This window comes from Setaria italica, chromosome I (assembly GCF_000263155.2).
Source record: "Setaria italica strain Yugu1 chromosome I, Setaria_italica_v2.0, whole genome shotgun sequence".
Classification (NCBI taxonomy): Eukaryota; Viridiplantae; Streptophyta; class Magnoliopsida; order Poales; family Poaceae; genus Setaria; species Setaria italica.
Window position 1 is genome coordinate 12,128,720 of NC_028450.1, and position 72,089 is coordinate 12,200,808.

Below are 72,089 nucleotides of genomic sequence, written 5' to 3' on the forward strand. Positions count from 1 at the left end.
ATGTTGTAGGATCCCTTGCCATTAATAATAAAGAAGGTGGTAGGAAGGGTCTTACTGCCGATGGTGAGTTCGACGCAGAGAGCGCCGCGAGCGGTTGACACGTTGCCCTCGAAGTCCTTGAGCATCATGTCTGTCTTGGTCAAGTCGTCATCGCTTTTTCCAAGCTTCCGGAGCACGGCGTATGGCATGATGTTGACTGCAGCTCCTCCATCCACCATCAGTCTAGTGAGGGGGCGGCCGTCAACATGCCCTTTAAGGAACAGCGCCTTCATGTGTTGTCGTTCGTCATCTTCGGGCTTCTCGAACGTGGCCATCATTGGCTCCAAAGCCAACTGTGCTGTCTATTCTTCTATTGCCGATACATCCTGTTGATCGGCGGGAGTCATGAATTCCATCGGCAGTATGAAAACCATGCCGATCTCGGCTGCTGATTCGTCACCCGCCGATTCGTCGTCCCCTTTATCGTTTCTTTTGGGGCGCCACACCCGAGGCCTTCCTTCCTTCTTGTCTGTCGTGCTCTGTTGTTCCTCTTCTTGCTGTTCCCATTGGCGGAGACGTTGGATTCTTCGTTTTTGAGACTTGGTCAATCCATCGGGACACCACCTGGGGTTTATTGGTCTGCCCCCTGACTTGGCGCGTTCCCACTCCGGTTCGCGTCCTAACGGGTTTTCGTCTGTCACCCGAGCATCGGCCATCTCTTCGAGCCGGCTGTGAACGTTGGCTTTGTTTTCTGACCGGTCATGCCGATCAGTCCTGCCCCCCTGCCTATCATGGCGTCTATCTTCCGACCGATCATATCGGTCACTTCTGCCCCCCAGCCGATCACGCACGGGAGGGCGCTGGTCATCTTGGTTGCGCCAATTCCTGCTGATCGGTTCTGGCCTTCCATCTCTGGAGCGGGACCTGTTGAACGACCGATTGCTACGATATGGACCGTTGCAATCTGGGCAATTATCGGCCGAAGGTAGCCTGAGGTTGTTTTCCCAACAGTGGATGAAAAATGGGCACCTCCAGTGATCCTCGTGTCTTCGCATTGCTTCTTCCCGGGACCTTGAGCGTTCATGCTGACGTTGGTATTTTTGGAGCAGGAACTGGGAAGTAATGCGTGGCTCTTCTGATTCGCCATCGTCATCCTCCATCCACCGCTTCCCTTTGACGCCTTCAGGCGTAGCTTGATTTCTGGGGTCGACGGCGCCACTCTTTTTAGCCGATTCGGACGTCAGCACTTTTGTTTGGAGTGAATTCTTCCCCGTGTCAACCATGTTGGTGGGGAAGGGGTGCTGGTCGATCTTCATTGGCTTGGCCGGTTTTGTCGGCACTTCAAATTTAAGTCTGCCCTGCTCAATGGCCGACTGTATCTGCTGCCTGAAGATTTTGCACTCATTAGTATCATGGGATGTGGCGTTGTACCACTTGCAGTACTTCATCTTTTTTAGTTGTTCGGCAGAAGGTATTGTATGATATGGCGAGAGTTTGATCTGTCCTTCCTGGAGGAGAAGATCGAAGATTTTATCGGCCTTAGTCGTGTCAAAACCGAACACCTCCGGCTCCTTTTTGCCGAAAGGGCATGATATCGGCTTCTTTCCTTTGATCCACTCTGCAAGTCCGACTTCAACATCTTCCTCATCCTCTAACTCTTCCAGGAACGCCACTTTCTTCTGGAAATTCCTCCGTGGATCGAAGGAACGTACCTCCTGTCCAGACAATCGGTGGACAATCTGGCTCAAACTCTCGAACTCCTGTGAGGCGTATCTTTCTTTGATGTGGGGCAGAAGGCCTTGAAAAGCTATATCGGCCAACTGCGCGTCGTTTAGAGCCAAGGAGTAGCACTTGTTCCTGATTTCCCGAAACCTCTGTATATACGAGGATATCGGCTCGTCACTTCTTTGCCTGAGGCTGGTCAAATCAGACAGCTTCATCTCATGCACCCCGGCGTAGAAGTATTTGTGGAACTGTCTTTCTAAATCGGCCCACGTGATAATCGAGTTTGGCGGCAATGTCGTGAACCACTGAAAGGCCGAACCAGACAAAGATGATGAGAACAACCGTACTCGTAGAGCGTCCTGCGTAGCTGCCTCTCCACATTGGATGATAAATCTGTTCACATGTTCTACGGTCGAAGTGTCATCCATCCCCGAAAACTTGGTGAAGTCAGGAACTTTATACCGATGGGGAAACGGCAATAGGTCATATGTAGACGGGTACGGTAATCTGTAAGTGTAAGTTTGTACCTTCGACTTTAAGCCGAATTGTTCTTGCATCACCTCCGCAATACGTGCCGACCAATCTGGTTGTTGCTGGTGAACCGTTGGCTAAGGCACGTGCTGGTAAATCGGAGGTGGAATAAACGGAGGCTGATTGAAAACAGGAGGTATCTGAGTGAAAGCCGGCTGTGTAGTAAAGGTTGGCTGTTTGAATGAGCCACTTGTTTCATCATATAGCATGAGCTCTGCTGTCTTGTTGACCTCCGGAGCGACAGGCTGGTATGGCAGTACGGTTGGTCGAATGGCTGCCTGGAAAGATGCCTGGAATGGAGGGTTTCCTTGACTGGCCGATTGATTCTGACCGGCCGTGGTTGAGGGTGCCCCCCAGGGTGATGGGCTAACTGGAGGGAATGGTGCAGAGGACAGTTGGATGGAACCATATCCCATAGGAGTTGATGATGAGGAAGCACCTGAACTCCCGACAGAAAATTGGATCGGCTGTGAAACCGAATTTGAATAATTCTAGTTTGGTGGAATCGGCTGAAAATATGTCGGTCCCCTGTATCCTTGAGGTATCCCACCAGCGAAGGAATTGACAACGGCGTTGTGCACCATATTTGAAAGTACTGGGGATTGATCAACGAAGGCATGATAAATGGACTGTTGGATCATATCGGACATTTTGTCCGAATCCTCAAAAATTGTGATCTGGCGGGGAGCAGGGAATGGATTCTTCTTGATAGTTTCCCCGCTTCTGGAGCGACTGAAAGATTTTAGGCAAGCTTTTCGGAACTGCGCCGTATACTTATCCAATTCTTCCTTCTGGTCGTCCTTCAGATCTGCTTCCATCACCTCGATGACGTTATCTTCGGAGACTTCAGCAGCTTTCGACATGATCGCGGTTGTATTGGTCCCACTGGGCGTGCCAAAAGTGTGTTGGCGCTAGAAATCGGTCAACCGAATCCCAGCGTCCGACACACGACCCGGGAGAATCTGCTTAGCTCCTGTTCGGGTGATTGCCCTGGTGCGGTTTGCGCGGCGTGCCAGCCAATCTGACCTGTTGATTGGCAAGGAAGAATACGTGTCAGGTTCAGAAATCACGATCGGCTAAGTTTCCGATCATCGAGAGAGCTTATCAGCGAATCGGCCGATTTGACTTAATAAAGGGATCGGCTATAAAGCAGCCGATCACTGTAGCCTTGTAGACAGAAAACTACTGGAGTAATCGATACAAAGCTATGATAACAACACTAGGAACAGATCTAATCGGCAATAGATGAAGTTGACAGCAAAACGCAAAGAAAGCCGACACTACCGATTCCTAGCTGGATAACTGGTGATAAAACTAGAAAAACAGGCAAAACCCTATGATTCTAGTAAATATCGATAACTAGTGAATAAATCTAAACGAAACAACAGCGATACGCCCGAAGTTAAAGCTTAGATGTTACTCGATAAGCGGAACTTACAGAATCGGCCGGAGATCAAACTGATGCAGCCCTGCCAACCCGCACGAACTCGTGAAAAAGAGGAAAGTATTGGCGAAGTCGCCTGCTCGAAAGTAAGTACGAGGAAAAAGTAGTTTGTTGTATTGATTGGTTGATGATTACAGATTTACAAAGGTAGCTATTTATAGTCCCGTACAGATGACTTCTTAACCGACTAGAATTCTATCCCTAATTCAAACAGAAAACGAATATTCACAAGCACGATTCGTGCTAAGTTGGTTACTCCACGCTTCGTGGGCTGATCTCCTCCTCATCCTTTTATTCCTTTCCAAGCACATACAGGCCCAATTAACCCATCCTCCTAATCGGCCGATTCCTCATCGGCACAAGGCTACCGATTAGGACTCCGGCACGTTCGACCCGAAGCGAGACAGAAGTTACCGGCCGATCTCACACTGTAGCACCATTCGACCGATTCCCAACTGTGCTTCTCCAATTCCCTCTCTTCTTGGCGCCGATTTTACTAGTGACGAAATCTGGCGTCAACAGGGAGTTTAAAGAATAAATGGATCTTGCTCCTTTCGATAGTCAAATTTGTAAAATCTGAATGGAGGAAATGTAGTAACACGCATAGGTGCACGTGTGGAATTTCAATAATGGATTGGATACTTTGATTAGGGTAGAACTATGGTGGCAGTGGTGCCATGAGTCTCTTGATGATAATATCATCGTTGATATCAAGTTCCCATGTTGGAAAGTAAATCCCATCGAATGCAAATTTCGAAAATTCCATGTTGGAAACATTAGTCATGTCCTACATGAGTAGATCATGTATTTTAGTGAATTTACTCGAGGAGTAAATTATATAGCACAAAATATATAGCTGTGCAATATTTTTAATCAAGTTCATACTTGATTATAGGTGGACTATTCTATAATTTACAATTGACAAAAGTCACTGCACATGTTCTGGACTCCACTCTTGTGAGAATAGATGATCTGATGATCATTTCCAGAACAGTCTCTATATATATATATGATAGAAGATAGTCACCAAAATATGTTGCATTTTTGCTGCTATTTATTTAAGCAAAATTTTATGCTTAAATTTTGAATTCAAGATGTATCTTGAATTATTCTATGCAAAATCTTACATTTAAAATGCGACTTGAATTACAAGTAGTGTGAACCTCATCTTTGATAGGCGATGAAATCGCTACTATTATCGAGTGTGACTCGATCATTATGTACTAGTGAGTTAACACATCAAAAGGTAATCACCATAATGGTGTGAACTTTGAAGTAGTGGACGAGAAACTCATTGCTATAGGCATAGTTTGCATGATTGCAATAAATACCTTAGACTGCACTTATATGTGTTACACTAGTAATATTAGGAGGTTATTTTGGAAGTAATGACCATGTTGGTGTTATGATTATGACAAACTAGTGAAGTCAAGATGATTCTTGCAACAAAATTAAGGTATATATCAATGAGCATTGCAATTGTTGTAAATATATTATTTTTATTCCTGTGGGAATGGATGACTTGATAGTCATATTGAATACAAATTTTCTATTGTATGAATCTTTGGATATACACATTGTTGGTAATCATCATAAGATGTAGATCTTTTAGTGATGAGCAAGTAATTTGCTGCCTAAAAATGCGATCTCGGAGCAAATAAATTCATAGATAAGAACTTATCGCAGCCAGTGCCTAGGTCGCATCACCTTGTGTTATACCAAAATTATATTTATACACCTTAATTTTAATTTTTCATCACCTTCTACATGATGTAGAATATTGATTAAGTATTAATTATGCAAACAAACTAAATTGCATATGTAAAGATTGTTCAACACCAACGAAAGATCTGCGGATCATGATGATGCTCAATTACTACAATAAGTTTGGCATCCTTATTCATTGGTGCTAATACCTCATGGTATATTTACTAATGTGAATGACAACATATAATTACAGAACAATCCACAGAAACATGCAAAATAGAATATTCTAAATATGTAATTATGTAAGCCTGGAGGCTTTGTTGAAAAATTTGGAGGCAATTTTAGGCTGACATTGCACATTAGAGAGCAGCTAGCCTCAGTTGACCCGACCTGTAGGCGTCCTTGATTCTTCTCCCGGCTGCAGCAAAGGAGATTCGTGCATGGAGGCACGGTTAGTGATGGCTTGTTCCGGAGCCGTTGGCCTTAGTTGCAAGCAGCGGAGACCATCACTGCTGCCACCTGGATGGCAATGTGAGGGGGCCGGTCGTGTGCCGCTCCCCCTAATGCCGCGAGTGGTGGTTCATGGCTTCACACATAGGCGACCGTCATGGAGGCGGATGTGCCAGTACAAGGATACGTGATAGCCTGTGGCCTCCAACCTCATTGGGGTGTGGATGCTGGAGGCCCGGTGGTGATCCACGGCCAAGGAGCTGGCCGTCTGTGCCGCCGCCAGCTGCTGCGACAGTCGCAGCCCACCCATATCCACCAATTCAATGTGCGCGGCAGCGCTACTAGCAAGCGGTCGCATGGGTACAATTGAAACGCCCCTATTGGAGATGCGCGCAAAGACACTTGTAAGCTTGTTAGCGGTGCCGTGCACCTGCCGTTTGCCAGTGAAACATTGGGTGAGTCTGTGTGGCAAAGTCGCTATCCACGTGCGCTCGGAGGAGACACAGGAATTGCTACCGATGGCCAGCGACCCTCGACGTGTTGGTGGCATTGAAGGATCAGGCCGCTGGCCTAGAGTTGGTGGTGGAGGATTTGCATCTTCCATTTTATTGAGCAAGGTATGAACATGTTCGTTCAATTTTTTTTACATTGCTTGTAGATGAAGTGGAACCTCTTTGCCACTTCTGTGTTTCTTCCTGTGTGCAACCGTGCTGTTGCAGTGGCCAGTGGATCGCTGTCGGTGATGTTGCACGTGGTGGTGCAGCATTGTCCGTGCGGATGCGCGGATGGTCGGCACTGCATGCACAGCTATGCCACTGCCTCCTTGAGTGGAGGACTGCCGGCTGGCCCATACACGGAGGTGCATTGCATATTTCCGGTGATGGTGCCACTAGAGATGGCAGCAATCATCCACAGTATAGCTGCTGGATGAAATCGCAATCGTGTTTCAATGCAGGACTAGGCCGCTGGCTCTGTCCTTGTGGTGCAGCAAGGAGTCGGTTTCCATGACTTGGAGTTTGGTGACTGCGGCCACTGAAACGACGACCACGACGGGCATGTCGTCCTTGTTGTTGAGGCCTTTGGCCTTTGTTCCACCTGAGATGTGGCGGTAACCAGGCCATGACAAAAGCCATTGTCATGGTAAAGAATCTCAATTAAAGAAGAACTCTTTGATGCTTACTGTTGTTCGATAAACTCCATCAATGGAGTTCTTGATTGGAAGGCAAGAAAATGCCTCTGTTGATGCAGATTTTCGCGTCTTCTATTTTGCAGAGCGCCAGCAACAGAAATGACATCGTGTCCATAGCTGGCATCGACATCAACTTGCTAGAATGCCTGGTGTGGTGCAATGCAACCACCGTAAAAGATATTGCAACCGCCATAAAGATGGTCGGTGTGCTCTGCAGGTGATGAAGAAGGCGAAGAACTGTATCCTCATCATAGTGGTCGAACTCAGAGCGGGTAGAGGCTAAACATGACTGGGACGTGTTGATAGTTGAAAAAGAGACGGAGAGAATGAATCTAAGGATTCTCTTTATTGATTGAAGGATTGGTGTGGTTACATATTTATACATGGGTGGCCCCTTCGAGGGTTTGCTCTTTCAAGGGTTGGCTCATGAAAGGATCACAATTATCTACCTAATTGATCACTGATATAAAATGTTTCACAACATATTTGTGCGCTAATGTGAGGGTGAGAAGGAGGCGGGCAAATCCTGCACCAAAACGTTGTTCCGCCCTCGTATTGGCGTGGCGGACGTGGGCAAAAGCCAAACAGCCCTACGATGGCTAGACTAGTCGTCTGTGTTTGAGCGGCCTTGTAGTCCATTTAAATGGTGGTTTAGCCCATGTGCGACCAAGTCTTTAGAATTTAGATGAGCAATGCAACCAACCACAATAATCGTTGGACTTGTTACATATCAGGTTGATTGTTAATTGTAGTGTTTACCATTAGAACATGTTATTTTTGTTGTCTGAGTTCCACTGGTCGTGATGAAAGTGTGGTTCCCACATCGCTGTTTATGTAAAGTTGATGTCAATAAGAAAGCTTTGTACTCAATATACTTGACTGTAGCTATCAAGTTTTTCAATTTTAAGTTAACGAACCAATTTAACTTAATTATAATTAGTTCATGCACTATAATTAAATAATTTTTATTGTTCTCATTAATTAGTTAATTGGTCATTCCTTTCCTTACACAACACATGGCTAATATTTACTCCAACATGGTTATAATTAAATACTAAAGAAAGAAAACATTTCACTTTACTCATTCTTCGAGCAATATATTAGATGCATTGCTTCGTTGTTCTATTCTTGCTACTCCCTCCATTTCGAATTGTAGGTCATTTTGGCTTTTCTAGATTAATAGATGCTATTAAGCATCTAGATATACACTATATCTAGGTGCATATATAGCAAAAACTATGCACCTAGAAAGATAAAACAACCTACAATTTGGGACGGTGGGAGTACCCATCAATTAGTTAATTGCTCAATAAGTAAGAGAACCAATACATAACAGTTAACACTGTGTAGCCAGGGATGGAAACAGATATGACGGATTGAAGCATTGTATCCACATTTTAAAACAAATTCATATATTGATTCGAATATCCTCAAATACAAATACAAATCAAATAGTTCGAATTAGAATCCGAATTCTTATTTCATATGCCTCCAATGATAAATATAATTTTTATTTCTAAAACTAAAGAATTTATTTATTATATATCAAACTAATATTAGGAACCAATGTTGAGTTACTATTATTTTCATACTATTATGAATATTTGTTTTAAAAAACAACATTCAATCAAATGACAAGATAATATTTTAATCAAATATTGATTTTAATGAATAAGAAGGCACTATTAATATTTCAATATTTATACATTTTCAAGATTATATTTATATATTTATTAGAACCATATTTATGAATACAAAATTAGTGTTTTACCTAATATCATGCTAATATTTGAACCAAACATCAGGTTACATGAGTAAAGTAATATGTAACTTATATTTCAATCTATTTTTTAAACTAATTCTCATAAAAACACACGTAAGTAGAGGTGTGGCTATTTGATACCTTGTTTTAGTCGGATATGGTTATTATCTATATCTAGTTTCCATCCCTATTGTAACCATGAAACTATGGAAATGAACCAATAACAAACATCCTATATTCTAGGATGAATAAGATTGGGCCTTGTGACCATGAGGCAGTTATTGCCCATGATCCACTAGATAAGCCTGTTGGGATGAAGTGGGTTAGGATTGTTGGGGAAATGGCCCAGCCCATTAGCAAAATGGTGGTCCATGTAAGAGTCCAAGGACCTAGTGTAAATATTGTACTCATCAGGAGCTTGGGGGCTAATTGTCGCCCCTTCCTCCTCTATATAAATGACCCAATAGATCATGAGACTCACTTTGGGCACTCCACACTTCCCCTAAGTTGTGACTCCACCTTCTTAAGGCTCCTTCTTCACCTGTCTGGCGGATTCAAATCCCCAATAAGAATAAAAGCTCACTTCTTTTAAGCAATAATGGTATTATTGTTCGTATTGTTATGCTTGACAAATGACACACTAGTGACCATTTGGTGAGAAATTCAGCACCAGAAGGTCATCACTAGATAGAGGACTTTGGGTGGATGAGTGGACTAGGGTTGAAAACAGCCAGGATTAATCCCGTACCGTCCCTACTGTCCCGTACTATATTCCCCTTTTGACACGCCAGTTTTTGTATTTACGGGAAAGTCAGATAATATGAGAGGGGGTATCCCGCCTGTATTTGCGAGATCCCATTTTGATACCATGAGTTTGCATTTTGGTGGAGGTTAGAGAATTATATAGATATTTGGTTGATATTTGTTAAACTGATGTGGGGATGTTAAATGCCCCAGTTTAGGTAGTTAAAGGGTTGATTTGCACCAAATGAAATATGAGGGATGAATATCACACTTTTGCAATACTTGAGGGATGAAAAATACACTTTTTCCTAATTTTTATACCAACATATCCCGCTTCTACTTCTGTCCCGCTTTCGGTGATAAAATATTGTAACCAAAAAAGAGAGGATGTTTCCCAACCATTCCCATTCATTTTTATCCTTATAGTGGACATAGCACCAGTGAGGATATGGGTATAGAGACAGACCTAGAATTTGAAGAGTGTATTCAAAAATGCAAAAGGTAAAAAAAAACTAAATGTTTCAACCTTACTTTTTTAAATGTATAATTGATTATTATACCCTTAAATACTACCCAGGTCCGTTCTTATGTGGGCTGGTGAGTGACGAGAGTGTTACAGCTAGTACCGCGGTAATGATGCATTAGCACAAAATTAGGAATGCATTCAGATCGGATACGCATGGAATCAAATTCGGATAGGACTATTGAAAGAATCGTGTGATGCCTAGAGGGGGGTGAATAGGCTTGATCTTTAAAACCTGTAAAATTTTTCGCAACGGTGTTAAATAGGTTAGAACTTCAGATGCTGTGATAGAACTTCCGACAAAGTAAAAACTACTCTATGGAATTAAAAACAAACAGGTTTCGACAGATTCTATTTGAATCAAAAGTTTAGCAATGATATATAGAAACTACTGCAGGTGATCTTTATGAGAGAAACTTCACCAAAAAGTAGATCGACACAAATCAATCTCTAGGTCAACAAGAACTTGAAGAACACAATAAGCACACGAGACAAATGATTTATTTAGCAAAGTTCACTCCCACAGGAGCTACGTCTCCGTTGAAGAGCTCACAAAGAGCTGGATCCTCACTAACCCTTTACCTCTCTCAATCAACCACAAAGGAGGATTGAGTCACTTACTATGAATCCTCCAAGAGGATGGGCAATACAAACTTCTTGGGCGTACCAAAACGAGAGGGTGCTCAAACGGACGATGTCGAACCATCTAGAAGCAAGCTTCAAGAGTAACAAACGCGAATCGAAGACCAAAGATGCTTCAAGTGCTTTTGAGATGAACTTGGTTGACCTCTCACTCAAAGATTGAGTCACGCACCTCAAATCCTTCTCTCACCCAAGCCCTAGCTCAAAACTCTCAAAGATTTAGCTCAAGGAGGGAGTGGGGAGGAGTATTGAATGCTTGAGGAGGAGTTTGTCTCGTGGTTGGTCAGCCACAAATGAAGGAGGGCTGAGGGGGTATAAATACGCGAACCCCAAAAACTAGCCGTTGCAGTTTTGTTAAGTGCATGTCGGAACTTCCGACACAGTTCAAATAAAACGGCTGGGAACCCTTTGCCGGAAGTTACTGAAAACTTCTGGCACCTATTATTGGAACTTTCAACATAGGGTCAGAACTTTTGATACTGTTCAATTAAATCCGCTAGGGACCCTGGTCGGAACTTCCGACACTCACATAAACTGTGAGAAACTAAATGTGCAAGTGTGTGAGTGGTATCTCTCATAGGTGGTTAGCATCTCAAATAAGCACTTTGACATCTTCAAGCTATCCATCCACGTCTCCCTTTATAGTACGGTGTTCCTATACTCAAATTCAAAAATAGAAAGTATAAAAAGATCTTCTTTTATGCTTCAACACCGTTCTTCAAACAAATTGGGGTCCTTTCTTGCACTTTTTCATTTCTTAAGATTTAAACCTGTCAATTTCTTGATAAATTTATTAGTTCCTTAGTTGTACATGTCATCAACACTAAAACTCACTAAAACCCACTTAGGGGGCCAAATGCACTTTCAACTATTTACCATATTTTAATTCGAATACAAATACAAATATTATTGAATACGAATACAAAACGTTTTTGAATTTGGATTCGCATTCGGATACTAACTCGACTTATAAAATAGCGTTATAATAAGTATCAATTTTGCTTTATTGATGGTTTTATAATTGATAAAAAATCATGTTACAAGTAGGGAGTAAATTATGAGCACAATACATAATAGATATCTTATTAAAATGGCATATTAATTAACAAATAATTAAATGTATCAAAATAAATATAAAAATAAGTATTTCCATAAATTTATATCATTTAATAATAAAAATAAGTTCATCGATACATTTAAATATGATTAGTCATATTAAAACTAATTAAACTTTATCATTATATATCACTAGTAATATTAGGTTAACATAATTAGTCATTTGTCATATAAATAATTTTTAAATAGTTTGAATGGTGTAAATAAGTATTTTATTAGAAATATTAAAATTAACATCATTTGCAATTAGTATTGAGCAATATAAATAAGTTTTAGATGGTTTCATTGGGTACTTTATCCCTTGCGGATACGGATAATGTCGGGTATTTCATATTTTTGTCAAATACAACTCTAGAACCGGATAGAGAAAAATACTAAAAATCGAATCCGGGTACATCCATTTGACATCCACATTAAAAACGAATACGAATGCAGATATTCATATTGACGTTTTTAGCGAATTCGGAAAATTCGGATTTCCAGATATCCATATGCATCCCTACACAAAATACAACATTATGGAAAATGAAGTAAAGAGTAGAATAAAGTAGACGATCTACTGTCCATGATTGGAAGATATTAGCATCAACAATAGCATAAAAAATAAACTTTCTTTCTTTTGAGACGGGGACAAGGAACTTGGTGCGAGATTGTCATGGCCCATTTCTTTTGGGGGCGACAAATTATCCATTCCGAGAAGAAAAGAAGCCCAATCAATATGAGCCGTTGATTTCCCAATGGACGGCCTCCGCCCTCCGGTCCGTGGGTAACGAATCCTTCCACCCTACCTGAAGCCGCCCAGCCAACAAGAGGAAAGAAAGAGAGCAAACGACCCCATCGCCTCCTCTCGCTCCTCAGCCTTGCGTGTGCGCAGCCGCAACTTTTCCTCCTCTCCATCCTCTCCGCGAGGGCGAAACCCCCAAACCCCCACATCCGCCCCACCCGCCGCCGGCCGATCCATCCATCGGCGATGACGCTGGGCAGCTCCGGCGCCGGATCGAGCGTCGTCGGTGAGGAATCTGCTCCCCTTCTGTTGCTCTTTTTCCTGCCGGGGATCTCAGCCCCGAGATCTCCCGATCCGATCCGTTTTTGCTCCATTTTTGGCGTGGCTTGCCCGCCCCCGATCTGGCCCCGCGCGATCCGATTCCGGTAGGGGGTGGAGATGAACGGATGGGCGGTGGCCTTATATGGGTTGGGTCGGACTAATAGTTTGATTGGATGGTTCGGCGTGGATAACCTAGATGTGTGTGTTTAGGCGGGGCTGGAGAAGCGGCGGGTGATGCATGCATCCGGGATTATCGGCCCTTTGAATGCTTTGCGCTGGCTTGGAATTAGTGTTATTCTTGCAAGGAATATCCCGATTGATTAGATTCAGTGATTCTTTCTACGAAGTAAAATGTTTTTAGCATTTCGAGTCTGTACAGGTGGATCAAGTGCGAATGTTGTTTGGTGGCCTCAGGTGTTTTTGCATCGATTGGTCTGGTTTCCTGATTCTTTTGTCAATTTGTGGGAGCCCTTGCCTGATAACCCATTGAATTAGAGTCTATATTGTGATAAGGGATTAGGGGCGGAGATTGGGGGTTAGTGCTACTGTGGTAGCACTGCAATTGGACTTCTTAAGTTTTTATGAAAATAGATAAGCAGCTGTCTTCTCTTGATCATGAAAATGGCAACACTGCTTTGACTTTGTGCGTGATGCTTGGCAGTGGATGCATTTGGCATTCTTGTGCTGCCATGTCATTGTCATATCTAGTATGGGATGATTTTCTTTTACTACTGGTGTCTGTTCTATTCAATATGGATCTTGGTTTTCTTAAAGTGCATGGAAAATGTGAGTAATAAGGGGTGAAATGGAGATAATTAGGGTAACCTATATATCTTTTGTTTAGCCTGGTTTCCATCTAGGTCTGTGAATTACATACCAGAAGATGGTTTAGCCTGGCCTCTGTATTTTCTTTGAGGAAAAAGTTGTTTCTATAATACAACCCAAAGTTGAGCATTGAGATAAAGAATTTCTGTTTTTCTTTTTGGGGTCAGTCGTGCAAATGTTGTGGGAGTATTGATTCCCCTTCTCATTTGCATTTATATTTCTGTTCCATTTTCTTGTCTGCATACAGATTATGTGTCAATTATCTCATTCTACCTTGCCCCATGTCTTTTCTAAAGTTGAAGGGTTTTCTCTAGTGTTGTTTGTTGCTTTTTGTCAAAAGGTCTTTGTTACTGCAAACAATGACAAACCTAGAACGGAATTAGTTGGCACTGTAATTTTTAAATTAGAAGAAATAAGCACCCAAATTCGAATCCAACAGTACTTGTTTGGTGGTGGTGTTCGCCCATTTCTCCCACCAACTGAGCTAGGCTCAGGCTCAGTTCCTATCTTTTTTTAAGTGTATAAGATTGATCTAGTAGATTAATAGTAGAATCTATTGCATTATCTACTTGTGTAATTGACAAATGATAAAAATTGCAGTTCCTAGGAACTTCAGGCTATTGGAAGAGCTCGAGCGCGGAGAGAAGGGCATTGGTGATGGGACAGTGAGCTATGGAATGGATGATGCGGATGACATCTACATGCGGTCATGGACTGGTACCATCATTGGCCCACACAATGTGAGAGCACAATCTCATCTATCGCCTTTCTTGAAATATGATATAAAACGTGACCAACATTTCAACTAGTGCTTGTTTGTAATCCCCAGCTGCATCCTTCCATTATACCTAAGCGATGTCTAATTAAAGTTGTTTTAATAACCCCATATTGCTGTTCAACCTTGAAAAGTGTGGGAGAAATGGCTGGTTACAACAAGTTGTAGAAATAGGATTTAACTTGATGGTTCTTCCTTCAAAAAGCTGAAAAAAGCATTTGTAGCTCTGATCTAATGTTAGCAGAAGATACCAAGAAACACGTTGTTACGTGCCATGCAACTTCTTCCATTTACTTGTTTTTGTCTAAGTTGACTCTCCCTTCTTTCTATTTCTCTCTTGTCAGACTGTACATGAGGGTCGCATCTACCAGCTTAAGTTGTTCTGTGACAAGGATTATCCTGAGAAGCCACCATCTGTCAGATTCCATTCAAGAATCAACATGACATGCGTCAATCATGAGACAGGAGTGGTAAGATCGCCTTCCTCTCAGGCTCTTGGGAGCATGCAGAAGGAGACACAACTGCAGTGACTAAATTTCTGTTTGGTATATACATGTAGGTTGATCCGAAGAAGTTTGGTTTGCTGGCAAACTGGCAGCGGGACTACACAATGGAAAACATCCTAACCCAGCTCAAGAAAGAGATGGCTGCCTCACACAATCGCAAGCTAGTGCAGCCTCCAGAAGGGACATTCTTCTAAAGAAGTGCTGGGCGCCCCATCTTGGGATTCAACAACAGTAACTGATAAGCTGTTTTATGGGGGGGAAACAACTTCCTACATCTGTTGCCCGTGCTTGTGTTTTCCAGTTTCGTATGCTATGTTCTATCTGTGAACGGCTGTGAACAATCAAAGTATCTCCCTTGCAATCAGCATGGTGGCTGTTGGGGATGTTGCAAGTTCCAGGGATGTATCCAGAAACTGTCGTAGTGCCCTGTTTAAGCAATAGACAACATCTTCATGTTACCTATAAAATATAGCTTCTGTGTGCGTGCGCTTCAAGTATGTTTCTCTTGAAACTGTTGCAATGTCTTCTATCTTGTTTTGATCCTGATTTGGTTGACGTCTTCCGTATCTTATCGCAGAGGATTTGGGCCTCGATACCCTCCTGCCGGTTATATTTAAAGCTAATGCTTGTTGGAAGCCTGTTACAAGAACTCTATTTAGCAATGAAGAACTGCATGGTCTCGTTTCTTTCCTCAGATTCCTGAAAATCTCGTTATGTTGAGGAGATAAGGATGTCCCAGAACTGGGCCGTGATGCTAACCCGATCTCAGCACTTTTGTCATGGGCCGGTTGCCCCACATGTGATGTTAGTGTGACGCGACTGACCCATCCATGTCTGGAGTACAGTGTCAATGGATCACACATTGTGTACAATAGTGTGATGCGTTTTTGTGAAATGACGCTGCAGGAATTTTATTTTGTTGATGGACGCTGCAATTTTTTATCCATTTGGTCGTGTGATTCTGTCGTGTCTGAAGACGATTCTGTTGTGTCTGGACAATGGCAGTAGTGTCCCGCTGAGCAACCAACGGTTTTGTGCCTTGCTAACCATGTGTCAAATCATGGTCTGATGATATAATGCAACGGAAATTTGAGGGCTGCGGGCTGCTTACAGACAAGGTCCTGCTAACTCCTTAAATTGCAGGCTAGTTCTTCCCTTTTTCATCGTCCCCTTTTTATCCTACAAAAAGAAAGTCATTACCCTAAAGAAGTAACTTTTAAAGTAGGATACATAGAACGTGGGCACTGCGCTTGTTTGGTAGACAGATGGAACCCCACTGCTCATGTGGTTGTACTTGGATGTACACCTCGTGATTTATTTCCAAAAAATAAGAAAAAGAATCAAACGGATTTTTTTTAATGAATCGGGCAAAAGAGCTGCAATTTATATTAAAAAGAAAAATAAAATCTAGGTTTGGCGATATAGCAAATGGGGGGATGCACCCACTGACCCACAGGCCACAGCAAAAAATTTAAATGTTAATCATCCGAGATTCACCACATGTGCACCCCGTTGGCCCGTTCAGCCTACGGTCATGCACCCACCACCGCTTGCCTACTAATCACCCCTAATCGGAGCACCAGAAACCCCTACTTCAGCATCAATGGCTTAACTGCATCTTGAGATATATGCCTTACAATACTAGTACTTGTGAAAACCCACCTTGGTACTGTCTAGGGAAAGAAAACGCTGTAGACTAGGGACATGTGATCAGGTGCTAGACACTTGAGAACACACAACTTAACAGAGGTTACAACTTACATTCTAAGATTGACAGAAGAGGGTCTGAAAGAAACAGTATCGCTAAACATTGCATATCTTTGGCAGTGGCGGAGCCAGAAATTTTAGAGAGCCTGGGCAAGACAATACGCCGAGCTAGCAACGACAAGCACATGAGTATATTATATAACATACATATAATATAATATTAGAAAATCATGATAGATTCAAATTAAGATATTAAAATAATTTTTCAGTACAATTTCAAGACTTAGATAATGAAACACAAAGGATAAACCTAAATGCTATTTGGTAACTACGGCTGCACACGAGCAGGGTTACGAGGCAGCTGCATCTTGCAACTCTTTAAGTTTTGAAACCATCGAAGAATAGTAGCTTCATCAAGTGAATTGAATAGTTCTCGCTCAATATAGCACACCATCAAGTTGTTGAACCAATCATCAGCAATCTTATTGCGAGATTTAGACTTGATAGTCTTCATAGCTGAGAAAGCCCTTTCAACAGTTGCTGTTGACACCGGCACCAACAATGCCAATTCAATGAGCTTGTAGACCAATGGAAAAAGCAAATGTTTTTCAGTTTCAACCATTTTCTGGGACAAACTTGCAATATCTTTGCAATTAGCAAAGGCAGCATGTCTCCTTACATGAAGAATATAGGTCTCCAATTGTCCCGTTATGACTCCACGATCATGATTTGAGAAATCCTCATCATAAATTTCAGCAAGCCGAGCAAGCTTGTTGACATCAAAACTAGAGAAAGAGCTTTTTGGATCAAGACAAGAAAAGCACATCAATAGCTCCGTCGTCACTTCACTGAACCGATGATCCATCTTAGCACATATTTTATCAAGAACAACATAGAAAATTCCAACACGATAATGATGAAGATTAGTAATGGTAAATCCATCACGCCTTGAACGACCCCTCACTGATATTTCCTCAGCCATATTTGGAATAGGAATACCATTCACATCACAAAATTGTCTTGCATCATCAAATAAGTTATCCCAGCCACTTTCTCTCATGGTGTTAAATTGAGCTTTTACATCATGGATAAGCTACAATTGAAGTATATAGTGCAATCAGATTAACAGCAAAAGGAACACTAATATTGTGAGAAAAGCAATATGTTAAGAAAGGGAACAGCTGAATAAGAACTAACCTCAAGAGCATTAACAATATTGAGACCTTTTGTTTGTTTGGCGTGTGAGAGCTCATTTATGATGCCAAGCAACTTTAACATAAGCACCATAATAAAAACAAATTCAAAGCATTCCATTTTTTTATCAAACCAGCTGCTTGATTTGGCACTCGTGCATCTTCATTAACTATTTGAAAGACCTTTATCACTGAGTCCCACATTTGGGACAAGCGAACCAAAGTAACATGATGCGAACCCCATCTAGTATCCCCAGGCCTAGTAAGGACAGTTTCTTGATTCAAGCCTCTTCCTGTAGGTACCTCGCCAGTTTAAATAGACTACGGAATATTTTGACGCTGGCTTTCAATTAGTTTGTCCCTTCTCTTGCAAGATGTACTTGTTGTGGTCACAATCAAAGATATATACTCAAAGAATTATTGACAGATGAGCAACAATTTGCAATAGAAACAACAACCAGCTGTAACTGATGGGCAAAACAGTGGACATAGAATGCATATGGGTTTTAATCTAGAATCTTTTTTTGCAGTCCATTAAATTCACCTCTCATATTCGAAGCCCCATCATATCCTTGCCCTCATATCCGAGAAACTGATAATTTGTGCCTATCAAGGACCGCAAGCAATGCATCCTTTAATGCACCAGCTGTAGTCTCTTTGACATGTATAAGAGCAAGAAATCTTTCAACAACATTCCCTTTATAATTCACATACTTGCAGCAGTGCAACAATTAAACAAAACACTAATAAAACTGAATATTGTACAGATTACACAACTATAATAGAACCGACACAATATACTAGTTGCTAACCTTAAAATAACAGCCATTTGCTCTTTTACTAATATATCACGTGATTCATCAATGAGAACAGAGAATGGCCTGTTACCCATCTCTTCCATAATTACTTCAGTTATTTCTTCTACACAACACCTTGCAAGATCCTTTTGGATATCAGGGGAAGTCATCTTAGAATTTAAGCCACCTCGATCATAGGCATTCCTGACTTCTTCATTGTTATCTTTTAGAAAATCTATCAACTCTAGAAGATTGTCTTTGTTCAAAGAGAAAGAAGATTCATCATACCCATGAAAAGCTAGGCCTTGCTTTAAGAGATATCTTGAACATCGCAAAGTAGAAGTTAAACGAGTTTGGTATAATTCTTCCGATTGTTTACTAGCTCTGTTTGATACTCTCTGCACACTCTGTCTTTGATTTTTAAAGTCATCATATTTCTGAACACACTTGTTGTGAGCACTACCTACACCACCAACATATTTAGGTAATGCTTTGTATGCATGTTTCCAATCTCTCCAGCAAATTTTGTTAAATACATCATAACCAAAATGTTGTGCCCTCCCCGAATGCTTGAAAAGGAAGCAATAAAAGCAATAACCAACATCTTTGGATTCACTGTATTATAACCAATTATATTTCTTATACCAACCCACGGAAAAGCCCCTTGAACCTGGATCTTTCAATATATTTGCTGGTTGTGATGGACCTTTCAATATGTATGCTCTCCTAACTTGGTCTTGGTTGTGATGGACCTTTCAATATGTATGCTCTCCTAACTTGGTCTTAAATTTCAGGGGCATACTCATATATTTGTTTCTAAGAGCTGGATCACATACAATTTCATTAGGATTAAACTCACTGGTGAAATTATCCATGTTTGGATTTCTTTCAGGTTCATTACTTCCACCACCACCTAAAAACGCCTCATCCCTAAATAAAAAAATGTAACTTGTACATATTAGATAACTGAAATTAACCTATGCATATTAGAATCTGAAATTATTCAAATTAATTACCTGTCAGTCTGTCTCGCTCCCTCGCCGAACTTCGACCACCGGGCGTCCGGGTACCAGTCACCGCTAGCTGCCCAGCTGCAGTTCCTCTCTCTCACTAGAGCGTAGACGCAGCGTCGCAGTTAGCTTGGGGAGGTGAAATCGATTGGGGATTGGAAAAGAGACAGAGACAGGACAGAGAGAAGAGATAACGAAGAAGCCAAGAAGGGTTGGGGAATGGGGCGGACGAACCTGGGAACCGAATGGGATTGAGGTCAGCGCCAGCGCGTAGTGCGTCGCTTCGGCCTCCCCGCCATGGAGTAATGGCATCTCCTCAATCTCCCATCCTCCGTGCGACAGCGCAAGTTCGGAACCCTATAGGCTCGAGCGCTGGGGGCTTCGTGTCGCTCTGCCTCCGTGTGTCCGTGAGACTGGGAGCCAGGAGCAGAAGCAGCACTAGTGCCTCTCAGGCCTCAGCGCTGGGCCGCTGGCCTTTGGGCCTTAAGCGCAAGAGACGGGCAATGGCCCAGGTGGCCGGGCCTTGGCTCCATCAGTGGGCTCGAGCGCTGGGGGCTTCGTGTCACTCCGCCTCCGTGTGTCCGTGAGATTGGAAGCTAGGAGCAGAAGCAGCACTAGCGCCTCTCAGGCCTCAACGCTGGGCCGCTGGCCTTTGGGCCTTAAGCGCAAGAGCCGGGCAATGGCCCAGGTGGCCGGGCCTTGGCTCCGTCAGTGGGCTCGAGCGCTGGGGGCTTCGTGTCGCTCCGCCTCCGTGTGTCCGTGAGACTGGGAGCCAGGAGCAGAAGCAGCACTAGCGCCTCTCAGGCCTCAGCGCTGGGCCGCTGGCCTTTGAGCCTTAAGCGCAAGAGCCCGGGCAACGGCCCAGGGTGGCCGGGCCTTGGCTCCACCGGTGCTTTGTGGTGATGAACCTAGTCCTCTTCTTCCTCATCTGAATGGTCGTTCACTTCCTTTCCTTATCCAGTCTGAGTAATGGCAGCAATCTCGGAGTCTGCAGCACCATGTGTTGACATTCAGCATCTCATCACATATGTATGTTCCTTGCTTTCCATATTGGCCAACAACTGGCCAAAAGTTCGATATTTTACTTGCTATTATTACTGTTGTAAACTGGAGTTGCTTTGATGATGATGAAGGGTTCAAAATAAAATAAAAAGCAAGATTATGATCGAAGTAACAAGTATATATAATTTCAAGCAAGCTGACAAAAATACCATTACTAATACCACATATGTTTTTACATAGATACCCGCAAAAAAAATGTTTTTACATAGATATAAAAAGCTGCAACAACAATCATAGCGAACTGGATTGTCTGGCTGATGATTGCTCTTTCCATGTTCTACGGTGTCCCTAGTTCTATCACTGCACTAGTGTTTTACTCTAGTGGTGGCAACTCTTGATTTTTCTTAATTGTATTTGTAGCACATTTTTTCGCACTATGGATGCATCTCTGAAAGGTGGAGATGGAATTAATGACCATAAAATATTATTTGAATTGTATGGATACTCCCTCCTTCCTAAAATAAATGCTTATAAATGTTCGCGTAAATGCATATAAATGTTCGCGTAGTAGTCTTAGGGTCTTCGTGGTTTTACCTACTGACCTTTCAAGTTCTAGACTAAGCATGAATACTAGTAGTTTCTTGAGTTTATGTTAGCAGACCTACAATCTTATTTAAACATGTACTAGGATGCATCCGCGTCGGTGTCCCACATTGCACTGTCTAAAATATGCTGCAAGCTGACATGCCTCCTAACTGTTGGGCATAATTTTCACTATAACCGAAAAATTTCATCACAGATCGTTCAAAAAATCATCATAAAGCAGTGTCTATGATGATTTCACGTATCGTCACATATTAAGTGTCACAAATTACGCCACGTGACATTTCTTGTGTAATCGTCATAGATCAAAACAATCCATGACGTTTCTAATTCGTCATAAAATAGCCTTAGGCCCGCTTAGCCCAACCCAAACCTAACATTAGTGATGAAAATAAACGTCAAAGACGGATAGACAACATATGTTAATATTCGTCACGGATCAAACAGCCATGTCAGCAATAGATAACGTGGCTGCTGACAGGGACACTGACATGACTGCTGACACGGGTGATGACGTGGCTGCTGACATCAGCATCCAAACCCATTTTACATCGTCCCATTAAAATATGGCCCATTTTTCTAATCAATCCATTATCATTTCAGCCCAAATCAAGATATAAACTAGCCCATATAAACATAGCAAATTAAACATCTCATTATATGGATAAATTCTAATCCAGCATCTCATCACATACATTCAACATCAAAGTTTTTCAAGTATCTCATCAGCATGAAATCAGTCTAACTCTAGTTAATCTAGCACAAGATCTCACAATACTGTAAAAAAAAGTAGCTTCAAGCACGAGCTCAAGTTTTGCATCCTTCTCAGCTTTTAAGTGCAGACCTGTACATGATATAGCACACATGGTGAGTACAACTACTGCATTGCTTTTCTGCTAACAGAATACAAAATTTCAACTGGTATCAACATATCTGGAGTTGTGCCAACTTGAATTAACATTAAAAAATACAGTACTAAATACAAACATGTAGAAGAATTGTAGATTTTTTACAAATACATGACAATGACAATACCACAATTGATTTGCTTAGAGACCATGTACATAACAAAACAGAGGAAACAGTAAGGCACCTGTTCACTTGGTTGCAAATAAATGTTTTGCCTATTTGCTTAGAGACACTTGGAGGCATACTTATTATTTGATAGAAAAGGCAGCAGCATATTGAGATTATTTGAAATTCTACCTGCATGCTCACTTAACAAACATATGGTCTGGTCAAAACTTTGCATAAATCGCTTTTGTATTGTGTTCTGCAAGATGAGACCATAAATCAATAAGAGTTTTGGCCAAATAAACTACAAATGCATTAATCAGCTTAACTGTTACTATTAGGCATCTACACTTATTACACAAATTGTTTCAGAAATCAAATGGGCAAACAGCAGTAGTATTGCATCATTATTGGAAAATTGGAGGCATACTAATTTGAAGGAAAAAAGAAGCATATTAAAAGCCCATGTAGTATCCCTTCATGTGAACTATTCTCAGTTATGTTATAGTGGCTATTTGCAAGTAAACTAGAAATCAAAGGTATACTTTGACAAGGAAGTTATACCTGCATCCTCACTCAACAAACATATGGTCTGTTTGCAAGTAACGCATCTTATTTTCTTTAAATTAAGCGACATATTTATTTTGTTAAAATTGTGGTTGAGTACAATATCAAATTCGTGCCAATTTTCATTTTCAATCTATGACGGTTACCGAGGTTTGTCACAGAAATCGGCCCCGAATTTGAGCCTGGATGGGCTCTTTGCAGATTTGTGACAAAAAATCACAAATCATCACAGATGGTGCATCATTAATGACGTTCTCTAAATTCGACATGAAAAACCATCATAGATTAACAGGTTTCTTTTAGTGTTTGCCGTTGACGAGATGTGTTACACCAACATTTCACCAAAGTAGTAAACTTTTAACCGGCCGTGAAATGGAAAAGAAACAATGTAAAGTGATCCATTCATCAACTTTTAACCGGTGAATTGCCATGGTTGCTATTAATAGGCACACTAGGATTAACAGAACCCCTTGACTCAGTGATTTCCTAAACACAATTCCACATGTATTTGTTTGCTGCATATCTTGTCATGTTAACATATCCACGGGAAGAGTTGAGCTGAAAACTCTTCCATTTGCCTTCAATGCCTGGAAACCAAAGTAAGAGCTGTAAGAAGAAGATGAAAATAAGCCAGTATAATAAATGTGTTATACTGATTCTTAGATATAACCTCACCTCTTTATCCCAGTTGGTGCAAAGAGTAATCGAGAGAAGTAAGAGCATCTGCACCACCATTCCACACATCTGTCCAAACCAAAGCCCCTGCATAGAGTTCAAAACCGGATCTATTTATTTCTATATAGAACTCCAGTTGGTAAGCGAAAAACGACTGAAAATTACCGCATTCTCAAGCAAATCATAGAAAACCACAAACCTTTCCACCAACAAAGAAAGGCGAAGAAGAATGCTGAAGGAATGCCAACAATGTAGTAGGAAGCAATGCTGATAAAGGCACCGATCTTTTGTTGGCCACAACCCTTATGACACCTACAAGTAAAAACAAAATCAAGTGGGAGAATAGGGGTCTTCTTTTTCTTCCAGCAAAATGTCCAAGAGCATACTGTAAAGGGTCCAGGTAAGTATCCTGTTTCTTGGTTCCTTTATTTTCTTTCAGTCTAAAATTCATGTGGCTTGTTCTATTGCATTCTTTAACCATCCTTGACAGCAGGTATGAAATGGTAAGGTACCACTAATTATAACATAGGAGATAACTTGGTATCTTATTAAGTATCAAATTTCAGTACTTGAGTTACCAATATCAAGTTATAAGTTTGGTATCTCTTGTTGGTATCTTTCCGAGATATATAAAAGAGCTCATTAAAATATGTATACATATTTGGTCGCTTGTTTACCAGAAAGTACACCCTGCAAGCCGTCGAGGAAGATGGCCATTGCAAGAGTCGGCGTAATTCTAGCTGTTTACTTGGTAACTTCCTCGTTGTTGCTGTATGCAAGCCCCCATATATTCTGCACTAGTAGCACTACAAGCTCTTCTGCTGCGCTATACCGAGAATGCAACGATCATCATCGCCCGGGTTGCCAGACGGGCAGCTTCAGGCTGACCAGCGCCAAGCTCATTTGATACCCATGTGCTGTAAAAAACACAAACAAGAATAATTAGTAGAGAGAGTACTAACAACGGTCACTAGTAATTGCAACATCGGAGTAAGAGAGCAGGCACCGACCTTATGGCTGCACTAAGTCCAAGTGGTACCATGAAGGCGACGAAGGCAATGTTCATGCTGCAAGAATGATAACAATCAGCATAAGATTAAAGAGCAGCAACATGGCAAGTCATACTACTATTAATGTTGACGCAAAATCTAGACTTTAGGCTTCTACATTGAATAACACGGAGGACCTAGGAGATCTGCTTAACTCCAGTACAGGCTCCAAATCGACTTGCAAGTGGTGCAAGGCGTGCCAGTCAATTTGATCTGAAAACTGACAAGGTAAACATTAAATTCCTGAGCCGATCGGCGGTGAAGCCTTTCGAACTCATGGGTAGGCGTTCTTGGAATAAAAACCACAACAGATAGATTATTCAATGTAATCATGCGGTGTAAATAAATAAAGCATTAATAGCATGTGCTATCGGCTATATGAACCGATGGGCTAAGATAAAGCATTGTAAAACAACATCCATAAAAGGAGACCTTGCTAACAATGCGCACACCGGATAGACTAACAGATCTAGTCAATGTTTTGATAAGTGTAATTGAACTTAGAACAGGTAACATGAATGAGAGGGCATTGACATCAATCTATTAACCTAAAATGTTAGAACACAGCAGCAAGTGTCGTACATACATCTATGGGCCCACCAGAAGATTTGGACAGTCCTATATATAGGACTGAATACCGAGACGCATCTGACATGGAGACCATGGCATAGGATTGCGTAGTCTACATGGAAAGGTAGGTACTAGTTGAGCATTAGGAAATTACTCGTTGTAATAAGAGTAGAACTCATCTAGTCGTATCCAACTAGTATTCTTGTAACCAACCGACTTGTAATCCTGCCCCCAGCAATATAAGGTAAGGCAGGGATCCCTCCAAGGCAATTCAATCCAACCAATACAAAGGACGTAGGGTATTACGTAATCTAGTAGCCCGAACCTGTCTAAATCGTGTGTCAGCGTTTACCTTTGAGTTACTGATCTTGACGAGGCCCACTAACTAAAACACTACCTCGGGCACTCCCCTTGGTAGGTTGCCAGGTTTAAACACTGACAGCTGGCGCGCTAGGTAGGAACTCTCGTCGAGAATCCACTGGCAAACTCAATGGCACAAGTCATCATCAAGCCAATTGTTGCGTTTGAAGCAGGTGCGACGTCTGTCTTCGGCTCCTAGGTTTGCATCGCAGACGGCACTGGAAATTTCCACCGCCACATTGCGCCAACCCCGGAGAATAAGCAACAAGCCATGAAGCTCCAGCGCCAAGCTCTAGAGGATCTCGTTGAGAATTTCGGTGAATTTTCAATTTCTGACCTAGTTAGAGGCTGGAGGGACGAGTATGACTACAACTCGACTTCTTCCGCTGGTCAGCTGGCGCATAAGCCATCATGCGAGTCGGATTACCACTAGAGTCGATTCCTGTTCGGACTCCACAAAGCGACCATTGTTTATCAGGCGGCCCTGTCCAGATCACAATCTGATACAGATGCGATCAAGGACCTCGACTACTACTCAGATCCGGACTAGGAGACTCTTTTATCAGGTCCACAGCAGGGCCCGATAATCACATCAACCCCTCAAGGCAGATTTGTCTACTGGTCCAACATGAAGCTACCCACTCTTGTCAAGGACGACGATTCGCGCCTCATTGCCTACCTTGACACTCTCTCGTACCAGGAGGGAGCTCCGCTGTCGCCCATTTATGAGGAAGGTGGCACCATGGAGGTCATCACTTCAAGCTCGGGAAGCCACTCTCCAGAGAGAGAACTCTTCGCCCTCATTACTAGACAAGAGGACGAAGAAGAAGAGCAACAGGATAGAAACCTGCGACATGAGTGTCACCCAGATGACGTCTCGTAGGACGAGCTTACCACCAACGTTGTTGGAGAAGAGACTGAAGCTCAAAGAACTCGACGACGAGCAAGGAACGCCGCAAGAGCAGAGCGTCGCCGCCGCCTTGCAGTGGACCTACCAATCCAGAACTTGGATAACACCTTTGAAACAGTTCAAACGTGTCACCATTATACTCCCCTGGCTAACGTCGCGTCTATTGATCTCATCACCCGCGTGATGCCCCAGAACAAGTACCCTAGACAAATGGCTGAACTGGCAGAACTCGCGTACGAACAAATTGATCAGCAGAATCCGATACAGTTAGTCCAATGCACTACATCCCAACGAAGTCAACATGGCAGTAACCATAGAGGTCCTTTGTCCAGATCAAGTCAACTCAAAGGCACTAGACCAAGCCAAGTTGAAGCTGAAGCTAGTCGGGCAGGACTCTCGGGAGGCCGTGACCACCGTGGGGCTAACCTAGAGCCTGAACGCCCGGCTAACCAAGAGCCTGAACGCCTAGTAGAAGACCTCTGCAATAAGATCAACGCCAGCTGCGATGCCCGTAACATCATCGATAGACGACACCGCGAGCACGAGCAAGAATTCGAACACCCAGGAGATGATACCGACAGGTTCCCTGCCTTCTCTAGATGTGTGAGGAGGACAACTCCACCTGAAAAATTCAAACCTTCGAGCATCACCAAGTATGATGGCAAGCAAGATCCAGTCCAATGGCTCTGGTGCTACTCATTGTTAGTACAAGTAGTTGGGGGAAACGATGACACCAAAGTCATCCACTTCCCCATCTGCATGGAGGTGGTGCCACTCACATGGCTCGAATCGTTGGACAAAAACTCTATCGACTCACGGAAGGACCTCAAGGTGGCGTTTTCCACCGACAACTACGTGGGGGCAATGCAGCATCCTAGCAACAGGATCAACTTGTCTCAAGTTAAACAACAAGAAGGCGAGACCCTGCGGAGCTACTTACGTTGCTTCAAGAAGGCCACAATCATAGATGTCACGGAGTGCGATGTCATTGACTACTTCGAAAATGGCCTCCACGACCGCCGGATGTTCCAGGACTTCGGTAGAAGACGCCCCGCTGATGTCAAATTTCTCAAGATCATGGTACAGATGTCGGCAGATGAAGAATATAGGGAGATCGAAAGGTTTGAGTCCAATCGCAAAAAGGGTCAGAACAACAAAGATCAGAATAATGGCCAACACAACGATAAGAATCGCAATGATGACAACTGAAATAACTATTCGGGAGGTCACAACCGTAAGCGCAAGCTAGACAATATTGTTGTGGCAATTTTGTAGTCGTCCAAGAAAAGTGGCGGCAAGAATCAAGATAGGCCCTCGTTCAATGAGCTCTTGAAGAAATAGTGCCCATGGCACCCATAACACAAACACTCTGCAATAGATTGTTTCAGTCTACGCAGAGTCATGAAGGACCTGCTAGAGCCATTCGGCACCAAACAACAAGGGCAAGGCCAAAGAAGATGAAGACGATGGTGACAATGGCAAGTTCCAAAACCCATCCAACACCATCAACATCATCTTTAGCGGAACCCCGGGTACTGCTACTAAGCGGTCCCAAAAGCTCACTCTTCGAAAGATAATGTCCATTGAACCTACGACGCCAACGTTCCTCAAATGGTCCGAGGTGCCAATTACCTTCTCTAGGAAGAACCAATGGACTAGTTTCTCAGACCCAGGACGATATCTCCTCGTACTAGACCCGGTTCTCACTGGCTCCAGACTTACAAAAGTACTCATCGACGGCGGTAGCAGCCTCAATGTGCTGTTTGCCAAGATGCTGAAGAAAATGGGCCTCGATGTCACTAATATGCTCACCCCAACGAACTCTCCATTCTATGCAATCATCCTGGGCAACGCGGCTATACCCGTCGGACAGGTGGTTTTGCTATTTACCTTTGGGACCAAAGAACATTACCGACAGAATACATCCAATTCGAGGTGCCGGACTTCGAAACATCATACCACACCATCTTTGGAAGACCAGCGTTGGCCAAATTTATGGCCTTCCCACACTACGTGTACGAAGTACTCAAGATGTCGGAACCCAAGGAAGTACTCTCCTTGCGGAGACTCGACGATATCAAATGACTGCGACACAGAAGCTGTGGAGCTAGTAGCAACTACTCAAGTACCAAATTCGATGATGCAAGTCTTCGCCGCATCCAAGGTCAAGCCGGCAAGTGAAGTTGACATCAAAGCCATTGACCTTGAGACTGGTGATAGCTCCAAGATAGCCTTGATAGGTACAGGGTTAGATCCTAAATAGAAAAGCATGCTCGTCAGCTTCCTTCGGGCCAACCGAGACATCTTCGTGTGGAAACCAACAGACATGCCGGGGGTGCCTAGGGAGTTGACGGAGCACTCATTCAACGTGAATCCAAAAGCTACACCAAAAATGCAATGCCTACGACGATTTGCCCAAGACAGAAGGGAAGCCATCAAGAAAGAGCTAGCCAAACTACTCGCAGCAGGCTTCATAAAAGAAGTCTATCATCCAGAGTGCCTCGCCAATCCCATCTTGGTGTGAAAGAAAAACAACAATGAATGGAGGATGTGTGTCGACTACATAGACCTTAACAAGCACTGTCCAAAGGATCCCTTCAGGCTCCCTAGGATTGATCAAATCATCGACACTCCATAGCTAGATGCACCCTACTATGTTTCCTCGATTGTTACAAGGGATATCACCAGATAGCTCTCAAGAATGAGGATCAAATTAAAACCGTGTTCATCACTCCATACGGAGCTTTCTGCTACACAACAATATCGTTTAGGTTGAAGAACGCAAGCGCCACTCATCAATGGGCAATCCAGGAGTACTTCAAGAAATAGCTACACTGCAATATTGAAGCATACATGGATGACGTGGTCGTAAAGATCAGAAATCTCGACGATCTGATCACTGACCTGGAAGAAACCTTCGCCAGCCTGCGAGAATTCTAGTGGAAACTTAACCTGAAAAATACTCGAGTTCATCATTAGTCACCAAGGCATTGAAGCTAACCCCGAGAAGATCTCTGCCATCACTGATATGCATGCCCCATTAGGCATCAAGGATGTCCAAAAGCTGATGGGATGCATGGCTGCCCTCAACAAATTTATCTCAAGGCTTGGAGAATAGGGCCTATCCTTCTTCAAACTACTCAAGCGGCAAGAAAAGTTCTAGTGCACCGAGGAGGCAGATCAAGGCCTACAACAGATGAAGGACTTCCTATCAAAGCCACCGGTTCTCACGGCACCAAACCCCAACGAAGACTTGCTACTCTACATCACCGTGAGTACTAACATCGTCAGCACGGTGATCGTGGTTGAAAGAACAGAACCAGGCTATGTATACAAAGTATAGAGGCCCATTTACTTCGTCAGTGAGGTATTGTAAGACTCAAAGGCCAGTTACCCACCGGTCCAAAAATTGCTAACGCAATACTGCTAACCTCGCGAAAGTTACGACATTACTTCTAGGAGCTCAAGATCTCTGTCGTCACCAACTTCGCCCTAGGAGAAATTCTCCACAATAGGGATGTAAATATCTAAATAGGTGGTAGAACTCAGAGCATTGTCCCTGGAATTCAAGTCAAGGACTACAATCAAATCCTAGGCACTAGTCGATTTCATGGTAGTGTGATGGGAAAATCAACCACCAATGCCAAATAGAGCCAGAGGTAGTCATCGCATCACCAGTAATCGGTTGCTCAACAGCTTGCACCTCTTTAGGTACTTGATGCTCGGATGTCGAGATATCAACATTGGTCGCCGCACTAGATGATATGACATCTCGTATCAACACTACAGCAAATGATACAACACCTGGACTACTTGTTATCGCGGGGTGTTCCTTTGGCTGCAGATTTGCTTGGGCCGCGGCAGCTGACGAGGATACATCCCCAGTACCCGCAAGGAAGAAAGAAGTCAGACTCCTATTAGGATTCCCCTGTAATCCGACTAGGACTAGTCCCGAGTACTCCTACTAGGACTCCTCCTTGTAATCTGACTAGTACTCTGCCCTCTGGACTAAATAAAGGAGGGCGGGGGTACCTAGCTCGGCAGGTCAGACCTCAAGGTCATACCTCAAGATCCCCAAGATCAATACAAACCAACACACAGGACGTAGGGTATTACGCGATCTAGCGGCCCGAACCTGTCTAAATCGTGTTCCTTGCGTCACCATTGATTCCTTGATTCTCGACGACCCTTACCGCATAAAAGACCACCTAGGGTACCCCTAGGCGGGTTGCCGGTCTAAAACACCGACAGCTGGCACGCCAGGTAGGCGGTCTCGTCGAGTTTCTCAGTGCGAATTCAATGGCGAAAGTCATCATCAGGCCCGTCTTCCTCATCGAAGCCGGCGCCACCTTCATTTTTGGATCCTGGCTTTGCATCGCCGAAGGCTCGGGGTCGTTCCGGCACCAGATCGTCGACATTCACGAGAACAAACCAGAAGATTTGACCAGAAAAGTCAAGATTTCAAAGTCACCGAGTTCGAGTTCGACTACGCGTTGGATTCAACTTCGCCTCGGACTACTCCAACGTCTCGCTCAGGGGTCAGGCTCTCCCGATCCCAGGACTCGGGGTCGGGCGAGGCGGAGCTACCCTTCCCAAGGGTCGGGCCCCGCCGACCCCAGGACTCAGGGTCGGGCGAGGCGGAGCTACCCTTCCAAAGGGTCGGGCTCCGCCGACCCCAGGCCTCGGGGTCGGGCGAGGCGGAGCTACCCTTCCGAAGGGTCGGGCGCATCCGACCCCGGGACCAAGGGTCGGGCGAGACGGAATGAACTACTCCTCGCCCGCGTCAAGACAACCACGATCAGCTTGCCGACCACTCCGTCAACTACGGGCAGCTCGTCGACGACTTCAACTCGTCTCGACTAAAAATTAGTCGGGGCAAACTTTGCATCACCGACAACTAGTCCGAATCGCCTCTGACTAGTCGACTTCGTCAACAACCATTACGGCTTCATCAACGACCGTCATGGCTTCATCAACAATCATCCACGAATCAAGCTAAGTCACTTTTCTAAATTATTTTCCGGCTTATTTTCCGTTTGCATGCAACACGCGCTCTACTCACCGGAAACTCTTGCGCGCAACGCGCGCTCTATTCGCCGGAGGGCAGCAAACTCTTTCGCGCTACCGCGCTCCCTTTTTATCACAACAGCGAATTTTCCTTCTCTTGAGGTCACTACTCTTCTCGAGTAGCACACGCATTAACTCGTGAAAGCCTCAGGTGCATCTGTCACGCCTAAGCCCATACACGTATACGAGGCCGATCTCACACACGCAGCGGCAATGGCTACCCAGAGACTGAGAGCCTAAGCGTAACAGGCTAACTACTCGGGAAGAGTATGACTGAAACAAGAGTTTGACTCGCAATCATGCAGTCTCTTTCTTATCGCAGCAGCGACTTCTCTCACTTTTGTCTTCTCTTAAGGTCACTACTCTTCTCGAGTAGTACACGCCTTAACTCGTGAAAGCCTCAGGCGCATCTGTCACGCCTAAGCCCATACGCGTATACGAGGCCGATCTCACACACGCAGCGGCAACGGCTACCCAGAGACTGAGAGCCTAAGCGTAACAGGCTAACTACTCGGGAAGAGTATGACCGGAATAAGAGTATGACACAGCTTTCATACTGATCACTGGATAAATTTCAGCAGTTTCAAAATCCTACAAATATGCTACATAAGGTACGCATTTTTTCTTTCAGGTCAAGCTTTGGTGACGACACTTGTCGCGATGCCCACTAAGCATGCCTCCAACGGCACAGGCCAGTTCCCGAACTCGGGGGCTAAGCACCAATCAGTACTCCTAATATCTCCAGTGGCTCAGCTAGCTCCCAGGCTCGGGGGCTGGACACCGCAAAACCACTCGACGTGGCTCTAACGACTTACCTGGCGCATAAGCATGGGGGATGGACGCCGCATGACTACTCGAATGATGACCTAAGTGAAGATTCAAGACCCTCGGGTTGATTATTCAACCAATCCAAGGCTCGGGGGCTGATAAGTTACACTCGACAATCGATTTTTTCAACTCGAAAGAGGAAGATTCAAGATTTTGACCCTCAGCCTGATTCTACGATTCAACCTAAGGCTCGGGGGCTACTCGATATGGAGTGCGACTTTCGCCGCCCTCCATACACGAAGACTACAATATCATGTTGATCAAGACTTTAAGCACACCATAGCCTCATGGCAACTTTGAGAAGCATTGAAAGATTCAGCCTGACAAAGTACTCGAAGAGCACCAAGACTACTCGGCGAATATCTCAAGACTACTCGACGACTGCTGCATTCAACTATGAAGCGCTCGGGGGCTTGATGGGGATACATCCCCAGTACCCGCAAGGAAGGAAGAAGTCAGACTCCTATTAGGATTCCCCTGTAATCCGACTAGGACTAGTCCCGAGTACTCCTACTAGGACTCCTTGTAATCCGACTAGTACTCTGCCCCCTGGACTATATAAAGGAGGGCGGGGGTACCTAGCTTGGCAGGTCAGACCTCAAGGTCATACCTCAAGATTCCCAAGATCAATACAAACCAACACACAGGACGTAGGGTATTACGCGATCTAGCGGCCCGAACCTGTCTAAATCGTGTTCCTTGCGTCACCATTGATTCCTTGATTCTCGACGACCCTTACCGCATAAAAGACCACCTAGGGTACCCCCTAGGCGGGTTGCCGGTCTAAAACACCGACAGCAGCATCCTGGACTTAAGGGCCATCGCCATCAGTCACGGGTCTTGAGCCAAGCCCTCCAAGTTCCATATCAGAGGATTTCCTGCATAAGACAAAGCTTTAGAGACACAACAAGTCTATTATGAGCTACAATTAGTACTAAAAAAGAACACATAGATTACTTTAACGATCGCCTCAGCTTTATCGTGGGTTCTCCAAACAACCACAGCAGCTTGACAGCTAGAGACGGTGCATTCGGCGTGGCCTGCACATTCACAATTGGATCTTGGCTAGCTTTGAGCTCCGCCTCTGCTGCTTGAGTTGTATCTGCGCCAGTGGGGTTCATCATCTGAGGATCACCCTGAGTGACATCTTGAGGTTCTGGATCATCCTCAATTTCGATTGACGATTTGTTTTGAGCAGTTACAACAGCTGCCTTCTCCGCTTCGATCGCCTCTTCGTGTACCTGCATCCCACCAAAGCCATCTCAAGTAGATATGATGGTGGTGTTGTATACACCTTGCGAGAGTGCATGATCCTTAGGATCCTATTTTTCTTCAAAAGTAATTACCGTGGGAGGCACAACTTCTATGGTTACAGACTTCTTCATGGACTTCTTCCCAACTGCAGTCTGCTTCTTCTTTGGTGGTGGAGGAATTGCAGCTTCAAGCTCATCATCAGCTAAGCGCTTCCTTGATCTCGAGGATGATCCAGCCTTAACAGATGGCCGGGCCTTGACTTCAAAGTCCTCCACGGCATCGGAACTAGTGTTGCTGGAGGCCTTGAGTACTTCCTCTTCCTTGTCAACACTCCTTGCGCTCTCCCCCGTATACACGCAAGGAGCAACTTTGCAAGTAACGTCCGATCTGGGAGGAGGAGGAGCAGAGAAGTACAAGCCAACATCTTCCTGCAGACAAAGACAAGTTAGCGGAGAGCAAAAACTTCAAAAAGGTACTCGGGGGCTACGGCCATGGGTACTTACGAGCTTTGGTGGGCACAAGGCGCTGAATTCACGCACAATTGTGGGGATCTCAGTCACATGTTTAAACATCTACTTTAGCCTTACCATAATTTCATCTGTGCTGAGCTCATAAGGAGAAAGTCTGGATGGATCATTGACACTAGTATACTCATAGCCCTAGTGGCATTACTGTTGTAAGGGCTGAATTTGTTGCTTCATAAAGCTGAAGGCTACTCCAACTCCAGTGAGCCCTTCTTACTTCAGCTTGGCTATTCTATCAATGAGATCGGGTAGTTGGAGGCAATCCCCATGTGTTGGCTCATCAAGCCACCGATTGCTCTAGGAAGGGAGATATCCTGTCAGCTTGGGTAGTTTCGGATCATAATTGCTAATGTAGCACCACTTTTCGTTCCATCCAGCATTGGAGTCTATCAACTTATAATCTAGATACAAGCTACTAAGTTTCTCCCGCATTTGGATATCGGCGCCTTCGACTACTAGAGTGTGTTCCCTCATCGGTTGCGGCTTTACACAGAAAAAATTTCGGAATAACTAGAAGTGCGGCCTGATTCCCAAAAAAGCTTCGTAGAAGTGAACAAAAATGGCAGTGTGGAGAATTTCATTGGGGTTCAGATGAACCAACTCCAACTTATAATAATCCAAAAGATTCCAAAAAAATTCAGATGTTGACAATGCAAGACCGCGCTCGATGAAGTGAGCGAAAAATATCATTTCATTGGGGTGTTCTTCCAATGGCCACGAATTGCCGTATGCGGATCTCCAACTGATAAAGTCTTGATTTTGGAGCAGCTTGGCAGCCACAAGTGCCTTGATCTCCTCCTCTTTCAAGGATGACTGCTTCCAAGCGCAAGCGGCAGTTGGCTATGGATGGCAACAGGCACAAATTACCCGCGTGCCCGCGGGCAAAAATCCTGTAGGACGAGGATACATGTTCTATTTTGTGCCCACGGGCAAGGGTGTGGGTTTGAGTTTGTGCCCGCGGGCAAAAAATTAGCGAGCATAAAAATGTCTTACCCGTGCCCGCAAACCCACGAACCCGCTACATAGTGCCTAACATGTGGACCCCTGTACAACTATATAAGTGATTTCTAGGATTCCTCCTTCATTCCTCCAATCCTCCCAGGCTCCCAGCCGCACGCTCGCATCCCGCACACCAAGCAGCCACCGCCACCGCCGCTCGCCCTCGCTCCCCACCGCCACCACTCCACCGCCCACCCTTGTTCCCCGTCGCCACCTCCCCGCCACCACCTCTCCACCGCCCACCCTCGCTCCCCGCAGACCGCTCCGCCGCCCGCCGCTCGATTCCACTCGACGCCGCTCTGCCACTGGAGCGGGAGGTGCTGGTTGCTTGGCGGGCACGGGTGTGCCCACGGGTAGATTGTGCCCGCGGGTGATGGGCACGGGCACAACTTCTTGCTCGTGATGGGCAGCGGGCGCGGGCACGGGTATAGGGTTTGCCTCGCGGGCGCGGGTCTGTAAACCCTCTGCCCGTGGGCAATGTGCCTGTTGCCATCCATAGAGTTGGCGGCGTGATCTGATCGGTTTTCCCATACTTGGGCACCGACAACTGAAGATCTTTTCCCTTGCTAGATCCTTTCTTCTTCGTTTCCCCCTCAGCAGGCTTGACAGTAGCAACCTTCCATCCCATCCTTGATGTTACGAGCTTCTTCTATCGCATACACTCGGGGGCTGAGTGGTGGTGGGCGGCGGCGCTAGCGCTTGGAGATTAGGCAGCGGCGGCACTAGGGCTATATTACCAGAGTTGGAAAGGCAGATGGCAAGGGTAAAATAGAAGGGATAACTTTCTCCGTTATTTATAACATTGGCACGGTAAAAACTGCACAAATGAAGGGATTTCGAATCATACCTTTATTTTCGGTAAGAGATAAGATCTCTTTCCAGAGATCTTCATGTGTAACCAAAGGTTGACCCTTATACCCACCAAACTAGTCGGCTAAGGCTTGGGGGTTGTGTGCCATGTGTGCATCGACAAAAAAAATTTTCTTCGGATTTTAAGGGGAAGTGATGCAAATTATAGTTTGACACTCAGCTTGATTCTTCGATTCAACCTAAGTCTCGGGGGCTACTCCATATGGAGTGTGACTTTCGTCGCACTTTCATATAAAATTCATGGTTGAAAGATAGAATACTAAGTTAAATGAGGCTTAAGCACATTCTAGTCGTATGACAGTTTTTGAGTACCTTTGAAGATTCAACCAGATGAAGTACTCGAAGAGCGGCAAAAACTGGTCGGTAAAGTCTCCAAAAGTACTCGGAGCTGCTGCATAGTACTCAGACACTTATCGTACATATATCTATGGGCCTACCAGAAAGTTTGGACAGTCCTAGATATAGGGTTGGACACCGAGACGCATCTGACATGGAGACCATGGCGTAGGACAGTGTAGTTTACATGGAAAGACAGTACTAGTCAAGAATTAGGAAAGTACTCATTGTAATAAAAGTAGAACTCATCTAGTCGTATCAGACTAGTATTCTTGTAACCAACCGACCTGTAACCTTGCCCCTAGCAATATAAGGTCAGGCAGGGACCCCTTCCAAGGCAATTGAATCCAACCAACACACATGATGTAAGGTATTACGCAATCTAGCGGCCCCAACCTGTCTAAATCGTGTGTCAGCGTTTACCTTCAAGTTCCTGATCTCGACGAGCCCTACTAACTAAAACACTACCTCGGGCACCCCCGTCGGTAGGTTGCCGGGTTTAAACGCTGACAGCAAGGATCTCCTGCCTACCGCTTACTAGCTAATTAAGCTAATGGAACCTAATCAATGCCATGAATGTGTAATTGAACTTAGATCAGGTAACACGACGAGAGGGCATTAACTTCGGCTCACTAACTTAATCAGACAAGCTTGCGGCAGCAAGACCTCATACGCGCCCCTATCGACTCGATGATATCATCACACTCCCATGAGATGTGGATAATACCCAGCCGATGCATCAGCTCTCAACCGTAGCATTATGACGCCAAGGATCCGACGGCTAGCAATACGAGGGGTAGGAGTAAAGATCTATCAAACCTAGCATATGTAAAGCAATAAAAGCATGCAAGATCTAACCAGCTGATACGATCAGATAACTGGTGAACAATTAAACAAGGTCAAGGAGCCGCTGAAGACAACCTAACCAGATCTAAGCCGTTCAATAACTATGAGCGCTTGATAAAACTAAGAGATCGATACGATGCAATTTAATAAAACCAAACAACTCGACAACTGTGAGCAACCGTCGAAGACAAGCAAAATATTGGACAAAGCCTAGAAAGTTCCACTTGCAATATAAGATAACTTGATAACTAGCCACATAACTGAATATCAGAATATAAGACTTAACTTAGAAAGTTCTGATAGAAGCTGTAATGACGTGGTGATGGTACTTACAAGCTCGCCTGAGATCGAAGCCGATGCGGCCGTGCGCGCAGGAAGGAACTCGTCGAAACTACTCTACTCCTACTTCTAGGGTTTTGACGGCGTGATGTCGAGTTGTATTGATTGATGGATGAATATTCTTCTTACAAGCCCTACTAGTATATATTTATAGTCTGAAACTAATAGAGTCCAAACCAAACTTGACTAAAATAAAAGAAATATTAAAATACATGAACTCTATTTTTCCTTATAGGAATCCTTGCTGACGAAGCTTCCTCGGCCCTGTCCGTGCAAAGACCAATTTGCATACGTGATTAATCCGGACTTCTCCTTTCCACGCGGCAACTTGATTAATCACCTTTGCTCGTACAAATAAATCATGCGGAGGGTCCATGTACAGGGTACCATGCCTCACGCATATGGATATGCACCGTAATTGTCGGCCAAACCAAATATTAATTGGCCAAGTCATTGAAATAATCACCGCCGTCATTCCTTTCGTGATATCCTCTCCCCATTTAGCTAACCGGGCCAGACAATTCCTTTTTATCTTCTTTGCTTCCTTCTTCATGCATGTAGTCCGATATTATATTCCAACTGGACTCCGGTCTAGCTATTTAACCTGATCAAAACAGCACAAAAACATGTGACTCCTGTAGACGCATGCCAGTAGCCAATTGTCTCTTCTTACTCCTAATTATCTGGATTTATTGGCTAAAATCCGGTGTCAAAAATTAATTATCAGAATCTCCTATTGAAGCCTCATTAATCCTCCACATTAATCATAACCAGATATATAGAAAAATAAGTCTTATAAATTCTTTAGAAAATCAGAAACACTGATCATCCATTCGGGAGACTAATAATCATCAATAATAATAGCTATTAGATCTAATTTATTTTCTTAAACAGTTATACCCGTTTTCCATTATAAAAATAGTATTGAGTGACATCTAAATCTATATCTAAATTACTCAACTACTCATTACGAAAAATAATTTAAAACAATCCTCTAAATTTGCATCTAAATTACCTACATATGACATAATTAAAAATAATCTAAAGTAAACCTAAATGTGCATCTAAAAAACCTATAAATAATGTTGACGGAATGACGGAATGACATAAAGACTAAAGAGTAATATGTAACTAGAGTCTATCACAATCAAGTAACCATTACAAAGTATCCATATAAGATTGTATTAGATGTGAAGAAATGAGAGATGAAAAGAGCTAAGACGAGGAATTTTGATCAGCCAAGCCCGTGAGGAGGTATGAAAGAGAATGTTCACCTGACGGAAAACACTGCTGTCTCTAGCTTGGGATTAGGAAGAAGACCAGAAAGCAGCACGACGAGCTCAAAGGACCACCACGCCATGCTGCAGCCAGCGCAGGCGCATTTGACAATTATGGTCAACGACCCAAATCACGACAAAACCACATGGAAACATGGATCTTCGTTCCTCACCAGATCATGAGAGCCGACGGCACGGCGAGCTTCAGGAAGTCGCCGATGCCACGGAACGCCTCCCGGGAGAACCCCAGCCACGTGGCCTTGCAGGACGGGGAGAGCCTGACGTAGAGCGCCAGGATGGACAGGTTGACGAGGTAGGATACGGCCGTGCCCAGCGCCGCGCCATTGCTGACCATGCTGAGCCTGTGCACCAGCAGCCAGCAGACGGCCACGTGGATCGCGGCCGTGGCGCCGGAGCTCAGCATCACCGGCACGACGACGTTCTGCGTCTGCAGGAACCGGCTGTGGCACTGCAGCGGCCCGTACACGAACAGCGCCGGGATCAGCCACCGGATGTAGCTCTCCGCCGCCGCGGCGATCTCCGGGTCCAGGCCGCACCACGCTAGGATCTCGCCGGTGTAGGCCCAGACCGCCGCCGCCGGGAAGGCTCACCAGAGAGAGCACCACCATGGCACGCTGCTTGTACACGCCGAGCAAGTGGTGCCGCGCCGCGCCGAAGGCCTGGCCGCACAGAGTTTCCAGGCTGTACGCCATGCCTCCCTGGCAAGAGAACGCTCGTGCGGTGACCAGTAGCATTACACAGCACATTTGGAAGGAGTTCCTTCTTCCTTGGGTACTAGGAAATGCTTACCAGCAAGCTAAAGCCGGTGACGGTGGCGAAGGAGCTGGCCACAGAGGCTCCGGCGAGCGGGAGCTTGCCGAGGTGTCCGACGAACATAATGGAGATCATCTGGACGATGTTCTGCAGGAGCTGCCCGGTGACGAGTGGCCCGGCGAGGTACAGCTGCTTCTTGACCTCGCTGAGCACCAAGCTCTCCTTGCCTTCTCCGTGCTTCTTCCCCGTGCCCGTGAGGGTGACGAGCGGCGCCTCCATGCTTGCCTTGCTAGCTTCACTATTTGCGGCAATGGCAGTGGATCGTCTGACCTTCCCTGATCCGATCTGCTTCCAGTTGGCCTCATTATATTGTATACATGTGAGGGTCATAAAGAATAGCTTCCAAACTATTTGTATTTGTGCAATCGGATAATGATGTAGTAAAGTCAAACCTTTCGATTTTAGCTCCTAAACAATGCTGCTTTCTGCGACTAAGACCTTGCTGTCCTCTTCTTTCGGTTATGATGATTTTGTTGGTTCATGCCTCTCTGCTAGTTGACATGGTACAATTAGTCCTCTTTGTTTTCAAATGTTAGAATGTGCAGTTGACATCATAGCTTTGTTTCCGAAGTTCTGATGTTCAGATTTCAATACTGAGACTTACAGGCCTTATGGCCACACCAAGTCCTACCGGGGGACGTGAAACCATATTTGATATTTTGATATGAGGAAAAAAAATAAAGATGAGTGCCGACGTCTTGAGCTGAAGATCCACAACTATTATATAGTTTAAAAATTTAGAAATTCACGTTTAAAAAATCTTCAGATCTCAAACTGTTTATTGAATTAAATGTTGCTTGCACCATTATATATTTTACGACAACAACTTTAAAATAAGATCATACTTGACCATACTTTTTCATGATAAGTTTTTACCAAGCTAGAACTATGACGAACAAATACTGGAACAACATAACAAATGATTATTTTCTACGAATAAAAGTTTAAACATGCCGTAAAATAATAGTCCATTGTGAATAAAAGAGATTGAATATCGCAAACATTTGATTATAGAAGATAAACAATAGAAAGTAAACATCATGCACAAATGAGTCCATATAGCCAACCAATTAGACAATAAAAGTGGACAAATAATTTTTTATTACTAATAAATTAGTATACAAAGAGAATAAAATGGCATCACGCACCAACAAAATTGTTTTAGATGGTAAACTAATATAGTTAGATCACAACTACAAATGTTCTTATAGGTGAATAATATAGTGTACAAAGCAGAAGATGATTTAACGCCGTGAACAAATTAATCTACAAAAGTGAATAAATGGCTCCACACATGAACACATAGTTCTACATGAAGGACAAACATGTTCACATCACAAAAAAAAAACATATACACAAGACAAACAAGTTGATTTTACAAAGAAAAAGGGAAGGAAGAAGAAATTAAAGAGAAAGAATAGAAAATAAAAGGTATTAAAAAGTTAAAGAGAATGAGGAGAAGAAAAGGAAATAAATATAAAGGAAAATAAAAATAAAACAAAACAAAGTAAAGGAAAAATGGAGAGGTTAGAATTATCGGAAAGTAAAGGATATTGACAGTACATGTGGAAAAAATATATACAAGACAACTGTAAGGTAAAAATAAAAATAATGAAGGAAGAAATAGAAAAAGAAAAATAGAACAAAAGATATGAGAAATAAATAAATAAAAATAAAACAAAAATAAGATAACAAAATAAGTAGAAAAATAATAAAATTAAATAATAAACTAATTACAAATAAATAAAGAATATCTAAAGGAAGGTTAGAAGTAGAAAACTAAAAAAGTAAAACAATAAGGTGAAGGTAATGGTTAGAAAAGAGAATTATAGCATAAGGAGAAGAGAAAAAAGAAAGGAAAGTAAATGAAACAGCTACATCGACCACAAACCCATTGTTGGACCAGCTACCTCTCGCACTAGGGCCAAATTCACCCCATGGAGCTCTTCAGATGGGAGAAGATGTATTACATATAGAAAAGAAATAACTAGAATGGATTGCAGACCCATTACTAGGTTAGTCTACTTCGAGGTGTGGCTATACGTTGCAGAAGGCGACACAATTGCAGTTGTCGCCTCCTATCACTGACCTGCCAGCCCACGATCATTGTTGGGTCCCGTAGAGATTGTTGGGTTGTGCAACAATGGGTAAAAGACTCATTACAACTCATGGTGACATCATCTACATGCAAGAGTGTCTAAAAACTAAAAAAGTCATAACTCTTGAAATGAACATCAAAATTAATTTTTGATTGCATCACTATATTTTTTTGCGACAACTAAACATTGAAATTAAATTTTGATTGCATCACTATATTTTTTGCGACAAGATTCTAAAATAACACAACACTTGAATATATTTTTGATGATCTTTTTACGAAGCTAGAACAATTATGAAAAAAACATGAACAAATGAATAATTTTGGCAAGCAAAAGATTAAACAAGCTGAACAAATAATTTAACACCATGAACAATCTAGTATTCAAAGTGAAAAACACAAGAACAAAAATCATTTTGCATGAAGAACAAATGCATCTAAAAGCACGAGCAAATTATTCTTCCGTGCGAACAATTTCGTCCACAAACAGAATAAATAATTAACATCATGAATAAATTATTCTACATGACAAACAAACATTGCAAATAAATTGTGTTTACATTATGAACAAACTGACTTGAAAAGTAAATAAAATGGTTCTAGTTGCAAACAAATTATTATACATGGAGAACAAACACACCCACATCAAGAACATATTTGTAACATCTCACTTTTTAGAGCACTCAAAATACATACTTTTTAAAATTTTTCTTTAAATACAACATAAACTCCTTTCCTAGAATATTCAAAATTACTTTTACAAGTAAACTATGCATTTAAAACTACATATGTGTTGCACTTGATTGGTTCCCTTAGAACCTCCCTTCTAAATCCTAAAAGATAGAATTTCTAAATACTTCTTTTTCCAAATCTTAGGATTAATATTCAAATTTCATTTGAATATTAATTACACCCAAACCCCTACAAGGCCTCCCACTCAATCCTAAATAATTCAATATTTCCAAACCCTGCCCGATGGTGCCATTTGCATACCTAAATCTAGTCTACACTTCAAATCCCCCTCAAATTTGAAATCTATTTCAAATTTAAATCCAAAACCCCATTCAAACAAATAATAAGCCCACCACCCTCTATTGGGCCACCAACCCCCTCCCTCCCCCTTTCCTCCAGCAAAGCTGGCCTCTCCTCCTCTCTTTTTTTTCCATGCTACCCGCCATCTCTCTCTCCGCCCGATACGGCCTGCAGCCCGTTTCCATCCCTATCGTACATACATCTATGGACCCACCAGAAGGTTTGGATAGTTCTAGATACGGGGCTGGACTCCGAGGCACATCTGCCATGGAGACCATAGCGTAGGACGATGTAGTCTACATGGAAAGATAGGAATTAGTCAAGGATTAGGAAAGTACTCGTTGTAATAAAAGTAGAACTCCTCTAGTGGTATCCGACTAGTATTCTTATAACCAACCGACCTGTAATCCTGCTCCCGGCAATATAAGGCGAGGCAAGGACCCCCTACAAAGCAATTCAATCCAACCAACACACAGGATATAGGGTATTACGCAATCTAGTGACCTGAAACCTATCTAAATCGTGTGTTAGCGTTTACCTTCGAGTTTCTGAAAACGACGAGCCCCACTAACTAAAACACTACCTCGGGCACCACCCTCGGTAGGTTGTCGGGTTTAAACATCAACAAACCCTGGCCCATCACTCCGCCCACATAACATAGCCCTAAACACCACGGCCTTTCAGCCCAACTCGCGTCGCCCTAGCCCATCCTACCTCTCTTCCTTCGCAGCCCACCTACGCGCGATGGCCCGCTTGGCCCAGCTTGTCCGCACATCGCAGCACCACCGCCGTCCGGTACTTGCCTCCCAGACGCCGCTGCCCATCGAAGTTCTACGCTGCTGCTCTACTTTACTGCGACTCTACATCCCTGCACTCATGCGCACCCCTAAGCTTGCCTCGCCCCCAAGCAAGACACCCCCTGGCCACCTTTTCCTCTCACCGGCTGCCTAATCCCTGCCACCGCCAGCCGTTAATGGCTGCCATAACCCTATCCTTGCTAGTCGTAACCTTATCATCCCCTCCCTCCCTTCCTTGGCTGCCAAGGGAGCTCCAGCATGACGTGGCCACCTCTCTCTAGCCGCTCCGACCTATAAATACCCCCCACTCCCCTCACCAAGCTCCCCGCACCTCACTGTCAGGCTGAGCCACTACACCGTAGTAGCCGCGACACCCCAACCCCTCCCTCACCTTCCCATCATGCTAAGCGTGCTCGCTGTCTCTTTCTCTCCCTCCCGGTACCCTCCGTGGGGCCGGAGACGACCGGAGTCGCCTTCCCGGCGCAACTCCGGCGCCCTGCGTGACGGCGCCTATGGCGCCTCGATAGCACTGCCCGGCCCTGGCACAGCTCTGGTGTGCCGTCTGCCTCCGTCAGCCCCCCTTCCATCTCCTCCTCTCTATGTAATCCTAACGGATGGTCCCGCCAGCTAACGCCACTACCCTCCGTTGTCCACCTCCCCACTCCTCCACCCCGTATGCCTAGTGCACATACTCCGCTTGCACAATCCACTCCCAGTCTACAGGCCCTGGTCCACGGGACCACAGCATAGTACAAGGGAACCCTACCCCTGTGTCAGCCTGCCCACCCTGCTTTTGTACCCCAAAACCTACTTCAAGCCCATAGACACCTCCAAAAATCCCCAAAAATTCACCAAAAATCCCATAAAATCCCAAAAGCCTACCATACCTTTCTTTTCTATAGTTCACCCCATATAAACCCCTTTTCCATCTTTTACTAAGATTTTAGAGCCCAACCTCATTAGGAAAGATGCTGCACCGCCTCCACCCATCATAAGGCCGAAGGCCTTGGGTCGAAGCTGAGTGCGTTGTGTGACCTTTAGTTACTATTACCCACATTGCTAACAGTACCTAGCCAGTTGTTCCTCACTGCTCTATCGTCACCGCTAACCCCTATCGCTGCCACACATCTGCTTAATCTTGCCCGACCCTACCTGCCACCGTGTGACTATCCCCTAGGACTAGGTTAGATCGAAGCGGTGTCCATCGAGCAAGCTCTCAAATCCTACTTTTATCCTAGGATAAGGAAACTTGGCTAGCTCCACCTGTCGTGACGGCGCTCGTCGAGGAGGAGGAGGCGCAACGACGCTCGTGGAGGAGGGAGGCGCGACTGAGGGTGTCGGGGAGGCGTGACGAAGGCGGTCGGGGATGGGGAGGCGCGAGGGCCGTGGTGGCCGGGAGGAGGCTGCAGCGACGCTCGGGGAGGAGGGGGCAGCGTCAGGGAGGTGTGGTAGGAGGGCCACGGTAACGCACTGGGAGGCGCATGGCAGCATCGCGGAGGGGGCTGCAGTGGGGCTAGTGGAGGAGGGCCATGGTGGCGCACGGGGAGGGGGCCGCGGTGGCGCTCCAGGAGGCGCGATAGCGTCGGGGAGGAGGAGGCAGTTCTTGGTGGTTCCAGCATGAAAATTTGGCAGCCTGACGGCATCGTGAAACATTCGGGCCAGGACTTGGAAAATTTTAGGCCTAATCGCACCTATATATGGCGAGGAGTTGTGCTGGCGGGCGCCTGCCAGCACAAAGGGTCTATGATGGTGGGCACTAATGCAGCCCGCTAGCACTGATAATCCACTATAAAGCACGGGAAGGCCTTGAAAATTTCTAAGTCCTAACAAACTGATCCTTCACAGGTCGTCAGGCTGCCTTACTCCACCGCGGCTGGATAGCACCACCGGGCCACCTCCAGATCTTGCCCGCCGCGCCTCCTCCACGCGGGGATGCTGCTGGAGCCTCCTCCTCGAGCATCACCTCCTTCCCGCTCGCCATCCTCCTCCACAAGCGCCGCCTCCTCCCTAAGCGCCGCCATCCTCCCGACGCGCCTCCGGGGCACCTTCTCCCGACGCGCCGTCGGGGCACCGCCTCCCTGCCGCACTGCCTTCTCCCAAGCCAATTGTTTTTTTTCTTTTTTCAAGTTAATTCTTTAAGGAAATTGGTAAACATTGACTAGACAAACCTTAAAAATGTATTGGATTATTAAATCTGATGCATATCAGATTATGTTTTTTTATAGGATAGGGATTGTGGTAGGAATTAAAAATTGTTACCTTTTTTCATTTTTAATCCATGCAATTGCAATATGATAATAAATATGTTATGATTAGTTATAACAATGTACATGAGATCTATACCAACAATTGTAAATTTCTTGTATTATTTTGGACAATCTTTTATTCTAAGCATTTCGTGCATTGAAGTTGATGTTTGTGGAATAATCTACCTTGTTACAATATTATTTGGATAGTTTAGGCTAACTATGGCAAGTGAAAGTTCTTTTCCCCATGGTGGTGGCGGCCTTGGAGGCGGCCGTCGTGGCGGTGGCAGCCGTGGAGGTGGTAGGGGAACTTACATCTCCGAGGAGCAATCGTCGTCTCGTCGTCCACGATTTCACTTCACTAATGCCGTCTTTGACTTGCCACAAGGCGATCGAAGCAAAGGATCAGTTCCCAACATAATGATATTATTTTCTTCTTGTAATTGATTTTATTACTACCCATGAATAATTTATAAATTTACTTACATACAATGTAGCTTATCGACCGTTTTAGATGGCTCAAAGATATTTTCGAAGCTATAGGTGGTACTCCTCTTTTAGTGCAAACTGAGGTTGTTTGTGAACCTCATTTTAAAAGAGTACATATGAAGGACCGGAAAGGCGACCAGAGGGGGGTGAATGGGAGCCGATTCAAATTTTCTTCAACAACTTCGGCTAAAAACCCACAAGCCTCTTTTCTAGCAAAATCAAGTCCACTTAGCTATGCACAAGCTAATGACCTAGGAATGATGCTACGAACCCAATTTGAGAGTAGCGGAAGCAAGAAAGGCTCCAAACAAGCTCCGGAAGAGTAACTTTGAAAACTATCACCTCTGTGCGGAAAAATCCGGAGGAACCTTCAGAAAATTCCGGATGTGCGGAATTTTCTGAAGCAATCTCCGAAAGTTTCCGGAGGTCCGGAAATTTCCGGAATTAGGTCCGGGATATTTCGAAATCCCAGATTTTAGCCTGCGTGAAGATGGAAGAAAAATCCGAAACTCAATCAAACGACCTCCAAAAATCACGAAATTTTAACCATAGCTCCCAACAACATAACAAACATATTCCCAAAATATATCCTCAAAAAGATTAGCAAAACAAAGGGAATTAACATTCTTGTGAAGAACACCGCTTTTTCAACCCTAGAACTTGAATCGACCCGATCTATGAACTCGTGAGGTTCCAATCAAATCCCTTCAGTGAAAAGGTTCAACTCATGTCCTAGTTCATTTCCAAACAACCGGATTGACTCAAAACTCTCCACAAAATACGAATCGACCAAAAATGTGAGAGGGAAGAAAAGGGAGAAAATAAGAACGCGAAGAACACAAACGGAAATTGCAAATCCAAATGGGATGGAACAAGATGGCACGAAATAGATCTTTGGATTACTTCACCATGTCCGGTTACAAGCCACTCCTTAGCACAATCAAAGCTAGGATGGCGAAAAGATCAAACAAAGATCCTCTCCTCTCTCGCCTCACCTCTCTCCCAAAGCCTCTCACAAACAAATGAGTAGACTACCACCTACTAGCCCTAGAGATAGCTGCCCCAACAACCTCTCCTCATATATATAGACATTTGGCAAATGTCAAAAATGCCCTTACATTAAGCATACAACCCAAATACCTCTAGGGGTAAAATTGTCCAACGTTTTCCTCGTACATCGGACGGACCCGACGCCTTCACGACTTAGCTTCATCTCGACGCAAGCTTCGCGATGGTGCCACGTGTCCTCCGACTCGACGTCATCTGGCCGCACCGAACTCGCCCCCGGTTTTGAGGCCCAAACCGGCAAACCTGCCTCCGTGGTGGTTTTGAGGCCCAAACCACCCAATCCCTCTGCACACCCACCTGGCGTGACTCACCCTCAATTTTGAGGTCAAACCAGTCAAACCCTCTGCACACCCTCCTAGCGTGACTCACCCCCGGTTTTGAGGTCAAACCGATCAAACCCTCTTGCACGCCTCGCAAGGTGTGACTCACCAATGCCGACGCGTGTCCAGCCTCCGCCAAGCCTTTGACGCCTCCAAGTCTTTCACTCCTGGCTTCCAGACCGCCAACTCGACTCGCCTCCATCCTGCTTGACTCGACCGACGCTGTCTCCATCCCGTCCATGTACTCTTGCTCTTCCGTGCACCATGTGGATCGCCCATGACTCCGCCCGGACTCCTCGGGTCCCTCAGTCGAAGCTTACTCGTATCCACCCTTCACAGCCCTAGTACATCGGCATGAACCTTTCGCGCTTGACCTTCACCTCATGCCGTCGACCGCCACATCGCATCCTACACCTGCACATCACAAGCCAAGAGACACAACACACAACATACGGTATACTCAAATACCACAACACAACTCACACAACACATAGCTCCGGTTAGCCGTTAGCATAATCAAGCATATATGGAATATGGACTCAACCGGTAAAGCTTCAAATCATCTAGTCAATCACTCATCACAAATAGACCAAGGCACTTCTCAACTTGGTCTCTCAATCTTCCCCTTATAAGTGCATTGACAAAAGATGATTTGAAAGCAAAAGAGAACTCATTCAAGTGCCCAAAAGCCAAGTAAAGCAAACACATGGCAACGTGATATGAGAAAAGGATCCTGCAAGATCCAAACAAAAACTCTATGTTGCATCAAAACCATTTTTCAATCTCCCCTTTGATGAATCCCACAAGACAACCAAAGAGTCAAGCGAAAGACACAAGAGCTTCATGAATCCTAAAACTTTATCAAAGCCATTTCAACATTTGTCAAATGCTCATCACTATAAAATCAAGATTCATATCAACTTGATTTTCTCAATCTCCCCCTTGATGAGTGTGTTGACAACATTCAAGCACAACGAAATGGTTTGAGAGGCAAAAGCCGAAAATCTCATCCAAGTTATTAAAAGCCAAGTAAAAGCTAAGATCAAAGTCACTCAAGATGAGAAGAGTTGTAAAAGCCAAGTTGTGAAACCAATTAGGCAAAACTCTCATCAAAGTGCTTGAAAGCCATGTAAAGGCAAAGATTGGAGTCACTTGGCATGAGAATCATCACAAAGGCCAAATCAACTTCGAAAAGTCTTGGTCCCCAAGGACACGGGCAACGGCTCGACACAACCGAGACAAAGAGCACATGATCCCTCAAGAAGAGGTAGAAAGGGCTCAACACCAATCATGTGACGATCAAAAGCTCAAACCAAATGCTGATTCCGCAAGACGAGGTAAAAACTCAACACAACCGGCCAAAAGAGCAAAAGAGAGCACAAAACTAGCACAAAGCTTAGAAGCTGCCACTAAACACAAGCAACATAGCAAAAGAGCACACAAAGCTCACAGGCTCCCCTTAAACACATGCACTCCCCCTAAAAATATGCCACAATGAAATGCATGCACAAGAGCAAAAGAATGCATGCTCCCCCTTAAATGCAAAACTCCCACTTAAATGCAAGACTCCCCCTTAAATATAAACATCAAGATACACATGGGAGCACAAAATATATGTAAGGAGATGCAGAACCTACCAAGCTTCTCAAATATATCACAAAGCACTTACAAAGACTAAAAGTGAGATAATGCAAGGTAGATCATAAAGAGCAATTGCATCGCCATCAAGAGGATATTATGATACAAGCAAAAGACGAAGCAAGTTGACAAGTTTTGCAGTTTATAAAAGTATCACCACATGAGCAAGCACCTAGTCATGAATCACTCAAGCAAGAACTAAACAAGGCCATCAAAACTCATACAAGGAAGATACATTCTCAACAAAAGATCATTGCAAATACCCAGATATGCATCACAAGTCATGTCAAGGCTTGTTGAAACCATCTGCCTACTTCTTTTGGTAGACATCATGTAACAACTAAGCAAGCAAGGATATTACCATTAAGCACAATAACTTGGTGAATTACTGAATTATTTTCTATCATCATTTTTCATCATACACATTAAACAAGTTACATGAAGTGCCTTTGCGGCACAAAGAAGCCATGCTTCCCCAAGGAATGCATCATGGGCTAAACATTTGCAATGATTCCTAGATCTTCGATCCAATTGAAAAGAACATGAATTCCAAGTAGAAGCTAAATATGGAGCTAGCATTCAAGCAAGAGCAATGCATAAATAGGTAGCTAGTCATGGGTGATAAGCATTTCAGAATTCATTATTCAAGATTAACATTTGATTCACAAAAGCATTTAGCTCAACATGGTTATATGACAATATCATCAAGAGCATATGCTGCACATTGCTACATAATCACCAACCAATGCACTAGCTCACAAATAGCATAAGGAAATGCTAAGGATACATAGGAGAAGCTCATCTAGTGCAAAGTGTACAAGGTGCAATATGATACAAATGCAATGCGATGTTAAAAGAGACGGGGTTCGACTCAAATCAAGAAAGCTCAAGAGGGGTCAAATCAATCTAGGAAAAGCTCCGTGGCGAAAGAAGAACCGCCAAGGATCCCAATTGAGTACCATATAAAAGATACCAATTGAAGGATCAAAAATTGATATCACTTGAAGAAAATGAAATCCAATTGAAAGATCAAATGTGATACCAATTAAAATATCAAAAGCGGATATCAAAAACCAAAGAAAGTCTTGGTCTAAACTCCCCCTCGAATGAAGCTGAACTCCACATCAACCAAAGACACCTAGCAAAGAAAAGTTAGAAAAATAAGGGGCAAAAAAAAATCTCTAACTCCAATCAAAAAGAAGAGAAAATGCAATCCAAAGACAAGGCAAGCCCAAAAGCAAGATAAAGCTCAATTCATGTCACACAATGCAATGATGATACCAATGAGATGAATTAAAGTATTGCAACATGATTCTACATTTATGAATTAAAGATTGGGCAAGCAAACATGTCAACAAGGTGCAAAGGATTATACAAAGATACCAAGCTAAAATGATACCAAATGAACAATATGCCATACCCAATACAAAGACTAAGATAAAGCATGGCATGATATTCATGTGGATCATCCACCAAAATATATTACAAAGCTAGCATGATAAAATATACATGAAGATCACACATGCTAACATGAAAAGGTGTCTAGCCTACCATGGTATATTCACATCATGATACAAGTATAAAACATGCAAAAGAGTCCACAAGTAAGTAGTATATACGAAAAGAAAAACTCACTATACAAATGTACATCCAAACGGTGTGGAGAACCATCAAGTCTTGATCACCTTAAGCAAAAGATCAAGTCCCTTCGAGCTCATGTCCGCCACCCGCATCCCCGTATCTACACATGAGGGGACAAAGAAGACCGAGTCTTGGATCCCAAAGGGTTAGCAAGCATATACTTGGGAATCCAAAACTTAGTCACACGGGTAAAAGATGCACTCAACTTATCATGTGGGTTAGCATGATGCAAATGCCGGTTCAAATGAGATGATTTTGAAATACTCTTGGAACCATGCCTCAAAGGAGCAACTCGAGAAGAAGAACGAGTGCTACCAGATGATTTTAAAATACTCTTGGAACCATGCCTCAAAGGAGCAACTCGAGAAGAAGAACGAGTGCTACCACTAGCAAAAAGGCAATGATCCTCTAAGGTCTTAAGAGAAGAACTAACACAAGCACCATGAGAACCTTGTCGTGGACCAACATAAGAATAATTAGAAGCATGTCTAGGAGCATGACCTAACTCACTAGAAAAGGAGTCATAAAACCCATCAATGAAATGTGGCTTCTTACTAGGCTCACAAGTGCTCATACCATGAGATGGGCTATGAACAACCAAAGGCCTAGAAACACAAGTTCGCCGCATTTGTCTTGCACGACGATAACAAAAGCTCTCTTGATGCCCATCTTTCTCACAATAAGAGCAATGGTACAAATGCCTTTTTGTAGGCACGGTCCGGGAGGACGAATCATCATTCTCATTCAGGTGAGAAGTCCCTTGGGACTTAGAGCAAGAAGCATCAACAACACCATTTGACTCGGTGCCCACATTAGGTTCACACGTGCCATGGGAAAGGCTACGTAGCTTCCTAAAAGCTTTGGCATGCACACGTCGCTCGTGCTTGACACGGCAAAAATAAAACTCAACGGTATGCCCATCTTTCTTACAAAAGGTGCAACGGACCTTCGGTTTGGGAGTATGAGTTCCAAAAATATGAGAAGCACCCTTTGCCACTTGAATTGTCTTGGGCACTACCGGAAGAAGCAACAAGCTTAGGAGTAGCTATAAAAGAGCTATCCAAAGCACTAGCACAAGTATTACCGTCCAATGACTCACTCTCAACAGAAGAAGCCAACTCCGATTGAGAAGAAGCAATTTTGGAAACACCAATATCGGAGTGACAAGAATTGCGAGAATCAAAAGACTTAGCACAAAGACTATTGCATCTTATGGCCAAAACCTCATTTTCATGTTTGAGGCAATCACAAGTACCACATTGAGCATTTCTCAAATTATCCATCTCCTTTTCAATGCACTTAGCATATGTGGTACGCAAGAGTTCATTTTGTTTCTCAAGGTTGGCACTCATCTCAGTGTGCTCAACCAACTGGGCGCTCATACCATCGCGCATTTGCTTCAAAGCCAAAACTTCACTTTCCAATTCAATGCATGATGTGCAAATAAGACCGCATGAAGAAACATCATCATTCACATCAAGTAAAGCATCATGATTATCACAAGAAGTAAGGCAAGTATCATCATCAAGAACCAAAGAGCACATGCTACAAGGCATAGACTTCATTTCACAAATTTTAGCCCTAGCATGCTCAAGTTCATCTACACATGTGGTGTGAGTCAATTTTAGTTTGTTAATTTCAGCAAGCAAAGACTCACATGAAACACAAGGTATAGAAGCATTCGACTTCAACATTTCATTTTCAGATTTTAAAGCATCATAATCAATTGAGACCTCATCAAGTAATCTTCTACGAGATTCAAGTTGCTTGTCACCAAGATAAACATCTCTTTTCAGTTTCTCATTTTCAATGTGCAAAACATCACAAGATTTGCATGGTAGAGGTAAGCTAGACTTGCATGAAGTTGAATCATTCACATTATCAAGTCTAAATATGTTCAATTTTTTCTTAAGCTCAGCAATCGTCTCGCCATGAGCACAAAGGCAGGTGAACAAACCAATTATACCTTGGGAGAGTTTACTCTACTCATCTTGTGAAGCTTGCGTCGGAGATCATCTTCTTGAGAAATCTCATCCATCAAAAGATGAATCAACGACATCGCTTCATCATCCTTGTTTAGCTCATCCCGCTTCTTTCTCCACTTGTGGCCGTCCTTGGATGCGACTACACCACCTAGGGACAAAGAACCAATAGAACAAGAGCTTGGTGGCATAACTCAAAGCACCGGTTAGGATTAGCCAAAAACAAGTTCAAATTGTGAAAATGAAATCCACAAGGAAAAGTGCACTTTACCTTGTCGCCCCGTAGATCACAAAGCTGATTAAGGTTGTGTGATCCTTAATCAAGCTCAGATACCAATTGAAGGACTGGAAAGTCGACCAGAGGGGGGTGAATGGGAGCCGATTCAAATTTTCTTCAAGAACTTTGACTAAAAACCCACAAGCCTTTCTTCTAGCAAAATCAAGTCCACTTAGCTATGCACAAGCTAATGGACCTAGGAATGATGCTAGGAACCCAATTTGAGAGTAGCGGAAGCAAGAAAGGCTCCAAACAAGCTCCGGAAGAGTAACTTTGAAAACTAACACCTCTGTGCGGAAAAATCCGGAGGAACCTTCAGAAAATTCCGGATGTGCGGAATTTTCCGGAGAAATCTCCGAAAGTTTCCGGAGGTCCGGAAATTTTCGGAATTAGGTCCGGAATATTCTGGAATCCCAGACTTCAGCCTACGTGAAGATGGAAGAAAAATTCGAAACTCAATCAAATGACCTCCAAAAATCACGAAATTTTAACCATAGCTTCCCAACAACATAAAAAACATATTCCCAAAATATATCCTCAAAAAGACTAGCCAAACAAAGGGAATTAACATTCTTGTGAAGAACACCGCTTTTTCAACCCTAGAACTTGAATCGACCCGATCTATGAACTCGTGAGGTTCCAATCAAATCCCTTTAGTGGAAAGGTTCAACTCATGTCCTAGTTCATTTACAAATAACCGGATTGACTCAAAACTCCACACAAAATACGAATCGAACAAAAATGTGAGAAGGAAGAAAAGGGAGAAAATAAGAATGTGAAGAACACAAATGGAAATTGCAAATCCAAATGGGATGGAACAAGATGGCACGAAATAGATCTTTAGATTACTTCACCATGTCCGGTTACAAGCCACTCCTTAGCACAATCAAAGCTAGGATGGCGAACAGATCAAACAAAGATCCTCTCCTCTCTCGCCTCACCTGTCTCCCAAAGCCTCTCACAAACAAATGAGTAGACTACCACCTACTAGCCCTAGAGATAGCTGCCCCAACAGCCTCTCCTCATATATATATAGACATTTGGTAAAATGTCCAAAATGCCCTTAGATTAAGCATGCAACCCAAATACCTCCAGGGGTAAAATTGTCCAACTTTTTCCTCGTACATCAGACGGACCCAACACCTTCACGACTTAGCTTCATCTCGATGTCATGGGGATACATCCCCAGTACCCGCAAGGAAGGAAGAAGTCAGACTCCTACTAGGATTCCCCTGCAATCCGACTAGGACTAGTCCCGAGTACTCCTACTAGGACTCCTCCTTGTAATCCGACTAGTACTCTGCCCCCTGGACTATATAAAGGAGGGCAGGGGTACCTAGCTCGGCAGGTCAGACCTCAAGGTCATACCTCAACACCCAAGCCCAGGACACACAACAACAACTCCAATTCATCAATCCCCAAGATCAATACATACCAACACACAGGACGTAGGGTATTACGCGATCTAGCGGCCCGAACCTGTCTAAATCGTGTTCCTTGCGTCACCACTGATTCCTTGATTCTCGACGACCCATACCGCATAAAAGACCACCTAGGGTACCCCTAGGCGGGTTGCCGGTCTAAAACACCGACAGCTGGTGCGCCAGGTAGGGGGACTCGTCGAGTTTCTCAGCGCGAACTCAATGGCACGGTCATCATCAAGCCCATCTTCGCTATCGAAGCGGGCGCAACCTTCATTTTTTGATCCTGGCTCTGCATCGCTGATGGCGCCGGATCGTTCTGGCAGCAGATCGTCAACTCCGACGGCGACCTCGGGTTCCATCGTGATTCGAACTCGAACTCCGACGGCGACTCCGGGTCCGACTACAACTTGGAGTCCGACGGCGACTCTGGGTCCAACTACGACTCGAAGTCCGACGGCGACTCTGAGTTTGACTACAACTCGAAAGTCCGACTACATCGCAAGCTCGCCGACGACTACGGGCAGCTCACCGATGATTTCATCGACTATGTCGTAAGCACGCCGACTACTCCAACCAAGCATGGTCTACGCTCAAAACGCATCCTTGTCTCGAGGTCTTGGATTAGTCCGACCCTCTAAGCCGGGGGTCGGGCGATTCGAAGCCTTGCGACAAGGGGTCGGGCGCATCCGACCCCGGGACCAAGGGTCGGGCGAGGCGGAGTTCCACCCTCAAGGGGTCGGGCGCATCCGACCCCAGGACCAAGGGTCGGTCGAGACAGAATGAACTATTCCTTGCCCACGTCAAGACAACCACGATCAGCTTGCCGACCACTCCATCAGTTACGGGTAGCTTGTCGATGACTTCAACTCGTCTCAACTAAAAATTAGTTGGGGCAAACTTTGCATCACCGACAACTAGTCAGAATCGCCTCTGACTAGTCGACTTCATCAACAACCATTACGGCTTCATCAACGACTGTCACGGCTTCGTCAACAATCATCCACAAATCAAGCTAAGTCACTTTTCTAAATTATTTTCTGGCTTATTCTCCGTTTGCGCGCAACACGCGCTCTACTCACCGGAAACTCTTGCGCGCAACACACGCTCTATTCGCCGGAGGGCAGCAAACTCTTTCGCGCTACCGCGCTCCCTTTTTATCGCAACAGTGAATTTTCCTTGTCTTCTCGTGAGGTCACTACTCTTCTCGAGTAGTACACGCCTTAACTCGTGAAAGCCTCAGGCGCATCTGTCACGCCTAAGCCCATACGTGTATACGAGGCCGATCTCACACACGCAGCGGCAACGGCTACCTAGAGACTGAGAGCTTAAGCGTAATAGGCTAACTACTCGGGAAGAGTATGACTGAAACAAGAGCTTGACTCGCAATCATGCAGTCTCTTTCTTGTCGTGGCAGCGTCTCCTCTCACTTTTGTCTTCTCTTAAGGTCACTACTCTTCTCGAGTAGTACACACCTTAACTCGTGAAAGCCTCAGGCGCATCTGTCACGCCTAAGCCCATACGCGTATACGAGGCCGATCTCACACACGCAGCGGCAACGGCTACCCAGAGACTGAGAGCCTAAGCGTTACAGGCTAACTACTCGGGAAGAGTATGACCGGAATAAGAGCATGACACAACTTTCATACTGATCACAGGATAAATTTCAGCAGTTTCAAAATCCTACAAATATGCTACATAATGTATGCATCTTTTCTTTCAGATCGAGCTTCAGCGACGCTAAGCATGCCTCCAACGGCACAGGCTAGTTCCCGAACTCGGGGGCTAAGCACCAATCATTATTCGGAATATCTCCAGTGGCTCAGCTAGCTCCCAGGCTCGGGGGCTGGATGCTGCAAAACCACTCGACGTGGCTCCAACGACTTACCTGGCACATAAGCACAGGGGCTGGACACCGCAAGACTACTCGAATGATGACCTAAGTAAAGATTCAAGACCCTCGGGTTGATTACTCAATCAATCCAAGGCTCGGGGGCTGATAAGCTACACCCAACAATCAATTTTTTCAAATTGAAAGAGGAAGATTCAAGATTTTGACCCTCAGCCTGATTCTACGATTCAACCTAAGGCTCGGGGGCTACTCCATATGGAGTGCGACTTTCGCCACCCTCCATACATGAAGACTACAATATCATGTTGATCAAGACTTTGAGCACACCATAGCCTCATGGCAGCTTTGAGAAGCATTGAAAGATTCAACCTGACAAAGTACTTGAAGAGCACCAAGACTACTCGGCGAAATATCTCAAGACTACTCGAAGACTGCTGCATTCGACTATGAAGCGCTCGGGGGCTTGACGGGGATACATCCCCAGTACCCGCAAGGAAGGAAGAAGTCAGAATCCTACTAGGATTCCCCTGTAATCTGACTAGGACTAGTCCCGAGTACTCCTACTAGGACTCCTCCTTGTAATCCGACTAGTACTCTGCCCCCTGGACTATATAAAGGAGGGTAGGGGTACCTAGCTCGGCAGGTCAGACCTCAAGGTCATACCTCAACACCCAAGCCTAGGACACAAACAACAACTCCAATTCATCAATCCCCAAGATCAATACAAACCAACACACAGGATGTAGGGTATTACGCGATCTAGCGGCCCGAACCTGTCTAAATCGTGTTCCTTGCGTCACCATTGATTCCTTGATTCTCGACGACCCTTACGGCATAAAAAACCACCTAGGGTACCCCTAGGCGGGTTGCGGGTCTAAAACACTGACACGATGCAAGCTTCACGATGGTGCCATGTGTCCTCCGACTCGACGCTATCTGGCCGCACCGAACTCGTCCCCGGTTTTGAGGCCCAAACCGGCAAACCTGCCTGCGTGGTGGTTTTGAGGCCCAAACCACCCAAACCCTCTGCACACCCACCTGGCGTGACTCACCCCCGGTTTTGAAGTCAAACCGGTCAAACCCTCTGCACACCCTCCTGGCGTGACTCACCCCCGATTTTGAGCTCAAACCGGTCAAGCCCTCTTGCACGCCTCGCAAGGCGTGACTCATCGATGTCGACGCGTGTCCAGCCTCCGCCAAGCCTTTGACGCCTCCAAGTTTTTCGCTCCTGGCTCCCGGGTTGCCTACTCAACTCGCCTCCATCCCGCTTGACTCGACCGACGCTGTCTCCATCCCGTCCATGTACTCTTGCTCTTATTTACACCATATGGATCGCCCATGACTCCGCCCGGACTCCTCGGGTCCCTCAGTCCAGGCCTACTCGTATCCACCCTTCGCGGCCCTAGTACATCGGCATGAACATTTCACGCTTGACCTTCACCTTATGCTGTCGACCGCCACATCACATCCTACACCTGCACATCACAAGCCAAGAGACACAACACACAACATACGGTATACTCAAATACCACAACACAACTCACACAACACACACCTCCGATTAGCCGTTAGCATAATCAAGTATATATGGAATATGGACTCAACCGGTAAAGCCTCAAATCATATAGTCAATCACTCATCACAAATAGACCAAGGCACTTCTCAACTTGGTCTCTCAACATATCTCTTTTCAATTCAAGAAACAAATTTCACCTCGAAGTCACCAGGAGAGGCCATCTCCATGGTTTCAAATGCCGCATGGGGTCAAGCAGTACTAAGTAGGGTAACTTTTGATGGGACCGCCGTGGAGGCCTGCCTATAGCAGCTTAAGTATCATGGGTACTTTGTGCCAGACTTGTCATATTTTTTAATAAAGCAGCTCGAGGAGAAAGAAAGCAATATGATTGTGACTATTGAGAGGCTTTGTCTGCTTAATCAACATGACATGGTATGGAACATTCTTTTATCATTGTTTTAACTATTGTTATGTTACATCTTTTAACTTTCATCATGTTATTATCATCTTTTAGGATCTCTCGGTTACTACCAATGCGGCAACGAGCTTTTGTGCGATTCTAGCTTAAGTCTTGGATGTGTTGGATTTGACTTACATGGGTGGAAACCCCATATTCACTAGAGATTGGAAGCTCTAGGCTCACCTCACTTTCTACAGGCCACATTAGTTTACCTCTCTATTGTTCAAGATTTATGGTAGTGTATGTGATCAGCCATGTGAAGCAAAGGAGAGGGCACCCATCAGTGCTCTAACTTTTTTTTATGAAGTTCTAAGCTGGAATATTGGAGACCTTAACTATGTTCTATATTTAAGGAAGTGTCGGTGTTTTAGACTGGCAACCCACCTAGGGGGTACCCTAGGTGGTCTTTTATGCGGTAAGGGTCGTCGAGAATCAAGGAATCAATGGTGACGCAAGGAACACGATTTAGACAGGTTCGGGACGCTAGATCGCGTAATACCCTACGTCCTGTGTGTTGGTTTGTATTGATGTATGTTCTGGTCTTGAGGATTGTTGTTTGAGGGGGGTCCCTGCCCGGCCTTATATACACGGGAGGGCAGGGTTACAAGTCTGAGTCCTAGTCGGGTACTATTACAGAGTTCTACTTGGTATCGTCCCGAGTAGTTTTCCATAAACATACAAGACTAGTCTGAGTTGGATACGCCCATCCTTGTTCTGATCACGTCCAAGTACGTCCCTTAGTGGGCCGTCTGAGACCTACTCGTGGGTCTGGAGAGTAGTCCCGACAAGCCCCCGAGTACTTTGTAGTCGTGCGGCATAGTCTTGGGCACTGCAGGCACTACCCGAGTAGTTTTGCGGACTGAAGTGCCCACGTACTGTCGCGTGGCTGGAAGGTACTCTTTCTGCAGCTTCGAGTTGTCTCTGTTCCTGTGTAATTTTATATGGTAGTGCGATGTCAATCGCACTCCATATGGAGTAGCCCCCGAGCCTTAGGTTGAGTCGAAGAATCAGGCTTAGGGTCAAACCAGCTTTTGTCCATTTTACCCTCGGAGATCTTAAAAAAGAAAAAACTGACCAACAGATACGGTACCCGCAGCCCCCGAGCACTTAGGCGATTCCTGTCGTTGAAGTGGTCAGCAATCCGTTGAATGTAGTAACCGTTGGGTGTTTATTGCGATTAATACGCGATTTAATCTGTCCGTTGCGCAACTGACGCGTCAAATCCGGAGCCGGCGGAGATAAATCTGGAAAGCCCCCTTTTCGATTGTTGTGACGTCGTACGGGCATTAGATCTGTTTCTTTCTCCTCCTCTGTGCCTTCGCTCGTTGTGTCGCCGACGCCAGTGCTGCCACCTCCGCCATTGCTGCTTTTTGAGAATAGATCCGAGTGGAAGCCTCTTTCTGAACTTGAGGTCGAGTCCATCGAATGCGCTCCAAGAAGATGGGCAAGAAACCTGAGAAGATCCAAGGCAAGGCTCCGGCGACGGCTAAGGTCAGATCCAAGAAGGGGAAGGAATTGGTGCTGCCGGCGCCGAAGGTGGGGCCGACGAACTAGACTGCTCCGCCGCCACCTGAGGCAACTTGGCAACACTCGGTGATGAAGGAGGAAGCAGTCCAAGCGCTAGTCGATCCCAAGCTCCTTCAGCCGAAAGAAATCGTGCAGTGGCGCCCCGCATTTCCCAATGCATGGCAGTTTGAGGAACATCCGGCGGAGACGGTGATGCTTGCTCACTTCGTGGAAAGGGGACTGGTCGTGCCTACCTCCGACTTCTTCAGAGGTATTCTCGAGTACTACAATCTTTAGCTCGTCCACTTGAATCCCAATGGAGTACTGCACATGGCTATATTTGTACATCTGTGCGAAGTTTTCCTGGGAGTACCTCCAAGTCTCGAGTTATTCAGGAAATTGTTCTGTTGAAAGCCTCAGCCGAATACCCAGCGGACAGAGGTCTTTAGAGGCGTCGGGTTCCAACTTAGGAACTCGAATGCATATATTGAGTATAATCTGACCGACTCCCATGGGGATTGGAAGAAAAGGTGGTTCTACATCGGGAACCATGATCCTCGCCTGCCTGTGGTGATTGGTCACGCGCCCAAGCATGCGGAAAATTGGATAAGCGAGCCTGAGGATACCTCGGAGCTTGATCTTCAGATGCAGCAGATCACCGAGTTGAAAGCACTCGGTCTGACTAGCATCAATGTGGCAGCCAGCTTCCTGAAGAGAAGGGTCCAGCCACTTCAGAAACGTGCTCACCCGGGAAGTGAGTACAGAGGTCTGAAGGATCCATCACGTATGTCTGAGGAGGACATTTCTGACGATGACGTGGAGGCGCTGCTGGCTAAGTTTTTCAGAACAATGAGAGAGTACCAGTAATCCCTGCAGCCCTTCATCAGTATGAATCCTGGTATGAGCAAGAAGTGGTAAGTTTTTCTTCCTGACTTGTTCTTCTTTGACTTGGGATTCTTGTTGCTGACACCGATTTGTTGTTTAGAAGTCCCGAGTTCTTGACGGCTACGTGGCACAGTTGGAAGAAGAATCGGAAGCCATCATCGAGGAGTCGGAGGACGAGCCTTCTCCTCCTGTCAAGAGGCGTAGAGTAGTCCGCAACATGGCTGCGGCGAAGTCTGCTTCAACCACTGAAAAGTCTCGGGGTACCAAGGTATGTAGTCGATAACTTGTATGTTACTGAGGAGCTTGAAATGCGTTATTGATGTGGTGAATCTTGTTTTGGTTCGCAAAGGCTGTAGATGAGGCTACCTCTGAAGAAATAGCCGCGTCCGACCCTGAAGTCGGTGAGGAGGCTGTTGACACGGTGCCGGAGAAGGTACCATCAACAGGAATTGTGGTAGCCCCCGAGTTAACTGCGCCAACTCCTCCGGCTGCCATGCCACCCATTGCCGACCAGGCGGTTTTGGGGCTACCTGCTGGAGTAGCGAAGGAGGTGTCAGCAGTACTTGCTACTGGCACCTTGCTGTCCAATGTGATCGCCAGTGGTAAGCGTTGCCTCTTTCGATTGTTTTCAATTGAGTAGTACTGTTGGTCTTGACTTCGATTTTGCAGGTCTTGGTGAGAAGACAGTGCAGTACTCGGCCACCTGTCGATGAGAAGAAACGTGTGCAACTGCCGCCACGTTCAACCTGGTGAGCCTCCTTGTCTTGTTGGATGCAGTTGGATTGTCTTAAAATCAAGTAGTGACACTTTGTTGGTGCAGGGACGTAGAGGAGACTATCCCTGTGGAGACAAGAATAGTGCCGAAACCTGTGACTACAGCATCTATCCCTTTGGAGGACTTCATTGTTGAAGAGATACTCGAGATTGACGATGGTCGTCTTGGAGCTACTATGTCGATGCTTCAAGACGTGATCCGCTCAGTGGAGGTACCTGCTGCTACATTAGGCTCGGGGAGTGCCGGCCTACCATCATCCTCTGGCGGAGCGCTGGCTGTGGTCGAGAAATCCAAAGAAACGACTCCTCCAGGTAAGTGCCTGTAATTTGTTATTGTAGTCGTAGTCGGTAGCTGATATGGTAAATGTTTGTAGGTGCTTCTCTGGGTACGATTCCTCATTTTGTGGAGAGTACTCAAAGGCCAGTACTCAGCCCGCCTTCTGACTTAGAGCTCCAGACTTCCTTGCGTGTAGGCCCTTCCTGCGGTCGGCAGACCTGAGTGGCCTTGTGATATAGTAAAAGCCTGAGGCTTAAATCCATCCCGCCAGTAGGCAGTTGCTTGTAGTCTTTGTTGAGCCGAGTCCTTGTACTCGCATGTAACTTGATGCACTCTTGTTTCAGTAAAGATTGATATGAAGAGTTTGTATCAAGGTAAGTTTCCTTGTTGTATTGATAGCGCGTTAAAGTGAACACCCCTTGAAGTCGGTAGTCGAGTAGTCGTCCTGAGTACTCGAGTGCTGCTATGGGTAATAGCGACAGAAGTGTTCTATATTCCAGGAGTTTGGCACCTGTTCTCCTGAGAGCTCTTGGAGTCTATAAGATCCGGGTCCTGTAACCTTTGATACGATGTAAGGACCTTCCCATGGTGAATTGAGTTTATGTAATCCTGACGTTTAAGGACCATATCGCCCGAGTTAAAAGATCTTTCCTTGACGTTGCGGTCGTGATAACGCCTTAAACCGTCAAGATATCTGGTAGATTGCACTAGAGCTGCGCATCTTGTTTCTTCCAAACTGTCTATATCCGTTCACCGTGTTTCTATTGCAAGCTCTTCGTCGTATTGTTCAACGGATGGTGATTGCCACATGATGTCGGCGGGTAGTATGGCTTCTGAGCCATATACCAGAAAGTAAGATGATAGTCTCGTAGTCTTGCACGGTTGGGTACGTAGGCCCCACAAGGCATTGGGTAACTCTTTTAGCCATCGGCCGCCTTTGGTGTTGCCGACGTCATGTAGTCGTTTCTTCAGAGCATCGAGTATCATGCCATTAGCACGCTTGACTTGACCGTTGGCTCGCGGATGAGCAACCGAGACATAGCGGACACCGATGCCGCTGTTCTCGCAATATTCCCAGAAGTCATGATTGTTGAAATTAGACCCGAGATCTGTGATAATCCTGTTTGGAAAACCATAGCGATGTACGATTTCATCCAAGAAGTCGAGAACTCGGTCTACCTTTGGGCAAGTGACTGGTTTGACCTCGATCCATTTGGTGAACTTGTCAATTGCCACGAGTACTCTGTTGAATCCTCCTGGCGCAGTTGGTAACGGGCCAATCATGTCGAGCCCCCAGCAGGCAAATGGCCATGTTGGAGGTATTGTGACTAGCTTGTAAGCCGGCACATGTTGCTGTTTTGTGAAGAATTGACAACCTTTGCACTTCTGGACTAGTTGCTTGGCGTCGGCCAGAGCCATTGGCCAGTAGAACCCTGCTCTGAAAGCCGTGCCAACTAGTGTCCTCAAAGAGGCATGGTTGCCGCAGATTCCTCTGTGAATTTCTTCTAGGATTTCTTGGCCATCTTCTCTGGTGACGCACTTCATGAGTACTCCAGATGATGCACCTTTCCTATAGAGCTTGTCTCCGACTAGAATGTAATTCTTGACTCGTCGGGAGATTTGCTCAGCTTTATTCTTGTTGGATGGTAGCTGGTGATCTTTGATGTAGTCGATGAAGGGTGTCCTCCACTCGACTTCTATCATCATGATCTCTCGGGAGACGTCAGTAGTCGGGACTACTGGCGGTGTGACCTATTCAGTTATGGATGGCTTGCGTAGCTCGTGTACGAAAATTCCTGCTGGAACTTCTGCACGAGTTGAGCCCATTTTGCATAAGACGTCGGCGGTAACGTTGTTGTCGCGGACGATGTGATGGAACTCCAAGCCGGAGAATTTATTTTCCAGCTTACGAACTTCTTTGCAATAAGTGTCCATGTTGTCCTTGTTTCGGTCCCACTCGTCATTGACTTGGTTTATGACGACTAGGGAGTCGCCGTACACCAGTAGTCGTTTGATGCCGAGGGAGATTGCAAGGTGAAGGCCGTGTAGCAATGCTTCGTACTCGGCTTTGTTATTGGATGCTTCCCAGAATATCTGCAGCACGTATTTGAGTTGGTCTCCCTTGGGGGAGATGAGTAAAACGCCTGCGCTGGCCCCTTCAAGTTTGAGGGATCCGTCGAAGTACATTACCCAATGCTCTGGTCGTTCGACTGGAGTTGGAACTTGATTTTCGGTCCACTCGGCTATGAAGTCGACCAAAGCCTGAGACTTGATGCTTGTCCTTAGCTTGAAGCTCAAAGTAAGAGCTCTGAGTTTGACTGCCCATTTGGAGATTCTACCCGTGGCATCTCTGTTATGGAGAATTTCGCCAAGCGGGAAGTCGAAAATGACTGTGATGTTGTGCTCTTGGAAGTAATGGCGCAGCTTCCGGGAGGTGATCAGAATAGCATATAATAGCTTTTGTATCAGTGAATACCGAGTTTTGGAGTCCGAGAGTACTTCATTGACGAAGTAGACAGGTCGTTGGACCTTGTAAGCGTGGCCCGGTTTAGACCGTTCGACTACTATTGCCGTGCTGACGACATGAGTAGTAGCGGAGATGTATAGGAGCAAGTCCTCGTTCGGCGAGAGAGCGGTGAGTACAGGAGGCTTTGACAGAAAGTCTTTGAGTTGTGTGAAAGCCTGATCTGCCTCTTCCGTCCATTTGAACTTGTCCTGGCGTTTGAGAAGCTTGAAGAAGGGTAGTCCCCGTTCGCCAAGTCTCGAGATGAACCGGTTGAGAGCGGCCATGCAGCCTATGAGTTTCTGCACATCCTTAATGCTGGCTAGAGCCTGCATGTTTGTGATGGCTGATATCTTCTCCGGATTGGCCTCAATGCCGCGATGGCTAATGATGAACCCGAATAGTTTGCCGGAGGGTACTCTGAAGACGCACTTAGTCGGATTGAGTTTCCATCGGAAAGCGCGGAGACTGGAGAAAGTTTCCTCCAAGTCGTCAATGAGTTCCTCCTGATGTCTTGTTTTGACGACGACGTCGTCAACATAAGCTTCGACATTGCGGTGAAGTTGTTTTTCAAATCACATCTGTATAGCCCTTTGGTAAGTTGCTCCGGCGTTCTTGAGTCCGAAGGACATTGTTTTGTAGCAGAAAGCTCCAAAGGGTGTGATGAACGCTGTTTTGGCTTGATCTTCCTCTTTGAGGCTTATCTGATGATAGCCGGAGTAGCAATCAAGGAAGCATAATAAGGCGCACTCGGCGGTGGAGTCAACCACTTGATCAATCCGGGGTAGTCCAAAAGAATCTTTCGGGCAGTGTTTGTTGAGGTTGGTGTAGTCAACACACATTCTCCATTCATTGTTTTTCTTACGAACGAGCACAGGATTGGCGAGCCAGTCGGGAGGGAAGACTTCTTTGATGAATCCTGCCGCGAGTAGCTTGGCTAACTCTTTTTTGATGGCGTCGCGTCTGTCCTGAGCGAACTGGCGTAGTCGTTGCCGTTTTGGAGTAGCTTTGGGATCGATGTTGAGGGAATGCTCGATCAGTTCCTTGGGCACACTTGGCATGTCGGCCGGCTTCCAAGCGAAGATATCGTGGTTAGCCCGAAGGAAACTGACGAGCGCGAATTCCTATTTAGGATCCAGCCCTGTCCCGATCAGGGCTGTCTTGGAAGGATCACCGGTCTGGAGGTCGATCGATTTGAAGTCTTGCTCGCTGGCGGGTTTTACCTTTGTGGAGCCCGACTTGTTTTCCGGGATCTCGAGTTCAGTTGGATGGAGTTTCTTTGAAGCTGTAAGACTTGTTGCATGGGACTAGGAGATTGAGTAGTCGCAGCAATTTCCACAGCTTCGGTGTTGCACTCGTAGGATCTCCGGAGATCTCCTCGGAGTGTGAGTTCTCCTTTAGGACCTGGCATCTTGAGTACCAGGTAGACATAGTGTGGTATGGCCATAAACTTGGCAAGTGCTGGCCGCCCGAGTATAGCGTGATAAGAAGTCTCGAAGTCAGCGACCTCGAATCTGATGTACTCGGTGCGGTAATGTTCTTTAGTTCCGAAGGTGACTTGAAGGACAACTTGTCCCAGTGGTATGGCCGCGTTTCCGGGCACAATGCCGTAGAAAGGTGAATCTGTTGGAGTAAGCATGTCCGTGACATCGAGGCACATTTTCCTTAATGTTTTGGCGAAGATAACGTTGAGGCCGCTCCCGCCGTCGATGAGTACTTTGGTTAGCTTTGATCCTGCCACAACTGGATCCAAGACAAGTGAAAAACGGCCGGGTTCTGAAAATTTTGTCCATTGATCCTTTCTGCTGAAAGAAATTGGAACTTCCGACCTCTTTAGAGGTGTGAGGTCCGTCGGCTCGATGGCCATGATCTCCCTGAGTACGAGTTTGTTGGCTTGCTTGGATGCTGTGCCAGGGATACCACCAAAAATGACGTTGACGGTTTTTCAGACTGGTTGGAAATCGCCGTCTTCATCTTCGTCATTGCGGGCTTTTTTTTTACCCTTGTCTCTGTTTTTGGCGTACTCTTCAGGAGTTGGTGGTGCTGGCAAGTCTTGCATGACTCGGCGCATGCTGTAATAGTCCAATGCGGAGTGCTTGCTAGTCGGGTGCCATGGGCACTACTTTTTGAGTAGCTCCGTGAAGGTTGGTCCATCGTCGTTTCTGCGCTGTCCTTTTTTCCCGGAGCTGGTCATGGCAGCAACAGTGTTGTCGGGCTTCCTTTTGCGATTATGATTACCTGGATAGGAATTCCGAGCATCGTTATGACGAGTTTTATCTGTGTCATTGTTGTGGGTGTTGTCGCGTCCGCGGTTACGGTGGGAACCGAACCGTTCGCGTTCTTTGTCTTCTTCATCGGCCCACTGTTGCACCATGAGTTTGAGTTCTTTGACATCGGCTGGCCGTCGGCGACCGAAGTCTTGGTATGTTCGTCGATCATAGAGTCCGGTTTGGAAACACTCGATGACGTCTGCTTCGGAGATGTCTACTATGGTAGCCTTCTTTTCGAAGAACCATCGTAGATAGTCGCGCAGGGTCTCGCCCTCTTTCCGCTTAATCTGTTGTAAGTCAATCTTGTTGCCTGGTCTAGCCATGGAGCCAGCGAAGTTGTTGGTAAACGCTTTTGTCAAGTCTGCCCAGGAGTCGATGGACTTGGGTTTGAGTGACTCGAGCCAGGTCAGTGGTGCGGGTTCCATGCATATGGGGAAATGAATGACTTTAGTGTCGTTGTTGCCTCCGGCTGCTTGGACGGCTAGCGAGTAACAGCGGAGCCATTGAACTGGATCTTGCTTCCGTCTGTAATGCGAGGAACAGACAGGATTGGTGATTCTTTGTCAAGGAGCTTGTAAGCTTGCTCCGCGAGTTGTGCGATTAGTCCGTTGCCCCGCTGCACGAGTTGAGCTGTGGCTAGATTATCCTTATCTTGAGGCATCAGAGTTGTCAAAATGTTGATTGAAGCGATAGCCGCGAGTGGAGTATTGTGCTCCAGAGCCTGGACTGCGTTGAAAGCCCGTTCAAGATTTGTAATAGGGATATTTGTAGCCATCGATTGTCGACGCTCAGCTCGAGTGGCATTGCGCGCCCTTCGTTGGTTGCGCTGTTCGGGAGTTTCATTGTCGGCTGTAGACTCATCGTCAGAGATGTTGTCGACTTGTGCTAGTCGCCTGGGGGTTCTATTCTGGCTAGTACCCGGGTTGTTAACTGGAGTAATAACAAGTATCTCCCTGTCCGGGTAGTAGCTTCCGAAACTTGATGTAGCAATCTCTGTGTAGCTTCCTTCGTGGTTGGATGTAAGTGGAACGCCTTCTTGGTATGGCAGGTTGTCTATATGGGCGACGAGACGTGAGTCGTAGTCGTGGTCGAGGAAAGATGGTCGCAATCTTGGCCAGTGGATGAATCTGTCTTGTGGTGTCGAAGTTATTACCAACCCTTGGGCTGGACCAGATAATGGTATTTCTGGTGAGTAGCATGAGTCGGAGTCAACGTCCTCGTCATGCCTGAGTTCAACTCGGGTTCGAGCAAGAAAATCTTGGTAGACTCTTGTCGCGCTGCGAAGTCCGTGCGGGAACCGCCTTGAAGTTGAGACTGATTTGGATGCTGACTAGGGCCGCCGAATCCGAAGCGAGTCCGACCCTGAGTGGAAATCCGCCTCACCCGACCCTGAGTCCTGGGGTCGGGAGGGCCGGACCCTTCGGAAGAGTAGTTCTGCCTCGCCTGACCCCGAGTCCTGGGGTCGGGAGAGCCTAACCCCTGAACGATACTCCGCCTCGCCCGACCCGAGGCCTGGGGTCGGCGGAGCCCGACCCTGTGGAAGGGTAGCTCCGCCTCGCCCGACCCTAAGGCCTGGGGTCGGCGGAGCCCGACCCTGTGGAAGGGTAGCTCCGCCTCGCCCGACCTCGAGGGAGGCTCCGCCTCGCCCGACCCTGAGTACTGGGGTCGGCGGAGCTCGACCCTTGAGTGAGATGTTGGAGTAGTCCGAGGCGAAGTCGAATCCGACGCGTAGTCGAACTTGAGCTTGTTGACTTTGAAATCTTGATTTTTCCTAGTCACTTCTTCTGGTTTCTTCTCCTGAGTGTCGACGATCTGGCACCGAAACGATCCCGAGCCTTCGGCGACGCAGAGCTAGGATCCGAAGACAAAGGTGGTGCCGGCTTCGAGGAAGAAGACGGGCCTGATGATGACTTTCGCCATTGAGTTCGCGTTGAGAAACTCGACAAGTTCCCCTACCTGGCGCGCCAGCTGTCGGTGTTTTAGACCGGCAACCCGCCTAGGGGGTACCCTAGGTGGTCTTTTATGCGGTAAGGGTCGTCGAGAATCAAGGAATCAATGGTGACGCAAGGAACACGATTTAGACAGGTTCGGGCCGCTAGATCGCGTAATACCCTACGTCCTGTGTGTTGGTTTGTATTGATGTATGTTCTGGTCTTGAGGATTGTTGTTTGAGGGGGGTCCCTGCCCAGCCTTATATACACGGGAGGGCAGGGTTACAAGTCTGAGTCCTAGTCGGGTACTATTACAGAGTTCTACTTGGTATGGTCCCGAGTAGTTTTCCATAAACATACAAGACTAGTTCGAGTAGGATACGCCCATCCTTGTTCTGATCACGTCCGAGTACGTCCCTTAGTGCGCCGTCCGAGGCCTACTCGTGGGTCTGGGGAGTAGTCCCGACAGGAAGCGACACGGAGTATGAAATATGTAACTGCATGGATGTACCCCTACCCATTTCTTATGGATTTGAACTTGTTCTCTCTAAGACCTTAAGTATTGATGTATGAACTTGCATTATTGTATTCTGGTATGGATGTACCCTTACCCTTTTCTTATGTTGGCGGTTAGTTACAAATAATAAAGTCGAATCCACATTAATAAAGTCTTACAAGATAATAAAGTCTAATCCACATTCATAAAATCTTACAAGATAATCAATAAGTCTTACAACATAACTAATAAGAAATATTAATTTATCCTTTAACGATTCTTCCTTCACATTCACTATGTAACCATGGCTTTATGGAATTATCAATACTTGCTTCAACACGTTTGATTCTTCGTTCATGGTCTTTGAACATGTCCAGTTCCTCATACTGATTGTAATCCTCAATGTCCACTACACCTTCAAATCCAAGGATCCTTTGTTTTCCATAGATGGCAATGTGCTTCTTTGCATTTGTAGGGTCAGTTATGTATAATACCTATGTGACACGCTCAGTGAGTATCCATGGGTGATCTTTGTAACCTACATTGGCTAGGTCTACAAGTGTCAACCCATAATTGTCATCTGTAATGCCATTCGGGTGTTTGACCCATTAGCACCGAAAGACGGGGATCCAGATATTCTCTCCATAGTCAAGTTTTCATATTTTCTCTATGAAACCGTAGTAAGTTATGTTCTATCTGGATGTATCAATTGCCTCTATGCTAACACCACTATTTTGGTACGCCATGCTTTTGTTGTCCTTTACAGTGGTATAAAATGTGTATCCATTAATTTCATATGCTCGCCATGAGGTGACATTGCTTGATGGGCCAAACGCCAACCTGGTCAATCTTACTTCGTCTGTGGAATTTCCTTCAAATAGCTGCTCATGGTCCTTCAACCATGATGGGAAATGATGCTTTTGCTCTTTGATGATCCAATCCTCCGAGCGGCTATTGCTTTCTCCACATAACTCATTTAGGTGTTGCTCGATGAAGAGCTCCACTATTGCGAGCTGTTGTAGAATGCTTGAATGTGCTTTCTCCAATTGCTGGTTGTCCTTATGGATAAATCTTTTCATTCCAATGGTACCACTCCCGGACAATCTCTCCTCGTGTCAAGATTCTAGTAAACCAATAGCTCTTTTATCTTTTATGTAATCTATGCAGCAATCAATACTCTCTTCTATATAGTAGCTCTTGATCATGCTGCCCTTTGGAAAGGTCTTATTTCTCATGTATACATTGAGAGTCGACATGAACCGTTCGTATGTCCACATCTGATGGAAGTACGTAGGCCCTAGTTCAGTTATTTGCTGGACCATGTGGACCATGAGATGTTCCATGATATCAAAAAAGGACAATGGGAAGCACATCTCAAGCTGGGCCTGAGTTTCCAACACAAATAGTTGAAGCCTAGCCAACTCGACACAATTGATCACTTTTTGCGAAATCACGTTGAAGAAGTAACACATCCGTGTGACCATCTTAACGAATATTGGTTTGATATCCCGGATCGCAATAGTAAGAAAAATTGTGATCATCACATGGCAATTATGAGAGTTATAGCCAGCAAGCATCATGTCCTTCAATGAGACTAATGACCGGATGTTGGATGAGAATCCGATCGGCACTTTCAACCCGCTCAAGCACTTGCACATAGCCAATCTCTCATCTGGTGTTAAGTTCTAGCTAGCCGGGGAAGGTATTGCTTACCATTAGGAAGTTCTTGCGGGGGAGCTCTGGCCTGATTTGAAGGTCAACCAGATCCTTATGTGATTTTAGTCCATCCTTTGCCTTGCCTAATAAGCTCAAGAATCCGATGGTGCTATCGAACACATTCTTCTAAAGATGCATCCCATCAATGGCATGGCGCACCGCCAGCTCTCGCCAATATGGCAAATACTTAAAGAAGATACATCTTCTTAAACGGCACATCGGCAATGTCTGTAGTTTCAGCCTACTTCCTTCCTATTTTTGAATTATCAACACCACCTAATGACTGCTTACTGAGTTTAAACATTTCAAATACTATTCTTCCCGTAGCTGGTTGTGGAGCAAAATCATTCTCATTGGTGCCAGAAAAAATTCCTTCATCCTGCGGTATTTGTGCATCTTCAATAAGAAGAGCCTATGCCACATGGACACTATCTTCATAAATCCCTTAAAGTACACATATAATGTTTTATCCAAGCAAACTTTAGATGTTATCTTACCTTTTACCTGACTTGTCAGGGAAAATGCTCATGTCTGTACTCATCCCACATCTGAACCCCATCTTCCCAAAGCTTATGCATATCTTCCATCAGTGGCTCAAGGAAAACATCTATCTCAATGCCAGGTTGCTTCGGGCCTTGTATGAGAATGGTTAGCAAAAGAAACTTTCTTTTGTGACATAGCCATAGGGGAAGGTTGTATATGGTCATCAACATTGGCCATGTGCCGTGTGTGCTGCTTCTTTCACCAAACGGATTCATGTTGTCTATACTCAACGCGAACTGTACATTCCTTTTTTCATCTAAAAACTCTGGATGATTGGCATTGAAGGTCCTCCACTGGTGAGCATCGGAAGGATGTCGAAGCTTTCCGTCAGCCTTTACTGGGTGATCAGCATGCCAAGTCATCAGTTCAACGGTCATTGGGTTTGAGAACAAATGGTTCAGACGGTCCACCACTGGCAAGTACCACATCACCAAGGTAGGGACTCTGCGCTGAGTCGTCGTGTCAGTACCTATATAGGACTCGTCCTCCACTTGAGCACCAGCACTTTTCCTTGCACCCTTATTCCTCTTATTCCCAATGGAGGAACCGGCATAGTCCTCACAGAAATCGGCATTACTTTTGTAACGGCTAGCATCGCAATTTGGACACTTTTCCAATGTTGCGTACTCATTGCGGCACAATATGCAGTGGTTCTTGCACACATATATTCTTTACACACTCATGTTCAATGGATTGATAATCTTGTTTGCTTCGTATGTGTTTTTTGGCACAAAGTTAGGCTTCGAGAGCAATTTGC

General features: G+C 45.1%; 2 protein-coding genes and 1 pseudogene across 3 annotated transcripts; 1 reads left to right on the plus strand and 2 right to left on the minus strand.

Moving 5' to 3' along the window:
* The first annotated feature begins 12,631 nt into the window (after positions 1-12,631).
* LOC101785550 (ubiquitin-conjugating enzyme E2 variant 1C) lies at positions 12,632-15,474 on the plus strand. The gene is made up of 4 exons (XM_004952214.3): positions 12,632-12,822; positions 14,283-14,422; positions 14,802-14,927; positions 15,017-15,474. The coding sequence occupies exons 1-4, from the start codon at positions 12,783-12,785 to the stop codon at positions 15,155-15,157; spliced, it is 447 nt and encodes a 148-aa protein (XP_004952271.1). The 5' UTR covers positions 12,632-12,782; the 3' UTR covers positions 15,158-15,474.
* A 1,416-nt stretch (positions 15,475-16,890) lies between these two features.
* On the minus strand, positions 16,891-20,058 carry LOC101754922. 2 transcript variants are annotated; one of them, XM_022823335.1, is made up of 5 exons: positions 19,905-20,058; positions 19,677-19,770; positions 17,868-19,590; positions 17,350-17,763; positions 16,891-17,247 (listed from the first exon to the last, which is right to left on the minus strand). In XM_022823335.1, exons 3-5 carry the CDS (start codon positions 17,982-17,984, stop codon positions 16,999-17,001), a joined length of 780 nt encoding a protein of 259 aa, XP_022679070.1. In that variant the 5' UTR covers positions 17,985-19,590; positions 19,677-19,770; positions 19,905-20,058; the 3' UTR covers positions 16,891-16,998. The 2 variants fall into 2 exon arrangements, with proteins under 2 accessions (XP_022679070.1, XP_022679069.1); XM_022823334.1 differs by having other exon boundaries at positions 16,891-17,763.
* A 3,325-nt stretch (positions 20,059-23,383) lies between these two features.
* Positions 23,384-39,846, minus strand: LOC101785958 (annotated as a pseudogene).
* Between the last annotated feature and the right edge of the window lie 32,243 nt (positions 39,847-72,089).

Coding starts and splice junctions, on each gene's coding strand:
- LOC101785550 (XM_004952214.3), top strand. CDS start 12,783: ATGACGCTGGGCAGCTCCGGCGCCGGATCGAGCGTCGTCG. Junction 12,823..14,282: donor CGCCGGATCGAGCGTCGTCG/GTGAGGAATCTG, acceptor TAAAAATTGCAG/TTCCTAGGAACTTCAGGCTA. Junction 14,423..14,801: donor CCATCATTGGCCCACACAAT/GTGAGAGCACAA, acceptor CTCTCTTGTCAG/ACTGTACATGAGGGTCGCAT.
- LOC101754922 (XM_022823334.1), bottom strand. CDS start 17,984: ATGGAATGCTTTGAATTTGTTTTTATTATGGTGCTTATGTTAAAGTTG. Junction 17,764..17,867: donor ATATTGTTAATGCTCTTGAG/GTTAGTTCTTAT, acceptor CTTCAATTGTAG/CTTATCCATGATGTAAAAGC.